The sequence below is a fragment of the Salmo trutta genome, chromosome 17 (assembly GCF_901001165.1).
Source record: "Salmo trutta chromosome 17, fSalTru1.1, whole genome shotgun sequence".
NCBI classification, from domain to species: Eukaryota; Metazoa; Chordata; class Actinopteri; order Salmoniformes; family Salmonidae; genus Salmo; species Salmo trutta.
This window is the reverse complement of record NC_042973.1, coordinates 23540327-23612415: the sequence shown is the minus strand read 5'-3', so window position 1 is coordinate 23612415 and position 72089 is coordinate 23540327. Positions and strand designations below refer to the sequence as shown.

General features: G+C 43.5%; 3 protein-coding genes and 1 pseudogene across 3 annotated transcripts; 2 read left to right on the top strand and 2 right to left on the bottom strand.

The window, feature by feature from the left end:
- The first annotated feature begins 25271 nt into the window (after positions 1–25271).
- On the top strand, positions 25272–37729 carry LOC115151913 (WAP four-disulfide core domain protein 1). The gene is made up of 7 exons (XM_029696255.1): positions 25272–25846; positions 35597–35795; positions 35972–36055; positions 36154–36294; positions 36377–36427; positions 36519–36584; positions 36711–37729. Exons 1-6 carry the CDS (start codon positions 25736–25738, stop codon positions 36581–36583), a joined length of 651 nt encoding a protein of 216 aa, XP_029552115.1. The 5' UTR covers positions 25272–25735; the 3' UTR covers position 36584; positions 36711–37729.
- A 129-nt stretch (positions 37730–37858) lies between these two features.
- LOC115151912 (U3 small nucleolar RNA-associated protein 4 homolog) lies at positions 37859–47469 on the bottom strand. The gene is made up of 17 exons (XM_029696253.1): positions 47318–47469; positions 46778–46946; positions 46374–46562; positions 46181–46265; positions 45927–46016; positions 45579–45790; positions 45174–45348; positions 44977–45068; positions 44708–44804; positions 44475–44539; positions 44158–44280; positions 43579–43732; positions 43308–43414; positions 43086–43181; positions 42749–42934; positions 42415–42525; positions 37859–38218 (listed from the first exon to the last, which is right to left on the bottom strand). Exons 2-17 carry the CDS (start codon positions 46934–46936, stop codon positions 38102–38104), a joined length of 2058 nt encoding a protein of 685 aa, XP_029552113.1. The 5' UTR covers positions 46937–46946; positions 47318–47469; the 3' UTR covers positions 37859–38101.
- Positions 47470–47644: 175 nt separating this feature from the next.
- Positions 47645–49045, top strand: LOC115151335 (chromosome transmission fidelity protein 8 homolog; annotated as a pseudogene).
- A 4625-nt stretch (positions 49046–53670) lies between these two features.
- LOC115151304 (hyaluronan synthase 3-like) lies at positions 53671–56345 on the bottom strand. The gene is made up of 3 exons (XM_029695242.1): positions 55701–56345; positions 54782–54883; positions 53671–54654 (listed from the first exon to the last, which is right to left on the bottom strand). Exons 1-3 carry the CDS (start codon positions 56343–56345, stop codon positions 53725–53727), a joined length of 1677 nt encoding a protein of 558 aa, XP_029551102.1. The 3' UTR covers positions 53671–53724.
- Between the last annotated feature and the right edge of the window lie 15744 nt (positions 56346–72089).

Below are 72089 nucleotides of genomic sequence, written 5' to 3'. Positions count from 1 at the left end.
TCATTTTATCTGTGGCCAATGACCTTGAGCTTTTTCGGATGGGCACTTCTAATGTAAATCTATGGCAGCACCCAAGGGGCTTGAATTTTTAAGCTCTCCCTGTAGATTTTGCTAAATTCTCTCCCTGTAGATTTTGCGGTGACGTAGTGTCCCCATGAGTGACAGAACACTGAGCCAATCACGGCGCAACTAGAGAACATTACCAACCCCTGCGCTTTATATTTTCTGCTGGCTGCCCCACCACCACAGAAAGCACTGAGCTAGGCTGAAACACCTGCATTTTGAAGCTCCCTTACTCAAAAAAGCATGCAGCTTTAAACAAGTTTGGCTCTGCCCCACCTGCCCTGAATGACAGGTCGCCAGTGAACATTATGTAATATGTGAAGATCTGTTGCCGTAATATAGGCGGCAGAATCTGTTCCTTCCTAAATTACTGTCCAACTCGGGAACCAGCTTTGGATAAAGAAGATTTGATTTGTAATTTTGTATTCTAAGCTTTAAACCCAAAACATAGAAGATTCCAGAATTACTTTCACAAGAATTTGGAGGAGACCAAATCCCTCATCCTGAATAATAACATTACATAAAATATTTTGTTACCAGAATCGCTTGGGGTGAGAAAATATGCAATTTCAGTGCTAGTCCGGTTCAGTGGGTTATGTCAAATATGTGACAGTGGAACATTGCAAAAGTTTGACAAAAACTAAATATGCAAATCAATACTGAAAATAGAAACTTTCTCATCACAGTAAAAGCTATATGTTCTCTTGGGGCCAGATTAGAAAAATGCACCCTTCCTTCCTACCACCACCTCACAATCCCCCTCTCCTGGCCTGGAAAGGAGGACTTTGAGTTAGATGTTAACCAGACTAAAACAAGCCCCCACTCCAGATAAACCATACTGAGAAACAAGCAAGACAAATACCAAATAAACTCATTCCAGGGTTGGGGTCAACTTAATTTAAATTCCAGTCAATTCAGGAAGTACACAAAAATTCAAATTCAAATTCTCCTCAATACTTTTCAATGAGGAACATTTGGAATTGTAATTTGGTTTACTTTCTGAATTGATTGGAATTTAAATGGAATTGACCCCAGCCCTGACTCATTCATCGAATGTGCCAATATAACAGTGACCCAATCAATCCATAGGCCTGCTGTGAAATTGCCAGCTCACATTCTGGTTGAAACAATTTAAATGTTTTACAGTTCTGTTTTAAACACAGGTAGAGATGGCACTACATTACTTTAGACTAGAGCAATCGCCAATCACTTAAGTGACTTTTTGTAGAACAGCACTGTGGCATTATCTGTAATCAATATTCCTAAGTGGATCTTAATTACCCTGCTAAAACAGCATCCGTGTCTCTGTAGCTGCTCATTAGAGGAACTGGAACATCCTAGTCAACATAGCAAGGCAAAGCACTACTACTGTCCTGACAGCAGGTTATAGCCCATGTAGGGATCCAACACTTAGAAGACCAGGAGATGTGATAATGCATTTTAACCACCCCTGACTGCCCTAAGGTCTTCAGTGGCTGTATATTCTTGATACCCCTGACTTGTTAAAGCAAGAGGGCTGAGTTCACAGAGGCCAACATGGCATTACAGAGTTCCCTCTCACTATGCGATACAAGTGACATAAATCCCATTGCCCTTACAGTGCTGAAGGAAATAAGCCATCACAGAGGTGTTTGTTTTGCTGTTGAGAGGACACACCTATGTTATAGAAGAGGCAAATCATTGGATGTGCAGCCATTACCAAATGTACTTTCATCACTGACTCTTACATTATCTTACCAAACACTTTCTTTTCAAGACTAATAATATTGTTGCAGAAAATGTTCTCAGTTGAAATGTGAAGAGAATTCATTTCTGTTTTCATAGTTTTACTTTATATGGATCTGATTGACAAGCAACAGGCCTAATAAACTCTCCACTTTCTGGCATTAATGATGTGCTAATTCCATGGAGCCCAGAGTGTGTTTGCTTGCTTCTCACATACTGTTTGTCATGTGAGAATCTACTTTATCTCCTTAGGAGTTTACCATCCTAAGTCAATTAATACTTGTTATGGAAACTTCTGCTACTGTATTCTGTATAAAAGAGGAAAAGCCAAGGGATTGAATGTACATTTTCTACACTATTTTGATTAGGTTGGTGGCAGTGAGATTTATTAAGGGAAAGGCAAAGTGTGAAGGATTCATTGATTTCTGCATATATCAATTAAATCCAGATATTTTATGTTACATGCATATAACAATAAGACACACACAAACCAAAAAACACAGATGTTGGCTTTTCAATGGCCACAATTAAATGGCAAACCATATCATCTCACCTTTCATTTCTGAATTACAACTCAGAGTTGGTGAAACGTATAGTGAAATATAACACACCCGTATAACATTAGCTCAGTGTCGCTGCTGACCAGCTGTGCTCAACACAGGTTAGATACAATAGTCTCAACTGCTGAGGTACAGGTAAAACCCCTAGGGGAAGCAGAAATCCAATGATCTCATACAGGCCTCTGACTCAACAGCATTAGGAAGATTCAGGAGTGTAATCTGTGATAAAATATAGCTGGTCTCACAACTGTAGGCATACAGTAAGTGCTCCCAGTAACTCAGCCTATATTGCCTTTTTAGCTTAGAGTAGAACGTTGGGTAATTGTTTTGACTTAAGGTCAGATATGGTTCAGCTCCTCAACCAGATAGCAATGTGCTTGAAGAGGGATTTCTCAATCACACATTAGAATAGAATGTGATATTGACTTTAATTGAAATGGTGCTTCTTCGTTAACATACTGTAATATCCCCCAGTGTATAATAAACCAACCACTAAAATGTGTTGAGTGTTTACACAGGACATGCATGATACAATACATGATTACTTTGCAACTGAGGGGTATACTACAAAATAGGATCAATAACCACATAATTTTCCTCCCTCATGATGCCATCTATTTTGTGAAGTGCACCAGTCCCTCCTGCAGCAAAGCACCCCCACAACATGATGCTGCCACCCCCGTGCTTTACGGTTGGGATGGTGTTCTTCGGCTTGCAAGCCTCCCCCTTTTTCCTCCAAACATAACGATGGTCATTATGGCCAAACAGTTCTATTTTTCTTTCATCAGACCAGAGAACATTTCCCCAAAAAGTACGATCTTTGTCACCATGTGTAGTTGCAAACCGTAGTCTGGCTTTTTTATGGTGGTTTTGGAGCAGTGGCTTCTTCCTTGCTGAGCGACCTTTCAGGTTATGTCGATATTGGACTCGTTTTACTGTGGATATAGATACTTTTGTAACTGTTTCCTCCAGCGTCTTCACAAGGTCCTTTGTGGTTGTTTTGGGATTGATTTGCACTTTTCGCACCAAAGTACATTCATCTCTAGGAGACAGAACGCGTCTCCTTCCTGATCGGTATGATGGCTGCGTGGTCCCGTGGTGTTTATACTTGCGTACTATTGTTTGTACAGATGAACGTGGTACCTTCAGGCATTTGGAAATTGCTTCCAAGGATGAACCAGACTTGTGGAGGTCTACAATTTTTTTCTGAGGTCTTGACTGATTTCTTTTGATTTACCCATGATGTCTAGCAAAGAGGCACTGAGTTTGAAGGTTGGCCTTGAAATACATCCACAAGTACACCTCCAATTGACTCAAATTATGTCAATTAGCCTATCAGAAGCTTCTAAAGCCATGACATCATTTTCGGGAATTTTCCAAGCTATTTAAAGGCACAGTCAACTTAGTGTATGTAAACTTCTGACCCACTGGAGTTGTGATACAGTGAATTATAAGTGAAATAATCTGTCTGTAAACAATTGTTGGAAAAATGACTTGTGTCATGCACAAAGTAGATGTCCTAACCGACTTGTCAAAACTATAGTTTGTTAGCAAGAAGTGTGTGGACGGGTTGAAAAACAAGATTTAATGACTCCAACCTAAGGGAATGTAAACTTCTGACTTCAACTGTACATTGTCTACTGGTATAATATTAATTTGAGAACATATAGCTGAACATGTAAACAATGTCTGAGTTTAGCTATTCTCTGCTTCAGATGACAGATGCCCATAAAGCCAGTAACGCCATCATACTCTAGGCGTATGGCTGCATTGGTGATGCAAACCATATGATACGTTACAAAATGTATTCACATAGCTGATATAGTGAGAGAGTGACAATCAAACCAAACAGATTGGAGATCAACCAGACAAAAAGGAAATGTTAATTTGAGAATAAATCTAATCAAATAAAATAAAATGTTATTTGTCACATGCGCCGAATACAACAGGTGTAGACCTTACCGTGAAATGTTTACTTACAAGCCCTTAGCCAAGAATTCAGTTCCAGAAATAGAGTTAATAAAATATTTACTAAATAAAATAAAGAAATTACAAAAATTACAAAAATAACACAATAAATGTACATAACAATAAAGGGGCTATATACAGGGGGTACCGGTACCGAGTAAATGTGTGGAGGTACAGGTTAATACAACATACAGTAGAAACAGAGTAAATGTGTGGAGGTACAGGTTAATACAACATACAGTAGAAACAGAGTAAATGTGTGGAGGTACAGGTTAATACAACATACAGTAGAAACAGAGTAAATGTGTGGAGGTACAGGTTAATACAACATACAGTAGAAACAGAGTAAATGTGTGGAGGTACAGGTTAATACAACATACAGTAGAAACAGAGTAAATGTGTGGAGGTACAGGTTAATACAACATACAGTAGAAACAGAGTAAATGTGTGGAGGTACAGGTTAATACAACATACAGTAGAAACAGAGTAAATGTGTGGAGGTACAGGTTAATACAACATACAGTAGAAACAGAGTAAATGTGTGGAGGTACAGGTTAATACAACATACAGTAGAAACAGAGACAGAAGCCCTTCCCCTCTTTATTGCAGGATTGTGATAAGTGATTCATCAACATTGACACTAGTTCATTTTGAGTAATAGTTTAACAATTAAAACAAATGTAAACACTTCATTTCATAGAACAACACTTAATCACTTCAAAATGTACAAATAAGCTAACTCCTACGTAAAGATTAGACATCTTAGTCTAAACAACATCAGATAATTTAGTAATAACAAGTAGGCTATTAACAACAACAACCTCCATACAGCGGTGGCCAACCTTGATCCACTGGTCCCTGATCTTCTGGGTGAGCAGACTTTTATTCCAGCCCAGCTTTCGCACACTCATTAGATTTGATAAATTGTATCAGGTGTGTTATTGCTGGGCTGAAACAGAACCCTGCACACCCAGCAGACCTCCAGCAGGATCGGCCTGCTCCAATTGTAATAGGTTTATACATTGTGTGTGATGTTTAACTGTAGTTTTGTTTACAACATTTGCTAACATAGTTAGGCCTACACATACTGTATAACATGCAGGGTTTCCATTAGGAAAATGTGGTGCCAGACATTTGACGGGCAACATTTTAATTTATCTGACATTTTAGAAATCTGCCAGACTCATATGAATTAGGTGTGTAACCTGATTAGGGCATCCACCCACGGTGCTCAGAATGACAGAAATCACATTTAGATGATGGTAATTAATATTAACAGAACAAGCAAGTCTAGGACGCAATAATGTGCTGTCCTTCTTATCAAATTCTGATGTGCACTTTGAAGATGTTCGAATAACTGTCCACATTTACTTTTTCTCAGCCAACAAGACAGGTAATGAACAGCAAAATCACTAGCCTATGTCAATCTACTATCACCCATAGTAGAAAAGTTGACCTATTCTATTGGTCAGCTTGCCAAGAAATTCCAAACAGACTCTGGGACAGTTGTGGGAAGATACTTTTGTATATATAGTGTATGTGGACACCCCTTCAAATGAGTGGATTCAGCTATTTCAGCCACACCCGTTGCTGATAGGTGTATAAAATCGAGCACACAGCCATGCGACCTCTATAGAGAAACATTGGCAATGCAATGGCCTTACTGAATGGCTCAGTGACTTTCAACATGACACCGTCATAGGATGCCACCTTTCCAACAAGTCAGTTCCTCAAAGTTCTGCCCTGCTAGAGCCGCCCCAGTCTACTGTAACGGCTATTATTGTGAAGTGAAAACGTCTAGAAGTGGTAGGCCACAACAAGCTTACAGAACGGGACTGCCGGGTGCTGAAGCATGTAAAAATCGTCTGTCCTCAGTTACAACAATCACTAACGAGTTCCAAACTGCCTCTGGAAACATCAGCACAAGAACTGTTCGTTGGGAGCTTCATGAAATGGGTTTCCATGGCCGAGCAGCCGCACACAAGCCTAAGATCACCATGTGCAATGCCAAGCGTCAGCTGGAGTGGTGTAAAGCTCGCCGCCATTGGACTCCGGAGCAGTGGCAACGCGTTCTCAAGAGTGATGGATCATGCTTCACCATCTGGCAGTCTGACAGACAAATCTGGGTGTGGTGGATGCCAGGAGAACGCTACCTGCCCGAATGCATAGTGCCAACTGTAAAGTTTGGTGGAGGAGGAATAATGGTCTGGGGATGTTTTTCATGGTTCGGCAAGGCCCCTTTGTTCCAGCATACAATTACATTATAGACAATTCTGAGCTCCCAACTTTGTGGCAACAGTTTGGGGAAGGCCTTTTCCTGTTTCAGCATTACAATGCCCACGTGCACAAAGCGAGGTCCATACAGAAATGGTTTGTCGAGATTGGTGTAAAAGAACTTGAATGGTCTGCACAGAGCCCTGACCTCAACCCCATCAAACACATTTGGATGAATTGGAACGCAGACTGCGAGCCAGGCCTAATCGCCCAACATCAGTGCCCAACCTCACTAATGCTCTTGTGGCTGAATGGCAGTAAGTCCCCGCAGCAATGTTCCAACATCTAGTGGAATGCCTTCCCAGAAGAGTTGAGGCTGTTATAGCAGAAAAAGGGGGACCAACTCCATATTAATGCCCATGATTTTGGAATAAGATGTTCGATGGGCAGGTGTCCACACACTTTTGGTCATGTAGTGTAGATCCCAAATTCATACAACCAGTAGGCATGGGCTTGTCACGTGCTGACCAGTAGAGGGTGTAGTTGGGTCAGGACGTGGCAGGAGGGAGTGTGTGTTTTTTATTGTTTCATTGATTTTGGCCGTGTGACTTCCAATCAGGCACAGCTGTAGAGGGTTGTGGTTGATTGGGAGTCACACATAAGTTGCCTACGTTTCCTTTGTGTTTCGTGGGTAATTGTTCTTGTCATTGTGGTTGCACCTGACAGGACTGTGTTGGCTGTCAGTTTTTGTTGTTTTTGTAAATTGCATAGTGTTCGTGAAATTAAATATGACGAACCCTAACTCCGCCGCATTTTGGTCCACTTCTTCCTCAGACAGTCGTTACAGAATTACCCACCAAACCAGGACCAAGCGGCGGAGGAGGAAGGAGCAGCAGGAGTACAGCGTTATGGACAAATGGACTTGGGCACAAATCCTGGACGGAGAGGGACCATGGACTCAGGCTGGGGATTATCGCCTCCCGCAGTGGGAGATTGAAGCGGCGAGAGCGGAGAGGCGCTATTACGAGGAGAGAGAGCGCAACGAGCGCGAGAGGCAGCCCCAATAATTTTTTGGGGGGGGGCACACGGGACAGTCGGTGGAGCTGAGGTCGGAACCAGAGCCAGTCGGGATGACATTGGAGGTGAGCGAGGGATATGAGGCAGAGACTGTGATGGGGTTAATGGGGAAATTAAGAGAGATGAGAGAGCTGCTAGTGTGGTGCATAAAGTACGGCATTTGCCCTAATGAGCGTGTCGTGGGAATGATGTCACCTGAGGCAGCTCTCCATACTCGTCCTGAGGTGCGTGCTGGTTGTCTGGTCAAGACTGTGCCTGCGCCCAGAAACAGGCCTCCTGCATGTCTTCCCAGCCCTGCACGTCCTGTGCCTACGCCCAGAACCAGGCCTCCTGCATGTCTTCCCATCCTGGTCAAGCCCGTGCCTCCTCCACGGACCAGTACTCCAGTGGGTCTCCCTATCCTGGTCAAGCCTTCTCTGTAGCTCAGTTGGTAGAGCATGGTGTTTGCAACGCATGGTGTTTGCAACGCCAGGGTTGTGGGTTCGATTCCCACGGGGGGCCAGCACAGAAAAAGAAAATGTATGAAATGTACGTGACTGTAAGTCGCTCTGGATAAGAGCATCTGCTAAATGACTAAAAAAAGCCTGTGTCTCCAGTGGGTCACCCTATCCTGGTCAAGCCCGTGTCTCCTCCACGGACCAGTCCTCCAGTGGGTCTCCCTATCCTGGTCAAGCCCGTGTCTCCTCCACGGACCAGTACTCCAGTGGGTCTCCCTATCCTGGTCAAGCCCGTGCCTCCTCCACGGACCAGTCCTCCAGTGGGTCTCTCCACCCTGGTCTCTCCTGTGCCACCTCCTCAAACCAGGCCTCCAGTGGGTCTTCCCAGACTGGTGAGTCCAGGGCCTGCGCCCAGAGCCAGGCCTCCGTTATGTCTCCCCAGCCTGGTGAATCCTGAGCCGGGTCTGCCAGAGTGGCCCGACTGCCCGGAGCTGCCAGAGTGGCCCTCCTGCCCTCCGGCACAGCCCGAGGGGCCCTCCTGCCCTCCGGCCCAGCCCGAGGGGCCCTCCTGTCCTCCGGCCCAGCCCGAGGGGCCCTCCGGTTCTCCTGCCCAGCCCGAGTGGCCCTCTTGTCCTCCGGCCCAGCCCGAGGGGCCCTCCGGTCCTCCGGCCCAGCCCGAGTGGCCCTCCTGTCCTCCGGCCCAGCCAGAGTGGCCCTCCTGTCCTCCGACACAGCCAGAGTGGTCCGTCTGCCAGGGTCAGCCCGAGTGGCCCGGCGCAGCTATCGGCGCCACCAAAGTGGGCGACGCCGAAGGTGGAGAGAGGTCCACGTCCTGCACTTGAGCCACCTCCAGGATAGGTGGGTTGGGGAGGGAGGGTGTAGCACAGTGCCGTCGGTGACGGCAGCCACCCTCCCTTCCCTCCCTTATTGTTTAGGGGTTATTTTTTGTTGGGGTATTGGGGATTTTCTTGTTTTCTTTTTTTAGGTGCATCCCGGGGTCTGCACCTTGAGGGGGGGGGGGGGGGTACTGTCACGTCCTGACCAGTAGAGGGTGTAGTTGGGTCAAGACGTGGCAGAAGGGAGTGTGTGTTTTTTATTGTTTCATTGATTTTGGCCGTGTGACTTCCAATCAGGCACAGCTGTAGAGGGTTGTGGTTGATTGGGAGTCACACATAAGTTGCCTACGTTTCCTTTGTGTTTCGTGGGTAATTGTTCTTGTCATTGTGGTTGCAGCTGACAGGACTGTGTTGGCTGTCAGTTTTTGTTGTTTTTGTAAATTGCATAGTGTTCGTGAAATTAAATATGACGAACCCTAACTCCGCCGCATTTTGGTCCACTTCTTCCTCAGACAGTCGTTACAGGGCTACATAAAAAAGAAACATTAAAAATGGGCTACATAAAAAATGTAAATTAAAAAGTCTGATGCAACATATCAGAACTTTTAGCTTAAAATGTTGATAAACTATTATTTCTTCAGACAGTAGGCTATGCTCAAATGTTCGTTCCATAATGCAATTAGCGGAAAACACTGTTGTCAAAAGGGCACCTCACATGCCAGCGGTTTCATGGGATAGAGACAGAAATATCCGTTAGAACTTAGAAAGAGAGGAGATCTAATAGGCTACTTTGAAGCAAGGTAAGACATGCATTATAATATGTATTAAAACGTTTAGGTTTCAAATAACTAAGCATATCTTTTCACAATGCATAGCCTACTTCCTCCAGCTCACTGCAAAGTGGCGTGTGATGCGATGATAAAGCCTGCCTTCCATGGCCGTTTGAGATGCAGCAGCTCTCGAGACATCGAAGAGTTTTCTGCTCAAAGGATCTGTATGTTGTATGCTTGTGATAATGAAGATATATAACGAATATACTGTAGCCTACACACATGCCAATTTAATTCCACTAAAGTATGAAAATTAACCTATAGACTGATAAGGGACAGATCACAATTTACTTGGGGGGAGGTGTGGTCCAAAATAGGGGAGGGTTGTCAAACGTTTTTCCTTTGAGGATTCTTGTGTGTTTTTTTTATTGGGCCACAGGGGAGGGTAGTGCGTTTTTTCCATGGTTTACATTCACTCTTCTGATGGTTTTACTATATAATTTCTTCCATCCTAGCCAAATTTCCTCATCCGCTTGCATGCATCTATATCAAGGTGTTTTGGTACTTCCCTTATACACTATCCTTTTCCATGTGCTAACTTTTACTATACTACAGGTCAGTATAGTCTAGCAGTATAATGGTCTATCCTGCCCTCTATCCACCATTCATAGTGACAATAGTAGCATAGCCACGGTTAGTAGGGGTGCTGAGGGTGCTGCAGCACCCCCTAAAAACTCAGAATATATATTTTTTTTAATAATAGTGGTAGGTGGATCGTTTGTCCAGATCTGCAATAGGCTAACTAGCAATCATACCACACAAAAATATTCAAGAATGCATGCACTTATTAATATGAATCAACAAGAACAAATAGGAATAGCTGATAGGCAGCAGAGAGGTCAGGTGCATCATTGAGCATGAAAGAACAGTGAAGACATGAGACACACAGCTCAAAAATCTCCCCTATTGATCTTGTTTAGGGACAATACAATTATCATTTTTACATTTTAGTCATTTAGCAGACACTCTTATCCAGAGCGACTTACAGTAGTGAATGCATACATTTCATACATTTTTTTTTTTCTGTGCTGGCCCCCCGTGGGAATCAAACCCACAACCCTGGTGTTGCAAACACCATGCTCTACCAACTGAGCTACAGGGGACCTTTGAATAATTTGAATAATGGCACAAAAGCCCTGTGATTTGAATGTTTCATTTAATTTGGATCAGTTGTGGGTCTACTCTCCACAGTTCATAAGGTCTAGAAAGGGACAGTTGCAGGCCAGTCTGGTTGTATTTTTACTTTTGATACTGAATGCGCTGTCTGTTGCAGATCATTCTCCCAAGTCGTCCTATAATAATGTGGCCACATATGCTCCTGGTAGGCCCAGTTATTCAGGAAAGCTTAACACATGCTCTGCCTCCTCTCCAATCTGAGCGACTATTCCTTGTGCACCTAGAACCTAACGCTTTAACATAGTCTAAATATATATCATTGAACTTTTTCAATGTATTACCTTTTATATTTGGCATAAACACAACCAATCTGATTAGGCTACTTCAAAAGTCTCCTGTAGACATACGCACATTCATCCAAAATATAATTCCAGCAGTGGCGGTTGATGCTGTTTAAGATGAGGCAGGATGTTAGTTTTTTTCTCATGAACATGGGCTTATTTCTATTACATCATATTGGATGACTGTCATTCATATTCCATTCACCCAGGTCAATGTAGCATCAATAGGTTTAGGCTACTGCATGATACTCAAATTCTTCCTGTAGCCATCATGAGGTTGCTACAACCTAGCCTATGAATTAAAGTTTACAATAAGGTGCACAGGTCCAGAACATTTTGAGTAATCAAGTTGACAGACAATGACACATTCACTACCGCCTGGCACACTCCTGCCTGCATCTGTGATCTAGGGTGTAATTATTAGTCCAACAGTTGCAAACAAGATTTTCTATTGGACAAATTCAGGAATATTTATTCCAGTTTTGTTCCGTTTGCTTCCATTTAAGAAATGTTTTTCAACAGAATCTGCGCAAGGCAACAGATCACACGCAAACACAGTTCACTTTCATACCAGACACATACAAACAGCTCGTTGTATATATAATTCCTTCTCACATCTATCTACGTTCTCTCCTCCTATCACCTTTTCCCTTCACTTGTGGACTTCAGTGCACAACACATCAGCTGTCTTTGATCAGGCGAAAAAACCTTTCCAAACCAAATCTTCATATCATGACCGCTAACCACTACACATAGCCTACATCGTTTGTCACGTCATAGTCAAAATAGCTACAACTATTAATGCGTTAGTAAACCTGCTACAATCATGCAGTACAGTGTAGTCAGCAGCAATCAGTTTAGCAGTTACACCGGCTAAACTAGCTAAGTAAGTGAAACTGAAACTGAAAAAATATATACTACAAATTACAGCTCTCTCTCTATCTCTCTCTAAGCTAGCTAAAATAGCATCCCTCTCTGTTTGAGCCGAGTGTTTGAGTAGGCTAAACTAGCTAGCTGCATAAGCAGTTTAGCAGTTACATTGGCAGGCCGCAGTGGCAATAAATTAATAAAACCAAAAGCTTACCTTAACCAGCTAGCTAACATATGGCATCAAAATGTTGAGAATCTGACTTCCCCCTGGCTGATTATTGTCTGCAACCAGGTCTGATCATGAAGTAATGAAACAGGCAGGAAGAGTGAGCCCCTCTGTGGTGGTTGGCGAACCCTCAACCTTCTGGCCCATAGCCCTGCATGGCAGTAAATATCAACGTTTATAAACACAAGGTTGCTACAGTTATTGTTATTTGTGGTCGTAAAGATAATTTAGAGTTAATTTTATGAGGGGGGCACAGTGTTTTATTTATTTTACAGTACAAGGGAAGGGTAGTGTAAAAATATGTTCTACACCTTGCACTACTCAGTAGCCTACACTCTCAGCTGGAGCTGCAATTTCACCTTCTTTATGGCTGTCATCTACAAATCTATTTGGAGACTGTGTTTTTCATTTAAAAAGATAACATCAAGATAGCTAGCTATTGGAAAATTAGCTAGCTGGTGACAATTCATTTAGCTAAACAGTGTGTAAAGTTAGCTAGCTAGCAGATAACTTGAAAACCAACACTTGAAACTAGCATAACAAACAGCACCCCTTCTACAGGTGTGTGGGGTTGGTTCTTGAAATGTAACATCCAATCAAAATCTTGCTGCTGGGAGCCAGCGGACCATTCAAACAGTTTTTACAATACAAAATTCTCTAGACCTCCAAGGGAGGCATGACAATGACGTGAATTTGTAGGTAAAGCAACGCAAAATTATAGCCAGGGTGATGTAGGGACACCACATAGTTGAGAACAAATTCTTCTTCACAATGACAGCCTACCAAACCCTAACCCGGACGACGCTGGGCCGATTGTGCGCCGCCCTATGGGACTCCCAATCACGGCCGGTTGTGATACAGCCTGGATCCTGCTGGGTATAGTCCTGTTGTTGTGTCTCCTGGCCTCCTCCTTCCCTGAGTGCAGACTATGGCCTGGTGTTCGGAGCCACCGTCTCCATCCACATCCCTGTGCTGGCTGAGGTGGTGGGCGTGCAGCGGCTGGGGACCGCCCTCTGCTTCTTTGTGCTCATCCGCAGCAGCGGGGGCCTCTTGGGGCCACCCATTGCAGGTGAGCCCCTCTGCCATTAGCTCAAGGGTATTCTCTAGGACATTGTCTCTATAATTGTAAAAGGCATTCGCTTACAGAACATGTAACCTTGAGTAATGAACCTTGTGTGATTACTGTAACCATGTTCTGGTTTTAACTGAACATCCCCTTGTGTAGCTAACCACCGGGGGATTTTATATCTTCCATGAAAGGTCATCATCCTGTAGATTGGGGCTTTAACTAACATTCATATACAGAGATACTATATTCATTGACGGTCACAAATATATACTGCTCAAAAAAATAAAGGGAACACTTAAACAACACATCCTAGATCTGAATGAAAAAAATTATCTTATTAAATACTTTTTTCTTTACATAGTTGAATGTGCTGACAACAAAATCACACAAAAATAATCAATGGAAATCCAATTTATCAACCCATGGAGGTCTGGATTTGGAGTCACACTCAAAATGAAAGTGGAAAACCACACTACAGGCTGATCCAACTTTGATGTAATGTCCTTAAAACAAGTCAAAATGAGGCTCAGTAGTGTATGTGGCCTCCACGTGCCTGTATGATCTCCCTACAACACCTGGGCATGCTCCTGATGAGGTGGCGGATGGTCTCCTGAGGGATCTCCTCCCAGACCTGGACTAAAGCATCCGCCAACTCCTAGACAGTCTGTGGTGCAACGTGGCGTTGGTGGATGGAGCGAGACATGATGTCCCAGATGTGCTCAATTGGATTCAGGTCTGGGGAACGGGCGGGCCAGTCCATAGCATCAATGCCTTCCTCTTGCAGGAACTGCTGACACACTCCAGCCACATGAGGTCTAGCATTGTCTTGCATTAGGAGGAACCCAGGGTCAACCGCACCAGCATATGGTCTCACAAGGGGTCTGAGGATCTCATCTCGGTACCTAATGGCAGTCAGGCTACCTCTGCACATGGAGGGCTGTGCGGCCCCCCAAAGAAATGCCACCCCACACCATGACTGACCCACCGCCAAACCGGTCATGCTGGAGGATGTTGCAGGCAGCAGAACGTTCTCCACGGCGTCTCCAGACTCTGTCACGTCTGTCACATGTGCTCAGTGTGAACCTGCTTCATCTGTGAAGAGCACAGGGCGCCAGTGGAGAATTTGCCAATCTTGGTGTTCTCTGGCAAATGCCAAACGTCCTGCACGGTGTTGGGCTGTAAGCATAACCCCCACCTGTGGACGTCGGGCCCTCTTACCAACCTCATGGAGTCTGTTTCTGACCGTTTGAGCAGACACATGCACATTTGTGGCCTGCTGGAGGTCATTTTGCAGGGCTCTGGCAGTGCTCCTCCTGCTCCTCCTTGCACAAAGGCGGAGGTGCGGTCCTGCTGCTGGGTTGTTGCCCTCCTACGGCCTCCTCCACATCTCCTGATGTACTGGCCTGTCTCCTGGTAGCCCCTCCATGCTCTGGACACTACACTGACAGACACAGCAAACCTTCTTGCCACAGCTCGCATTGATGTGCCATCCTGGATGAGCTGCACTACCTGAGCCACTTGTGTGGGTTGTAGACTCCGTCTCATGCTACCACTAGAGTGAAAGCACCGCCAGCATTCAAATGTGACCAAAACATCAGCCAGGAAGCATAAGAACTGAGAAGTGGTCTGTGGTCACCACCTGCTGAACCACTCCTTTATTGGGGGTGTCTTGCTAATTGCCTATAATTTCCACCTGTTGTCTATTCCATTTGCACAACAGCATGTGAAATTTATTGTCAATCAGTGTTGCTTCTTAAGTGGACAGTTTGATTTCACAGAAGTGTGATTGACTTGGAGTTACATTGTGTTGTTTTAGTGTTCCCTTTATTGTGTATTGTTCCCTTTATTGTGTTGTTTAAGTGTTCCCTTTATTGTGTATTTCATTATGCTTTACAGTTGTGTTAATTTCATGGGCTATTGGTCTCATGATAAATGTATTTTCTGGGATGGGTTTCCTCTCCATTGACTTCCTCTTCTAACACACACGCTTCGCTCCAGCTCTTTGTCTGAATGTAAAATTATGTTTCACAGACTATGATTCTTCACAGACCTTGTGAACAACTGCACTCACAGCATTGGGTAAAAATAAAAACAGCAAAGGCACTCTTAAAAGTAAACTCTGGTCCAAAAACAAATAGAAAACAACCTTGTGGAAGAATACCAACAGTACAATAGATGTGCCCCACCACCCACAGAATATCTCTGATAACCATAGCATTTGGGGTTGTTTACTGAGCTGGTAACATTTTGCCCCTCTCGGTCTAAACAATAGCAGTAAATATAGCCTGCCAAATCAAGGCTTGGTTTGGCACCACACAGCTCGGACATGCCAGAAAGGGTCGTACCTTATAGCACATCCAACACTAAATCAAGTAGAAAAACCAAAGTAAAAACATGACTTTCATTGTGGCTCAGCTTTTCCAGAAGGTCTCTCTCTCACTCACCATTACTCTTCCCTCTGATTAAACAACACTACTGCTGAGAGAGAGAGATTTCAAAATATCGCAAAATTCTGTTTCAAGTTAACATAAAGAAAATTGTGCTAAAGATACGTTTTATGTTGATTGTAAGCAAGATATGAGTTGGCTTGTGTTATTATTAAACAGCTTAGTGTCTGGAAATAGTAAGCAATCCTTGGAGTGAGGGGAACAAAATACTTAGATCACATAATTAGCGAAGAAAACTATTATATTTGTTCACCTCCTGCATCGTCTCTTGTCTCCTTTTGAAAAAGGTCAAAGTTAATCGAAGAGAGTCAACGAGGAGAGTGAAATGCGCTTGCTTGAAATGAGACGTTTTTTCTCCGCTCATGCGTCATTAGGAAAATTACGTTTTCAGGGTGGATCCCAAAATAAATGTGTAAAGTGGTCCAAATAAATGAAGTTAGTTGTGAAAGACATGCATAGAAAAAACAATAAGTAGCATATTGTTTTTAAAACGTGTACATGTATTTCTCCTCTGAGAAAACAAATGCTGATTCATCGGTGTGGCAGATTTCAAAACTCTTCCGCGGTAGGATGCACGAGTATCCTTGATGAAGTGGCTATCAAGGAGGGGACAACAATCTTCTGTTTGCATACTAACGAATACACTCCTCGACCACTCCACCACTTATCGATTTCCGGGTCACGGAGAAGAGAGGATGGAGAAAAGAGGATGGAAGAGAGCCTTTTGCCCAAATGAGAAAACCCTAGAGAATTTGTAACTGTAGGTGGAAGAATGAGATGGAGAGGAGACAGGTGGGGCTAAGCCCTAAGGAACTTCCTGAGCCCAAAAGTGCTGAAGAGACAGGATAGGAAAGGCCTCACCAGTCAAGAACCTCAACAGAATAGTGACAATCACATTCAAGATTTATCTTCTAAACTGTTTCTGCTGAAACTACTGCTTTACAGCACTGGTGGTCACCTCTGTTCTGCCCAGAGTTTAAATGAGCTAATAAGGAAATAGCCCCTAAACTCTTCCGGATGGCTTGAAGTATCACAACAACTATGCAGGTATTCACTTTTGATTCACTACAACAACAAAAAAAATGGGATAATGACCAAAATAAGGTTCATTCCTCCACAATAATGCTTTGATACCCACACATTCAAATATCTGGGACAGGTTTGATAATGCCAACACGTCCTCCCTCTAGTGGAGCTTAGAGGTATTTTAAAGCAGAGTCTATGGCTAAACTCAGTGGAATCATGTCAGAATATATTTATTGCTGGAGCTGGCACTAACTCACATGATTTAGATAATGAGTGTATCAGTTGTAAACCATTTTGTGGATCAGTAGTAATAGAGGGAATAACCTTTGCAGTAGTAAAAGCTACAGCCAACCAAATACACATTAAAAACACATTAACTCACTGCCATCATAAGAGGAAATTAGATTGTGTAGGCTACTGTGAAACATTGCTCACAAAGGTAAGAAATTAAATTGTTCTTTATCATTGTGAATGCCAGAGAAAAAAAGGGGTCTCTGTTTTCTCAGCTCTGGAATGTTTTGTGCAAAATATGCATTAAAGATAAGTAAAATCTACAGAACTGCAATAACAAAGGTGGCCTGATAAAAATTGTACCCCTGGAATAACACAAATAAGCATTAATAAACATGTCACCTTCCATAAATCTGGAATAATAAACTACAAACTGAGGTATAGCCAAAGTAAGCTGTTCCATAAACACTGGCCCAGGAATCTCCCACCACATACAAACACACACAAACGCATTCACATACACACACACGCACACACCCACGTGCACACGCACATGCATGCATGCACAAACACACTGAAACACACACACACACACACACACACACACACACACACACACACACACTGAGAGCCCCGTCTGTGTAAGATGGTTGGCTCCCAAGGGAAGAGCCCACCTATTATCTTACAGAGGACTACCAGATCAAAGAAACAAATTACCACAGGATTTCCGTCCCATGGAACTAAAACTCCTATTCTCTGTTGTAAGTGGATGTTTCATCTTTTGATCACTTTCCAGTCTGAACTATCTAAACCCACATCTCTCTGACTTGTTTGAGCATATTGTATGCATTGTAAAAAATACATGTTGATATAAGGCTAACATTCTTTAAGGTCCCACGTGAAAACCTTTCTGAGCATCATATTTCCTCCATTCAAATACACAAGCCCTCAGTGCTATACTGGAACAAATGGTACAGTAAACGGCAAATTAAGATAACTGTGGGAATCCCGCTTGAGTGTATACAGCCACTGAAAGACATAGCGTAGCACATATGCTTCAAGTTACGATGCAGGGACAGTAAAAAGTAGGAAAATACATTTCTCACCTACAAGACGTCTTTACAGAGAGACAGGAGATAATAATATGTTGGGAAAGTGGGACATGTGACCTCAGACTTAAACTCTTATAAAGCAGGAAGACAGGAAATCCTTTGATGGCCTAAAAAACTCCCAGATCCACCTCCCCTCACGTTCTCCCCCAGTCTCTACCACACCCCCAACCCAACCCCCCTTCATTTTGACCTCACTGTTGGACACCTGGGCAGACGGTCACTATACTAACGGCGGGTTTAAATGTTTGCTTTGACCTTGCTTTCAGGGGTCACCTTGTGGAATTCCAGGCAGCTACCTGAGTTCAAAGGGCCCCCGGCTATATGCGTAAGGGGAGAGAGGGACAGCTGGAGGCAGAGAGAGAGACGGAAGGAAAAGGAGGGTCCAAGTGAGGCTTGAGGAATGTGGCAAAAGTAAGGAACAGACAAAGAAGTAAAGTCACTGAGAGAGAAGTTGGTAAGAGGAGGGAGACGAGAGGAAAGGGGGAAATGATGGAGGGAAATAGGGGGCAGAAAGAGAGGTGGAGGGTGAAAACGGTAGATAGAGGTCTAGGTTAGAGGGGGGACAGGATAATCCCCCAGCCCAGTGTGGATGGCTCCCTACAGTTCCTAGGGGTGGCAGAGCGGCACTGATTGGGGGAGATCGGGGAAAAATGGCCTTAATGAGTTGTGATTGGGCCAGCTGCAGGGGGTTAGGATAATGAGCAGCTACAAGCACGAAGAGCCTCCCAGATGAGCAGTTAAGACCTGCTATAGCGTCTTTCGTTAGTGAACTTGGGGGAAAAGTTCTAAACAAGAGGGAAAGTGTGATGTGAACATGATGGTAATTTTATCCAATTTAAATCAAAAGTAAAACTCAAAAGTGTACAAGTTCAAAATCCTAGACTCAAAGTGAATAAAGACTGAAAACTTAAAAGCCAAGTTCTTGGCCAGTGTGGTCAACCGAAAGCAAATCTTTCAAGTTGAAAAACAATTATTTGAGTTTACCCATGATGTTGTACAACCATTCCAGTCCGTAAATCATTGTTTCAGTGGAATATATATTTATTCTAGCTCAAGTTCAAACCCAGGTAGCACATTTTGTTCCTTGGAAGTTGTTGGAACTCACGTTTTAGGTTTCCCATTCGTCCTGAGCGGTAAAACTGAACGTTTTTTAAACATTCTGAGAATGGAAGTGAACATTTTGCCTATTCTGGGTGACCCCTGGCACTGGCTGAGAGAAAGGAAGGTGCAAATTAGTGAGATAGAAGGGGATTGGGGCAGGTGTGGACAGACAAGGAGTGGCTGCCTCACTGCAATCCCTGTTTCAAGACGCAGCCTGAGATTTCCCAACTAGCACAAATGTTCTGAGAACCTGGATGAGAGCGTGGTTGTCCTATGGCTATTTTTCATACAACCTTCGCACAACTTTCCGGGAATGGTGCAGGATAGTTGCTTGGCTTTGGAACATTCTCCCAGGTTCTCAGAGTGTTTTGTCTAGCTGGAAAATCTCAAGCTGCCTCTTGAAGCAGTGATTGCAGTGAGACAGGAGCCAAACAGATGTGTTTAGTCTCTGAGCGCCACACCTTGTCTGTCCACACCTGCCTCCCTCCCCTCCTATCTCACTAATCTGCACCTTCCTTTCTCTCAGCCAGTGCCAGTCTGCAGCTTCAAACAGCTGCACTACTCAGGCTCATCAGTGCTTTTGTGTTTCTTAGACACCCCCCCCCCCCCCCGCCCACCCACTCACTCACTCACACGCATGCATACAGTCACATGTATATACCATCCCCACATACTCACTCACACACATCCATATAGAAATGTAAACATCCTTAGACAAACAAACACTTGTGTATGCACATAACCTTTAACATAAGCACACAATAGAGTATACTATAAACCATGCATCTGTATTTTTATTTAACTAGTCAAGTCAGTTAAGAACAAATTCTTATTTATAATGACGGCCTACCCCGGCCAATCCCTAAGCCGGATGACACTGGGCCAATTGTACGCCGGCCTGTGGGACTCCCAATCATGGCCGGTAGTGATACATCCTGGAATCAAACCAGAGTCTGTAGTAACGCCTCTAGCACTGAGATGCAGTGCCTTAGACCGCTGCACCACTCGGTAGCCCAATATCTGGAGGAGAGTAAGAGATTTGTGCACAAATCATTTTTCCATTACCAACTTAAAAGCCCATGTGAAAACAGTACAGTTAATGTAAGGGACTGTAATGGAAGCTGATTGGTTTACCAATTTGTCATTGCTGATCCCTGACCCAGTGAGTCCTGCCCTGATTGGGTCTCCAATTTGGGGAACATTAATGAAACTACTTCCTGCACCCTGCTGCCCCACTGACACCATGGAGGGTCACAGCATGCCAGACCTGGCTGATGTTACACATTAAGTGAAAAAACATACACATCTTGCCACACACAGACACAGGCAAAATACACACACAAGCACACATGTACACACATGTCCCACACATTGATTCCAGTCTTTTCCAGATGGTATTATGTGATGAAATGTTGCTCTGATGGGCAAATGCACTGGGGCAAATGCACTGGGGTCTGCTTTAACATCCTCCCTTCGTCATCAGAATCTCCCTCTTCTTCCTCAGTCTCACCATCATCCCACTCAGGTCCCAAATGCTGTGTGACATGGCTGTCCACCATGGTCCAGCTGCAGTGGCGGTTTGTGCCGTTTAAGATGAGGGAGGATGATCATATTTTTCATGAGCATGACATTGATGTTCCATTCACCCAGCTCAATGTAACATTGATAGGTTTAGGCTACTACATGATACTCGAATTGTTCCTGTACCCATCATGAGGTCGCTACAATTAAAGTTTACAACGTAAGTGCACAGGTTGAGAGAATTTTGAGTGATCAAGGTGACAGACAGTGACAAATTCAATACCGCCTGCACACTCTTGCCTGCATCTAGCTGATCTAGGGTGTAATAATTAGCCCAACAGTTGCAAATCAGAGTTTATATTGGTCAAATTCAGGTATGTACATCTCCATTTTGTTCCGTTTGCTTCCATTTAAGAAACATTTCTCAACAGAATCGGTGGAATGAATACACCCCTGATCACACGCAAACAGTTCACTTTAATAGTATCAACATAAAAACAGCATAATCACTTTGCTCATTGTATATATAATTCCTTCTTGCAATTATCTACGCGCTCTCATCTTCTAAGCTTTTTGCTTTGCTTGTGGATTTCAGTGCACAACACATCAGCTGTCTGTGATCAGGCGAGAAAAAAAACATTCCAAGCCAAACCTTCATATCATGACCGCTAACCGTTACACACAGCCTACATTGTTGGTACGTCATAGTTAACTAGAACTATTAGAACTAACACGTTAGTAAACCCGCTACAATCATGCAGTACAGTGTACTGAAAGAAAGCAGTTTAGCAGTTACACTGGCGGGCCCTGGTGTCAATCAATAAATAAAAGTTTACCTTGACTTGGAAGAGTTCCAGTGTTGGATAGCCATAGCCAGCTAGCTAACACAGCATCCCTCTCTGTTTGAGCCGGGTCTTTGAGTAGGCTAAACTAGCTAGCTGCATTTGCCAGCTATGTGAAAGTTTTAAAAAATACAAATAAATATAGCTCATTCGCTCGCTCTCTCTTACTTCTCCTTAATTTAGGAAGAAATGTATTTGTTCAAAACTGTTCAACGATTGTCTTTCTCTCTCTTTGAGTCAACTACTCACCACATTTTATGCACTGCAGTGCTAGATAGCTAGCACTAGATTAATTCTAGTGCTAGCTACTAGATTCATTCTCTGATCCTTTGGAGAAAGTCCTCGGAAGTTGTCATAATTGCTGTGTAAGTCTATGGAAGGGGGTGAGAACCATGAACCTCCTAGGTTTTGTATTGAAGTCAATGTACCAGAGGAGGGCAGAAGCTATCTGTCCTACAGCTAGACCATGGTGCTACCCTACAGAGTGCTACTGAGGCTACTGTAGACCTTCATTGCAAAACAATGTGTTTTAATCAATTATTTGGTATCGTGAATATATTTAGTAGAGTTTTATCTAAAAAGGGTGGTCCTCCCTTTGGAGGAGCCTCCACTGTCCAGCTGGCCTGCATTAGAGCAGCTGAGATCTGCGATCCACCATGGTTGGAAAGAAGCATGTGATGTGTGCAGAAAGCCCTCTCTCCTCTAACAGAAACTTCCCAATCTCCAGAGAACACTGCCTCAGATCAAAGGAATGTGATGCTTGGATTTTATAAAAACTCTCACCAGACTCCAAAATAGAAGGTACAGGTCAGTGTGTGTGTGTGTGTGTGTGTGTGTGTGTGTGTGTGTGTGTGTGTGTGTGTGTGTGTGTGTGTGTGTGTGTGTGTGTGTGTGTGTACACGCATGCATCACCGAATCTGTTTGCAGTATCTCTCTACACTGCGTGGGAAAGACTGGTGTTAGGAAAACCAATACATTCAAACAGCCCACAGGTCACACTACATTCAAACAGCCCACAGGTCACACTACATTCAAACAGCCCACAGGTCACACTACATTCAAACAGCCCACAGGTCACACTACATTCAAACAGCCCACTGCCCCAAAGGACATATAGGGTACAATCATAGTGTGCAACAAGACGCTATAAGAATTTATAACAATCAGACAGGTCACCGTGATAAAAGTCAGTATTCGTCGTTCATGTCTGAGGATGTCGGGAGATGACATGGAAACCGGACACCAGGGGCAACAGTGAGTGCTGTTACCTTCAAGTAGGTTTATGTTTTGCTAGGGTGTTGTTGACAGGGATGGTAGCCAGTGGTGTCATACTTGAGTAAAAGTAGAAAATGACTCAAGTAAAAGTGAAAGCCACCCAGTAAAATACTACTTGTCTAAAATTATTTGGTTTTAAATATACTGAAGTATCAAAAGTAAATGTAATTGCTAAAATATACTTAAGTATCAAAAGTAAAAGTACAACAATAAAAAAATCCTTATATTAAGAAATCTTTTTTTTTTTTAAGGATAGGCAGGAGCACACTCCAACACTCAGACATAATTTACAAACAAAGCATTTGTGTTTAGTGAGTCTAATAGTGACAGATCAGAGGCAGTGGGGATGACCAGGGATGTTATCTTGATAAGTGTGTGAACTGGTCCATTTTCTGTCCTGCTAAGCATTCAAAATGTAACAAGTACTTTTGGGTGTCAAATGTATGGAGTAAAAAGGACAAGTTGTCAAAAATATAAATAGTAAAGTGAAGTACAGATACCCCAAAAAACTACTGAAGTAGTGCTTTAAAGTATTTTTACTTATGTACTTTACACCACTGATGGTAGATGGGTGTAAGCATCTAGCTCTGGTCCCAACGGTTGAATGTTCAAATCCAGTGATAGAAAGTTGTTTTTTAGATTTTTGTTCTAAGCCTATCCCAAACCTTAACCATAAGCCCATGACTAAACGTAACCCTAATCTGAAAAATTCAGAGTTAATGCCTAAACCTAACCTGCTTAAACATTTCGAAATTTGATGTTTGGAACAACTTTTAAATTTGACATTTGAGAAACATGGATGAACGTTTAATTCTGACATGAGACTGTGAGAGCTTGTTGTAACAAACACAGAGACACACAACATAGTCAGGTCCTTTTTCATGTGAAGAGGCACCCAGGCTTCGTGTCAAGCTTCTCTGAGTCAAGTTCTTCAGTGTCCTTGCTGTAGAATGGGAGGATCATGACAAAGTGTTGTGCTGGTGTGCTGGGGTTTAGGCTGGTGGGTGGACTGGACACAGGGATGTGTGTTTTGTAGCTCCATGCAGCTGTTGGCTCCAGGGGAGGGAGTGCCAGGCATCCAGGCGTGCAGGGGGCTGCAGCTGTCCCACGGGGGGACAGGGGTGTGTGGGGAAGGTGGGGCAGTCTGGGGTCGCAGTGACAGTGATGGGTGACCCCCTAACCCCACGGTGTAGAAATTAGACTGACTGCTGTCTGCATGGAGCACAGCCACGTCTAACACTGAGCTGTATATAGACTGGCTATAATCAACAGTCCTATAAACACCACTCAACAACTTTACCCCTGCTGTATTATGGGGATATAATAATGGGCATATACCAACAACCAACATGACACAACCATTCCCTAAAGCAGGGGTGTCAAACTCATTCCATGGAGGGCATAGTGTCTGCTGTTTTTTTTGTTTTTTTTCAATTAAGACCTGAGGGGAGTTTCTTACTAATTAATGACCTTAATTCATCAATCAAGTGCAAGGGAGGAACGATAACCCGCAGACACTTGGCCCTCCATGGAATGAGTTTGACACATGTGCTCTAAAGAGTTTCATCACGTGCTGATCTGAGCTCCAAATATTGCATGCATTGTGCCTCTCTGAGTTATGTAGCTCCATAGTCTTTTGTTTCTGCTGTTATTACTGTAGCTACTGTATCACATTACCTGTGCTATCCTGGCAGGAAACATCACATCATTCCATCATCAGCGGTGATTGTAGCCATGTCTTTAAGCAACTCTTCCCGACTTATACCCCATCCAGGCTCCGCTGGGGACAGACAGGCATGTCTCTCCCTTGCTCTATTCTCTCTCTCTCTCTCTCTCTTTTGTGTTACTATAGCTAGGGCCCCATTGTGACATAAGCCTTGCTCCTGTAAAACTAATAATGACAAAGATTTGTACAGGCTTAGCATTCTTTCCCCCTTTCAATGCAGGATACGGGAATGAGAGGCCAGGGGGTTGAGGGGATTTAGGTAGTGAGAAGGGTGAGGGGATATGTCCTAGTTTGAGAGGGAACATGCTATTTCACAGACGAGTGGCCCCTACTCTGGATCACGTAACATGCTTTTATTCTTTCTGGTTGAATGCCTACATTATCCTCTCAACATACAGCCTATTCAGGAATGCATAGTCATGGCACTCCCAGTGACTTTCTTACAGTATATCATGCATTTCCTATTCCCACAAGTTAGTCATTATGTAAAATGTATGCATACATAGTTAATACTGTAATATGAAATACAGATTTGACTAAATTCAGTAACCCCTTTACAGTATACTAAAAATCTTTCTCTCTCTCTCTCTCTCTCTCTCTCTCTCTCTTCCCCTCCCTCCTTTGAGCTCCCTCCTCCTTCTCCCGCTCGCTTTCTCCTTCCCTCTCTCTCAGTGAAAGGCAGACATGTGCTTGCCGTGCCAGCAGACCGATTTAACCCTCTCCTCAGAATAACTAATGCACAGACAGCTGGCTTTCCCTCCTTGACTCCCCTAACTATCTCCCTCTTTCTTTTCCCTCCACAGTGGCTCTATTAATTCTTTCTCCTCCTTTCCTTTCCTCTCTTCTTATTTCCCCTGCAGTTTCCCCTGCTCAGACGGATAAAAATAATTGTCCTATAGCAGAGCTTGTGTAATCGCTGGCTTCACAAGCACGGGAGCCACTGCCTCAACACCGGCCCAATAAGGAATACCAAGCACTGGACTGAACACCACAGTGTTGAAGAAAAGGAGAGAACATTTTCTAAACTCCAAGGAAGAAGGATACAGTAAGGAATACAGAGAGTGACAGAAGAAGAGAGAAGAAACAGAGTGAGGAGTGCAGGAGGAGTGAAGTGTTAGGACCATGCCTGGCTGTCACATCCGGACGCCCCTGATGTTGGTGCTCTGCATGCTGGTGCTGTCCTGTGGGTCAGGAGGTGCCCGACGGATCAGAAAGAGAGGGCTTAACCAAAAGGTGGGGTTTAGACCTGATATGAGTACCTTCACTGCAGCAATACTCTCTCTGTGTGTGTGTGTGTGTGTGTGTGTGTGTGTGTGTGTGTGTGTGTGTGTGTGTGTGTGTGTGTGTGTGTGTGTGTGTGTGTGTGTGTGTGTGTGTGTGTGTGTGTGTGTGTGTGTGTGTGTGTGAAGAGAGAAGGTAAAGCTGGTGGACATACAATACATACACTGTTTTGGCAGGGTGACGTAGTTTGGAGGTTTTAGCAATAGCAGCACCATGGTTTTATGAATGCTGTGTAGTCCCCTGTGTATTGTCCTCTCCACTCTGTCCTGGCTATGTTAGGAGTGGAGGAGTGACGGACGGTCATGCAGAAGACTGAACACAGAGAAATAGAGCATGGCCATTGTCACAGAGGGGTTTCTGTAGTAAGAGCAGCAGACAGAGACAGCGGTGGAGAGAGAGATGGGAAGCAGAGAGAGGGGCTGTAGAGGCACACAGGATGGAGCTCTCTTTTTCCCTCCAGAGCAGCAAAGCAGAATGAGCAGCTGGCCAGCACAGCCAACAATCTGCTAGCATGGGGAAAACATTACAATAACCACAGCTTCCACTGATTAGTAACACACACCTGTTTTTGTATCACATCTAGGGGGATACTCTCTGATCCTGATACTCTCTGATCCTGTCTGGACATCAAATCTAATTGTATTTGTCACATGCTTTGTAAACAAAAGGTGTAGGCTGACAGTGAAAAGCTTAGGTAGCAGTAAAGTGATATGGGTAAAGGTACGTAGGGGTAAAGTGATAAGGTATAGGTAGGGGTAGAGGGATAGGGGTAAAGGTACAGTAGGGGTAAAGTGAAAAAGTATAGGTAGGGGTAAAGTGATAAGGCAACAGGATAAATAATAAGCAGTAGCAACAGCGTTTGTGATTAATCAAAAGAGTTAGTGCAAAGGGGGGTCAATACAGATAGTCTCTGTAGCTATTTGGTGAACTATTTAGCAGTCTTATGGCTTGGGGGTAGAAGCTGTTCTTAGGGTCCTGTTGGTTCCTTGACTTGGTGCATCGGTATCACTTGCCGTGCGGTAGCAGGGAGAACAGTTTGTGACTATTTTTACACCGCCTGGTAAAGAGGTCCTGGATGTTAGGGAGCTCAGCCCCAGTGATGTAATGGGCCATAGGCACTACCCTCTGTAGCGCCTTAAGGTCGGATGCTAAGCAGTTTCCTTACCAAGCGGTTGCCTTGCCAAGCGGTGATGCAGCCAGAGAAGATGCTCTCAATTGTGCAGCTGTAGAAATGTTTGAGGATCTGAGGGGGAAGAGGCATTGTAGTGCCTTTTCACAACTGTCGGTGTGTGTGGACCATGTCAATTGATTCTTGATTCTTCGCAATGTTGTGCTGCTATTTTTATTGACCATTCCATTCTTGTGGGCCGGCTAAGGAGTGTTGGTGTCTCTGAGGGGTCTTTGGCCTGGTTTGCTAACTACCTCTCAATGAGTGCAGTGTATAAAGTCATAACATCTGCTGTCTCAGCCACTGCCTGTCACCAAGGGTGTACCCCAAGGCTCGATCCTAGGCCCCACGCTCTTCTCAATTTACATCAACAACATAGCTCAGGCAGTAGGAAGCTCTCTCATTCATTTATATGCAGATGATAGTCTTATACTCAACTGGCCCCACCCCGTATTTTGTGTTAAACGCTCTACAACAAAGCTTTCTTAGTGTCCAACAAGCTTTCTCTGCCCTGAACCTTGTTCTGAACACCTCCAAAACAAAGGTCATGTGGTTTGGTAAGAAGAATGCCCCTCTCCCCACCGGTGTGATTACTACCTCTGAGGGTTTATTTAGAGCTTGAGGTAGTCACCTCATACAAATACTTTGGAGTATGGCTAGACGGTACAATGTCCTTCTCTCAGCACATATCAAAGCTGCAGGCTAAGGTTAAATCTAGACTTGGTTCCCTCTATCGTAATCGCTCCTCTTTCACCCCAGCTGCCAAACTAACCCTGATTCAGATGACCATCTTACCCATGCTAAATTAACGTAATTTATAGATTGGCAGGTAAGGGTGCTCTCGAGCGGCTAGATGTTCTTTACCATTCGGCCTTCAGATTTCCACCAATGCTATACTCCTCTGTAAACTGGTCATTTCTGTATACCCGTCGCAAGACCCACTGGTTGATGTTTATTTATAAAACCCTCTTAGGCCTAAATCCCCCCATCTGAGATATCTACTGCAGCCATCATCCTTCACATACAACTCCCATTCTGTTTAAGTTCCCCAAAGCACACACATCCCTGGATCGCTCCTCTTTTCAGTTCACTGCAGCTAGCAACTGGAACGAGCTGCAACAAACACTCAAACTGGACCGTTTTATCTCAATCTCTTCATTCAAAGCCTCAATCATGGACACTTACTGACAGTTGTGGCTGCTTTGCGTGATGTATTGTTGTCTCTACCTTCTTGCCCTTTGTGCTGTTGTCTGTGCCCAATAATGTTTGTACCCTGTTTTGTGCTGCTACCATGTTGTGCTGCTGCCATGTTGTGTTGCTACCATGTTGTTGTCATGTTGTGTTGCTGCCATGCTGTTGTTGAAGGTCTCTCTTTATGTGGTGTTGTGTTGTCTTTCTTGTTGTGATGTGTGTTTTGTCCTATATTTTTATTTAATTTATTTTTATTTTTAATCCCAGCCCTTGCCCCTGCAGGAGGCCTTTTGGTAGGCCGTCATTGTAAATAAGAATTTGTTCTTAACTGACTTGTCTAGTTAAATAAAAAATAAATGTAAATTTAAATTAATTAAAAAATTACTTAGTGATGTGGACACCGAGGAACTTGAAGATCTCGACTCGCTCCACTACAGTCCCGTCGATGTGGATGGTGGCGTGCTCGGCCCTCCATTTCCTGTAGTCCACGATCAGCTCTTTTGTCTTGCTGACATTGAGGGAAAGATTGGTGTCCTGGCACCACACTGCCAAGTCACTGACATCCTCCCTATAGGCTGTCTCATCATCATCGGTGATTAGGCCTACCACTGTTGTCTCATCAGAAAACGCAATGATGGTGTTGGAGTCGTGTGGCGCCACGCAATTGTGGGTGAACGGAGTAAAGGAGGGGACTAAGCATGCACCCCTGAAGTGCCCCCCTGTTGAGGGTCAGCGTGGCAGATGTGTTTTTGCCTACCCTCACCACCTGGGGGCAGCACGTCAGGATGTCCAAATCATCAAAACAAACTTTATTTATATAGCACATTTCAGACATGAATGCAACGCAATGCGCTTTGCAAAAAAATTATAATAAATGAAAATAAAAACTGAAATATTTACTATACAACAAACACAAGGGAATAAAAAACTAAAGAATAACAAAAACTGAAAAACTAAAAAGCACCCTAAGGAAAAGCAAAGCTAAAAAGGTGTGTTATAAGATCTCTTTTAAATATGTCCACAGTTTCAGACCCCTCAGGTTCTCTGGCAGGCTATTCCAGAGGCAGGGGGCATAGTAACTAAAGGCTGCCTCTCCATACATGTTGGTCCTAGGCTTTGGGATAGTTAATTGGTCAGTGCCAGATGACCTGAGGGACCTACTGGGTACATAACTTAAAAGCATGTCTGACATGTGTTGGTGCACAATAGTGGATTGATTTAAAAACCAATAGAATAATCTTAAAATTAATTCTAAAACTCACAGGCAGCCAGTGCAGAGATGTTAAATCCGGTGTAATGTGTGCTCATTGTCTGGTCTTGGTCAGTACCCGTGATGCAGCATTCTGTTTGTTTTGTAGTTTACCAATGGGAGGAGAGCATTACAGTAGTCAAGACTGCTTGTAATAAAAGCATGGATGAGTCTTTCTGTATCAGCCTGAGATAGAAACAGCCTCACCGTGGCAATGTTCCTCAGGTGGTAAAAAGTTATTTTGGTCACATTCCTAATATGTGATTCGAAATTGAGCTCAGAATCTAAAATGACACCTGGTGTTTTATCTTTATTGCCCAGGATCCAGTTGCAGAGGGCGGCGTTCAGTACCAGGGTCCCGAGCATAGTGACGAGCTTGCAGGGCATTGTGGTGTTGAACGCTGAGCTGTAGTCAATGAACAACATTCTCAAGGAGGCCTTCCTGTTCTGTTTCTGGGCCATCTGCCTCGGCCTCTCAAGACTTTTATGTCCTCCCCAGGTGATTCTCACATCTATATTTACCATCTCATAGCTACAGCTCCATATCAATGGTAGCAATAAGGAAATTAATCCCATGGGATTGGGCTGTTTGTGTGCTGAGACATCAGAACGAACAAGATTGGAAGAGGCATCCTAATTTTGCTCATTCCAGTATGTCAGCCAAATTCATTTACTAAGCTATTCCAAGATGGCTGCACTCAATGTAGGTTATAATCCCTCTAGTGTAGCCAGTAAATACCACTCTCTATATAAATAGGAGAAGAAAAAAAATACAAATATGCATAACAAATACAAAATATAATATGGTTTTGGCATACAGTAAAAAAAATATTCTGGAAGAAATCCACAGGTGGTAAAGTCTGTTTCATACTTGGTTTGAGTAAACTTCTGTGTCGGTCAGAGTTAATACACTTAGCCCACTAGGCTTTGATAGGAGTTATGAACATTAATCTCAGTCAGATGATATCATGTGAGGATGTCTGGACATTACTGTACACACCCACAGGATTATCAACTCCCCGCTGAGAGCAGGCTGGAGAAGCACCCCCACAGCTCTCTGTGATAGTGATAGTCCAAACATCCATCAAGATAAAACAACATGGTAAAACAGTTAGTATAGAAGCAGGCAGTCACCTGCATGGGTGATATGTCTCAGTCTAACTATTAAAAAAGAGCAATTGTCTGGTTACATTCCATCCTTTTATACATTAAGGTCAAAACCCGTCAGCTGTCAATCAGTTAGTCAGCCAGTCAGTGACTCAGTCAGCCAGTCAGCCAGTCAGCCAGTCAGTCAGTGTTATGGCAGGAAATCAAATCAAATCAAAGTTTATTTGTCACGTGCGCTGAACACAACAGGTGTAGACCTTACCATGAAATGCTTACTTACAGGCTCTAACCAATAGTGCAAAAAAGGTTTTAGGTGACCAATAGGTAAGTAAAGAAATAAAACAACAGTAAAAAGACGGGCTATATACAGTAGCGAGGCTATAAAAGTAGCGAGGCTACATACAGACACCGGTTAGTCAGGCTGATTGAGGTAGCATGTACTTGTAGATATGGTTAAAGTGACTATGCATATATGATGAACAGAGAGTAGCAGTAGCGTGAAAGGGGAGTTGGCGGGTGGTGGGTGGGACACAATGCAGATAGCCTGGTTAGCCAATGTGCGGGAGCACTGGTTGGTCAGCCCAATTGAGGTAGTATGTACATGAATGTAGAGTTAAAGTGACTATGCATATATGATAAACAGAGTAGCAGCAGCGTAAAAATAGGGGTGGGGGGGCACACAATGCAAATAGTCCGGGTAGCCATTTGATTACCGGTTCAGGAGTCTTATGGCTTGGGGGTAAAAACTGTTGAGAAGCCTTTTTGTCCTAGACTTGGCACTCCGGTACTGCTTACCATGCGGTAGTAGAGAGAACAGTCTATGACTGGGGTGGCTGGGGTCTTTGACAATTTTTAGGGCCACCTGGTGACACCACCAGGTGTAGAGGTCCTTGATGTCAGGCAGCTTAGCCCCAGTGATGTACTGGGCCGTACGCACTACCCTCTGTAGTGCCTTGCTAGGCTTTGTTGTGCCCTCTTCACGACTGTCTTGGTGTGTTTGGACCATTCTAGTTTGTTGTTGATGTGGACACCAAGGAACTTGAAGCTCTCAAACTGCTCCACTACAGCCCCGTCGATGAGGATGGGGGCGTGCTCGGTTCTCCTTTTCCTATAATCCATAATAATCTCCTTAGTCTTGGTTACGTTGAGGGATAGGTTGTTATTCTGGCACCACCCGGCCAGGTCTCTGACTTTCTCCCTATAGGCTGTCTCATCGTTGTCAGTGATCAGGTCTACCACTGTTGTGTCATCTGCAAACTTAATGATGGTGTTGGAGTCATGCCTGGCCATGCTGTCGTGGGTGAACAGGGAGTACAGGAGGGGACTGAGCACGCACCCCTGGGGAGCTCCAGTGTTGAGGATCAGCGTGGCAGATGTGTTGCTACCTACCCTCACCACCTGGGGGCGGCCCGTCAGGAAGTCCAGGATCCAGTTGCAGAGGGAGGTGTTTAGTGCCAGGATCCTTAGCTTAGTGATGAGCTTTGAGGGTACTATGGTATTGAACGCTGAGTGGGAGCCAATAAATAGCATTCTCACATAAGTGTTCCTTTTGTCCAGGTGGGAAAGGGCAGTGTGGAGTGCAATAGAGATTGCATCATCTGTGGATCTGTTTGGGAGGTATGCAAATTGGAGTGGGTCTAGGGTTTCTGGGATAATGGTGTTGATGTGAGCCATTACAAACCTTTCAAAGCACTTCGTGGCTACGGACGTGAGTTCTACGGGTCTGTAGTCATTTAGGCAGGTTGCCTTTGTATTCTTGGGCACAGGGACTATGGTGGTCTGCTTGAAACATGTTGGTATTACAGACTCAATCAGGGACATGTTAAAAATGTCAGTGAAGACACCTGCCAGTTGGTCAGCACATGCCCGGAGCACACGTCCTGGTAATCCGTCTGGCCCGCAGCCTTGTGTATGTTGACCTGTTTAAAGGTCTTACTCACGTCGGCAACGGAGAGCATGATCACACAGTCGTCCGGAACAGCTGATGCTCTCATGCATGCCTCAGTGTTGCTTGCCTTGAAGCGAGCATAGAAGTGATTTAGCTCGTCTGGTAGCCTCGTGTCACTGGGCATCTCTCGGCTGTGCTTCCCTTTGTAGTCTGTAATAGTTTGCAAGCCCTGCCACATAAGACGAGCGTCGGAGCCGGTGTAGTATGATTCAATCTTAGCCCTGTATTGACGCTTGCCTGTTTGATGGTTCGTCACAGGGCATAGCAGGATTTCTTGTAAGCTTCCGGGTTAGAGTCCCGCACCTTGAAAGCGGCAGCTCTACCCTTTAGCTCTACCCTTGCAACATGAACTGGTGCTAGAGCAAGGCTGGTCTGGAGAACTTTCTAAGCACAGGGGATCTCAGCATGGGAAGGAGGGTGGAGAATGGATGCTGTTGTATTACAGAAGAAAGAGATACGGATCTAAATAACATGGTCAATGCATAAGTATGACTATCATTAAATAATCAGTGCAATCCACACATCTATTTGGGGTGTACGAATGTATCACATTGCACATCGTTTCACTGGAGAAGCTGAGTGGTGTGCTTCCTGGAGTTCTAGGAATCAGGATGTGTCTGATCTAAGGACTAGATACAGTACAGACGTCAATGGCCTGATTACAGTTTACATCACAGTCTGGAGCCAAATAAGTTCTCTGATAGCTTTAGCCCACTCTGCTGAATCGCTCAGCTTTGAAATCCCTGCCCTGGAAGAAATCAATATAACAGGTCTGCTGGCATCTCTGTGGCCCAGCAGGAAGAGACCAATGACTGTAAATAAACAATGTGGGACTGAACATCAAACAGACACATGCAGCACGGCACAGTACAGGACATGGTAGGGCAGCTTGGCATTCAGACTGATAGACAGGAACCGGATATTCTACTTCCTCTGCTACTGAGATCTGAGGAGAAACCATGGGAACTGAGCAGATAATGAACCATGGTCACTGTAGCTCACGTTGTCCAATCACATGGATATTCAGCCTCACTCTTGTACTTTAAACCTGGAGTTGTCTGAACTGCATTTGTAAAGATACAGGGTGACGTGAGGATGAAAGTGAATGGCCTACTTTGCCTCCCATAATCATTACCTGTAAATTTGTAAACACGATTAGAATCCTTTTGTAGACCCAACAGCATTGTGACATGTGATTGGCTTCTCTTTGAGATACTGTAGGATAGGCTAATATAGCTCGGCCTAGAAACCCTCAGGAGACAGTCAGAAGATCTGAGAGATGAATGATCCAATCTGGCCAATGTGGACCACAGCTGCTAAAAGCATGAATTCTTTGAATGAAGAGAGCCCTGATGTTGCCTGATGACTCATCCTGAATTTATCCTGTTGCTCTATCGATCGCTCCATAGAAACGTTAGTTGGCATGTTGTATGGCCAGAGCGATGTGGATGGGTAGCTAGGCAAGCTCTGATAAGGTCAAAAGCTCTAAAGATTCATTTTGAGGAAGGAGAATTGCTGTAAAGCGCATAAAAAATCTGGAAGTGTTACTAAGACATGGTCAATTAGCATAAAATCAGGATCAATAACCTAACCAAGTCAGCACTGTGTTACTTTTACTGCAGTCACACTGACATGGAAGGAAAGAAAGTAGTGCACTCGTGTGTTGCCACGCAAAAGCTACAAGTTGATCCAGTCACTGAGCCATGGTAAGACCTGGCACCCCACCCACCAGGCTGGCAGCTGACAGAGCAAATTATTTGTGTGTTTATTACCAACATGCATTCTGTGTCAAACACCAGCGCCAAACATTTGCTTTCGTTTTTACGGTTGGTTTGGAAGAGCAGTCGCTTAGCCTGCCAAATAAACAGCGCAGTTTTAACGATCACGTGCAGTCCGCAAGCCCATTATCTAATTAGTGAGAGGGGGAAAAACTCTCAGAGGGCCCCTGGCGCAGTCTCTCTGTCAGGGGGAAAGGGACAGGGACACCTTACCTGGGCCGGCAGGGCATCCACGTCGAGAGCAGCAGGATGTGCACTTGAAATTACAGTGTCTGGTCTGGAGCTCCATGATAAAGATTGGCTTTGGTTAACATTGGCCAGACTACATGGAACATATGCATTCGGAATGGAGTTGGCAGAGTGAGCCCCTCAGAATGAGACTGTGTGGTTGGTCCTGTACAGTAGGCTAGCTCAACTGCAAACCGGACCTCACTGTATCTGTTGCTGTGCCAGAGCAGCTCCTCTATGGAATAGCACTTGGAAAATATTAGGAAAGACCCACAAACACTACCTCCTTAGCTCTATGATTATAAGCACATCACATACAGAGATAACAAACCTGAATAAACCAGTGTTTGACCTATAAAATCCTCCAAGAAGTAGTTCACACCATAGGTGCATGGAAATAGTTGAAGTTTATTGAACCGAGCAAAGCAGTAAGTACAGCCATGGCTCTATTACACAACTGATTATGTAAGTGTTTCACAAGCTCCTTTAGAGAAAATCACAGACCACCACTGTTCAGGTGAGGTGGAGAATGTGTTTGGCACTATCACATTCTGTTCCTAGACCGTCACTGAAAATAAGAATCTGTTCTTAACTGACTTGCCTAGTTAAATAAAGGTAAAAAAAATAAATATTAAATCCCCCTTGACTTTTAATTTTTTATTTGACATATTTAACCTTAACTGACTTGCCTAGTTAAATAAAGAACAAATTCTTAGCCTTTAGTTCTTTATCGCTCTACATATTTAGAGTGAAGGTCAAGGTGTTTACTAACAGGCATGATAGTTTAACACAGGAAATATAACAAATGTTGCAACAAGTATGTTACAAAAATCCATTACCGCCACCTGCTGGTCAAAGGTGTAAGACAAGCACACGTCACAATTCATCTTTGTAGGCCTACTGTATGTACAAAAAGACTCCAGCAATCACCTACTATGTTGAAAATTACCCAGGTCTCTCTATGTTTCAGCCTCAGGATAGTAGACTGCACATTTCTGTTCAAACAAAGTCATTCTGTTATCTCCTCTCTAAGGACTATGAGTACCCAAACCAGCAGTCCCAATCCACGCAGCACCAGAAGAATGACCGCTGCCCACCCCCACCTCAGATGCTGCCGGAGAGGGCCTGCGAGGTACCCGGCTGCCGCTCTGACTCAGAGTGTGAGCGCCACAAGCGCTGCTGCTATAACGGCTGCATCTACGCCTGTCTGGAGTCAGTGCAGCCCCCACCAGGTAAGCGCCACTGATCTAGATGACAGTACACAAAACCACACTTATCGACCCATATGACGGCACGCATGGTCATACATAGCGTGGGCATGGTTCTAACCATCGGTACTAGGATATGCAGTAAAATTCTGATGAAATCATTAGGATCAAACTTACCAATGTGTGTTTGTGTTGACCAGTGCTGGACTGGCTGGTTCAACCCAAGCCTCGATGGCTGGGAGGGAATGGCTGGCTTCTAGACGGTCCAGATGAGGTACTGCAGGGTGAGTAGCCTGGAACATCACCATTAAAACGGACCTGAACGCTACACCATCAGTGTGTGTTTAGTTGACCTCTGACCTGTGTGTCCCCTGCTCTCCAGCGGAGGCCTGCAGCACCACAGAGGATGGTGACGAGCCCCTGCACTGTCCAACAGGCTATGAGTGCCACATCATCAACCAAGGAAACCCCGCCGCTGGCATCCCCAATCGGGGACAGTGCATCAAGTCTCGTGGCAACTCTGGTAAGGTCCTATTCAGTCAGACATTTAATGTAGTTCTAAAAACTGGCATAATCACGAACTAGAGGTGCCATTTCTCATCTAGATGGACGTCCCATGAGGCAAAAGTCCTACAAGGACTATAAGGATTACTTGGGTAAGTGTGGTGATCAACTGTCCACTATACTCCATAATTATACTGCAAGGGTCTCTTTTACATGAACATGCCTGTCATTTCTCCACAATAGGAATTGGAAGCAGCTCTAATAATGCAGTGGCCTATGAGAAACACCACCACAAACACATGGGATGAGGTAGGTGTTATTGGGATGCCATTTACGAAAATAAGCAAGAGGACAGAATATAGCCTATATTGTTTGCTATGACTGAGCTATCAAAGGTCAATATAACAATCTATAATAACCATTTCTATCTGACAGATAGTTTTGAAGAGACTACCAGATTTTCACTGTCTTCAGATACCTCAACACAGAACCTCAGCTATCAGAGCCCACATACCATACCTCTCTTGACAACAGAACACAGAACAACCAGACAACCTCACGGTGCTTTACACTTCCCATGTCTGGCCTGGGGAAAGGAAGAAACCAAGCCTTCAGTTCCTTCTTCTTCGCAAACTGGCTGTAATAATGGTGCAGGCAGGGTTTTAAACAATACTTTAACAGATTTACACACACACAGAAACATGCTTTGGTTTAGTCATGGGTAAGACGTAATGGTGTTATGTTTGAAAAGGAGAAATGAACAAGACACAAAGCCCCTTTATTGATCAGTCTCAAACCGCAAAAAAAATAAAGCCTTTTATCTATACACAATATCAAAGTAGATGCACTGAAAACCCCCACAACCAGACACATACACTTATCTCATAGAATAGAATAAGGACTATGTGCTGCTGTTGGCCCTCACCCTTCAGGCCAGCAGGATGAAGATCCCATAAACACACAGACCAGGAACAGACCCAGAACCACCAGCACACTCCATACATGATTAATGAAATAACTTCACAGCTGCCTTCCACTCTGCTTACATGTCAAAGCATGTCAATCATGGTGGGAGAGCAAGCGGGGCCTTATACCAGTATGACCCCATCATCCACACACAGTAGCTGTTCAGTGTTTGTATCGACTGTACATGAAATTGAACATATTCCATTCAGTATATTCACTCAGTCAGTCCAAAAATGAACATTAGTATGACAGAAAGACAGGTGTGAGTCGTTAGGAATATCCATGTCTGGATTTTAGTACATCAAATGGTGCTCAGTCTCTTCTAACAGAACAATAAGCTGGTCTACATGACTAAATTCCACAACTAATAAGCTAGAGGTATGAACAACATGTAACCATTTTCTATGAGGGAGACAGTAATATCCAAAAGTCAAACTGGTGCTGTAATGTTGCTTTGTGTATTACAAATAAACTGTATGTTTGAGGAACGGTCTGCTATTTACATTATTGTAGACTTAACCATGAGACAAACTTTACACCGAAACCTAACCAATTCAGGATTGCCTGTCCTTGCCAATTTTAGGTCATTACCTTGCAAAAACTGACAAAACAGTCTGTACATTACAGTAAATATTTTATTTATTACTGTATCAAACAGTCTTTACAAAGCATGGGTCAGGGGTGTAGAGACAGGCTGTGCTCCGATTCCCTTCCCTGCTCCTGAAATGTGCAACTGGTCACAGCAGTCGCAATCTTTTAAAATGCAATGAATGTGTGCCCACTTCGGGGAGAAGGATAGAGAATCGAAGGACAGCCACAGACAAAAAAAATCAAAAAAAAATCACACCTCTCCCTATTGTTTATGTGGCAAACTTTTTCTGTCTGACGGGAGCAGGTAGCTGGGATGCGATGGCCAGGAGGGGGCGCTCCACCATCACCAGAGACTGGTCACCCAGCAGACTCACAGACAGCAAGTCCTATACAGGAAACACATCAGAGGATAGAGAAACTGATTTGACCCATTATCACATTTATAGAATCTAAACATCTCATTATTGTATATTAGGGGTCTAACCAAACCCACGGTTCGGTACGTATTGCAGTTTTGGTGTCACGGTTCGGTTTCGGTACAGCAGGAAAATGAAATGCCATTCACATTGTTCAGCATTCACAATGTTCCTGGCATTGTCTGTTATGACAGGATTGGTATGTTGGGCCTCAAGTTTCCACTCTGAAGCTGCATTTGTAATAGAGGTCGACCGATTAATCGGAACGGCCGATTAATTAGGGCCGATCTCAAGTTTTCATAACCAATCGGTAATCAGCATTTTTGGACACCGATCATGGTCGATTACATTGCACTCCACGAGGAGACTGCATGGCAGGCTGACTACCTGTTATGCGAGTGCAGCAAGGAGCCAAGGTAAGGTGCTAGCTAGCATTAAACTTATCTTATAAAAAACTATCAATCTTAACATAATCACTAGTTAACTACACATGGTTGATGATATTACTAGTTTATCTAGCTTGTCCTGCGTTGCATATAATAGACGCGGTGCCTTTTAATTTATCATTGAAATCACAGCCTACTTCGCCATACGGGTGATTTAACAAGCGCATTCGCGAAAAAAGCACTGTCGTTGCACCAATGTGTACCCAACCATAAACATCAACGCCTTCTTAAAATCAATACACAAGTATATATTTTTAAACCTGCATATTTAGTTAATATTGCCTGCTAACACGAAATTGTGTCACTTCTCTTGCGTTCTGTGCAACAGAGTCAGGGTATATGCAGCAGTTTGGGCCGCCTGGCTCGTTGCGAACTGTGTGAAGACCATTTCTTCCTAACAAAGACAGCCAACTTCGCCAAACGGGGGATGATTTAACAAAAGCGCATTTTCGAATAAAGCACAATCGTTGCACGAATGTACCTAACCATAAACATAAATGCCTTTCTTAAAATCAATAAACAGAAGTATATTTTTTTAAACCTGCATATTTAGTTAAGAAATTCATGTTAGCAGGCAATATTAAACTAGGGAAATTGTGTCACTTCTCTTGCGTTCATTGAACGCAGAGTCAGGGTATATGCAACAGTTTGGGCCGCCTGGCTCGTTGCGAACTAATTTGCCAGGATTGTATGTAATTATGACATAACATTGAAGGTTGTGCAATTGATGCCACCCATTAGATAAAATACGGAACGGTTCCATATTTCACTGAAAGAATAAACGTTTTGTTTTCGAAATGATAGTTTCCGGATTTGCCCATATTAATGACCTAAGGCTCGTATTTCTGTGTGTAATTATATTATAATTAAGTCTATGATTTGATAGAGCAGTCTGACTGAGCGGTGGTAGGCAGCAGCAGGCTCGTAAGCTTTCATTCAAACAGCACTTTACTGTGTTTGCCAGCAGCGCTGTTTATGACTTCAAGCCTATCAACTCCCGAGATTAGGCTGGCAATACTAAAGTACCTATTACAACAACCAATAGTCAAAGGTATATGAAATACAAATGGTATAGAGAGAAATAGTCCCATAATAAATACAACCTAAAACTTCTTACCTGGGAATACTAAAGACTCATGTTAAAAGGAACCACCAGCTTTCATATGTTCTCATGTTCTGAGCAAGGAACTTAAACGTTAGCTTTTTTACATGGTACATATTGCACTTTTACTTTCTTCTCCAACACTTTGTTTTTGCATTATTTAAACCAAATTGAACATGTTTCATTATTTATTTGAGACGAAATTGATTTTATTGATGTATTATATTAAGTTAAAATAAAAGTGTTCATTGTTCATTCAGTATTGTTGTAATTGTCATTATTACAAATATATATAAATCGTCTGATTAATCGGTATTGGCATATTTTGGTCCTCCAATAATCAGTATCGGCGTTGAAAAATCATAAATCGGTCGACCTCTAATTTGTAACCAGGTGGGAGGTGGGAATTTACTAGTTGTGAAGTCGTAAATACCAGTTGGATGCGTTCATGTGATTTCAACTCATTGAGAAACACTGATTGGCTAATGGCCAACCAGCTGCATCAACCATAAACTAAAAGTACAGCCTCATGCTTGTAAACAAATTAAAGAGTTTAAAAAACATTAGATTGCCTTTTATAAATAGTGTTTTGTTGTTGCATTTAACTGCTGAAAATGCTGTTACGAGGCAATTTTCTTAGTAGGTGACGTCAGAGGTCACCGTGTGGGAGAAGTGGGTGCTCAGCATGATAAACGAGTTTCCCTACTAATAATTACCAGTTGGAGAGCCGTTCGAGTGGATTTTTCCCCAGTCGTATGTGGTAAATTCCCACTTGGTTACAAACGCACCATGACACAGCCTCTTCTCAGTGCCAGATGTGCTTTTGTGACTCTCATAAAAGGAGGTGTGTCTGTAGCACGGTACATCTCCCACTCCACAGAGTAATGTGATGGGCGGTCAATGTTAAGCACAACACAGCATTGGCCAATTCCTTGAAAACTTCGGCTTTAGTTTGCTGAATTTGGTGCAAGTGGGAAGCTCGTAAAGTGGCTTCAGCACTGTTACAAGGTGCTGAAACCCCTATTCTTAACCAAAGAGAATAGGCACATATGTGGCTATAAACCAAAGACTGTAAAAAAATATATAATTATAAACTGGGTGGTTCGAGCCCTGAATGCTGATTGGTATATCAGACTATATACCACGAGTATGACAAAACATTCTTTTTACTGCTCTAATGACATTGGTAACCAGTTTATAATAGCAATAAGGCACCTCGGGGGTTTGAGGTATATGGCCAATATACCACAGCGTTGCGTCGTGCTTAACCTCTCTTGGGTAGGGGGCAGTATTTTCACGTCCGGATAAAAAAACGTACCCGATTTAATCTGGTTATTACTCCTGCCCAGAAACTAGAATATGCATATAATTGTTTGATTTGGATAGAAAACACCATAAAGTTTCTAAAACTGTTTGAATGGTGTCTGAGTATAACAGAACTCATATGGCAGGCCAAAACCTGAGAAGATTCTATACTAGAAGTGCCCTCTCTGACCATTTCTTGGCCTTCTATAGCCTCTTTATCGAAAACAGAGGATCTCTGCTGTAACGTGACATTTTCTAAGGCTCCCATAGGCTCTCAGAAGGCGCCAGAACGGGGAGTGATAACTCTGCAGTCCCTGGCTGAAAAACAGTAGGGGTTTTGGATAGTGGTCGATCTGAGAACAATGACACGGGTGCGCGCGTGCATGTGAAGACACCATTTTCTTCTTTCAGTCTTTGAACGAAAACAATGTCTCCCGGTCGGAATATTATCGCTATTTTACGAGAAAAATCGCATAAAATTTATTTTAAACAGGGTTTGACATGTTTCGAAGTACGGTAATGGAATATTTTGACATTTTTTGTCACGACATGCGTCCGCGCGTCACCGTTCGGATAGGGACCTGAACGCACGGACAAAACAGAGGATATTTGAACATAACTATGGATTATTTTGAACCAAAACAACATTTGTGGTTGAAGTAGAAGTCCTGACGAAGAACAGCAGAGGTAATCCAATTTTTCTTAATAGTAATTCTGAGTTTAGTGAACGCCAGACTTGGTCGGTGTCAAATTAGCTAGCCCGTGATGGCGAGCTATCTACTCAGAATATTGCAAAATCTGACACCGCGATTGCAGAAAATTTGTAAGTCGCTCTGGATAAGAGCGTCTGGTAAATGACTTAAATGTAATGTAATAAAGGAGTTCTGTATCTATAATTCTTAAAATAATTATGTTTCTTGTGAACGTTTATCGTGAGTAATTTAGTAAATTCACCGGAAGTTTTCTGTATGTTTGCTAGTTCTGAACGTCACATGCTAATGTAACATGCCAATTAAGATAAGAATTTTGATTAGGCATAGGCTCTTGTTGTTTCAACAGAATAGCCCGAAACAATTTTTCAGCTCAGATTTACTTGAGGCATGTGTCTACAACATAGCGTAGGCGTAGCCTATAGGCCTAGTGTTTCTATTTGTATGTATTCATTTGGGTTCACAGAGACCGAACCAAGGTCCCCCATCAAACAGTTTGGTACGAATATGTGTACTGTTACAATCCTACTGTATATAAGATATATCCAACAGAATCCTGATATTGTCCCACTTTGGGTTCTACCTGGCCAAACAGACACTCACCTGGAAGGTTTTACATATTTTGAAAGCATGGAGGTGACTGGGCCTCTCCTGCTCTGATAGGCTTCTGAGGGTCATCTGATTGTAGAACTGGGTCTTCTGGTCAGGGAGGGGCTGAAAGGGTAGAGGGTGACAGTGTTAACCTCACAGGCCAGTAAAAGCAGGTGTATTCTAATGATAGTCAATATGACCCATAATAGGCCACTAAACCAACACTGTTCCTTTAATAGATGAAAAGGCTCAACTGAGAAGGACTGCTAAAGGCCATTATGACAAGGACATTGATGGATAAACACTTTAAAGAAAGATGCCTGTAGGAGAGATGCAGGTTTCTTACCAGACTTTGGTCGATGATGCAGAACATGTGCATGTCGTGCAAGAGGATCTGCTCAGGATTTTTAGGGTTGAAGGTCACGTCGGTGACGGGTGTGTCTCGGTCCAACCACAAGTTGTGGAGCCCCTGCTTCTGAAGCTTTCGGCTCCAGTCTGTGTACTGCTTCTCCACTATAGAGTACTCAAATATCTATAGACATGGACCAAAGAACAGTCAGCATATCTACACGTGTCAGAGTACTAAATCGTAAACCTATGGGAGAAATCACAAGTTTCATCAAGATCACTCCTGTGACAGTGACAGTATGCAGTGGCAGTATGAGAGATGGCATGGTGTTTACCTGTTGGTCAGCGTGCACCATGGTCAGATTGTTGGTGGTGGGGTGGATCCCCATGGCACTGGGACAGGAACTATACACAGGTACAATACAGTGGAGCTGGAACACAAGAACAGGGTCATGTGAGGCTGTCATTGGAAACAGATTACACTACTTTTACAGTGTTACTTTTAGTGTTACAGAACAGCTGTAGAGCTTGACTGGATCAGTGGAAAACACACTCACCTTTAGTTTCTGTACATTGTAGACGTGGATCTCACAGTCACTATTTGCTGTCGCCAGCCACTTCCCATCCACACTGTTAGTCATTAAGTGAATGGGCTGTCTGGACCCTGGAGAAGGAAACAGCAGAGTGAGGCCATGTTACCAAAAACAGAGATTAGGTTATCCAGCACAAAGCTTTGGTTTTTCAGTGAAGAACATCAAAATTGCAGTTTCAGCAAGCAGTTTGCCAGTTGACAGGTCAGATAACCAATATTGCCGATGATCCACTGACCTGACTTAGGCTTGAGGGTGTGCACATACTTGCACTCAGATTGGCTAAGGGCAATAACGAGGACTGATTGGCTGAAAGCAGCAAACAGTTTGGAGGAGTCTGAAGAGAAACACAGCTGGTGTGCAGAGCGCAGGACCTTTGGAAGCTTGGGTACCTGGGGGAGAGACAGAGATTTATAATACTTATCTTACTGAACAATGTACGAGGAGAACAAGACTGGGTTCAACCAGCAATGTTGGCATTTTAAACTGACATTTTAAAGCACTGACAAATGGTGCCATGTACTTGATGCTTAGTCTAAATATTAGGGTGAAATTATTGTCTAGTCAAAGCTGGACCATTTGAATGATTATAAATTTGACTGTCCCTTGGGAGAGTGAAAGCACACAATCGTTTTTCAGATTCAACAAGCTCAAATGACATTGAACTAGAATAAACAGGATTTTATGAATTAGTCAAACAATGAAATGGGATTTGTGTAGCATATCAGCAAACCCCTTTTGCAAACATGATAAAGTAGGTGAGGAGGCCGGTTGTGTATCTAACATAATGGAGACCACAATCAAGACTTGGTAATACCTTGGTTATGCTGATGTCGTTATTGTCCGTCTGCAGCCTGTAGAGACGTACACTGGACATGGTGGAGTAGGCTAGCCATCCTCCACAGGAGGACAGAGCACTGCAGCAGATATGATCCTCACCCTGAAGGGAAACATCACAGAAAAACAAAACTACAGTTGCAGGGTTTCTTCAGCATGACAAACTCAGACTACGCCACTCAAATTCAATGCATACTGTCATTATATCAGCTAAAATGAAATTCCCAAAGGTGAGGTGATTTTGGATATTTCTACAGATTGAGGTGATAAACAGTTGTATGCAGGAGAAATACCTACCTTTCTCTTGAGATGGAGGAGTTTCTCAGGTTTCCTCTTCAGAGGCAAGCTGTCTCCTGGCTTCCCTGAAAGTTAGAGAGATGTGTTGTCAAATACAGCACACAATAACTATACCCACTAGACAAGTGTGATAATCACTCCCCTTTGTTTGAAAAGTTGCTACAATAATTTGCATGATATTGACTGTATTTCTCCCATCTCCCTCTTTCCATCCATGCGAGTGAGATTCTCACCATGTCCATCACTCTCTCCCAGTCTCCACAGCTCCAGCTGGCCAGGGAACTGGAAGAGCAGTAGCCCTGCCTTCTTTGCACAAAATACTAGATTCCGCTGAAAAGAACAGTACAAACAGGATCAAATCAAGATTTTTTGTGCAATTCTATAACAATCTGTTCAACGTTAATATGAACATTCTGTTGAATTCACTATTCACAATCTATGCAATTAACATTACTTGCAACAGCTCTGTTACTAGAGTAATTTCTACTAGTTCTGTACTCACATGGGGAAAGTGGATCTTGCGAAGTGCCGAAGCATGTGACCTCTCATCAAACTTCTCCAAGAGGGGTCTCACTACAAGCTGGGTATCCATACCTGAAGAGAGAATGTATCCAGAATTAGTAATGCAGTCAATATAGGGCAACATTTGTTGTACTACAGTAGCATTTCACCCTCATCCATTTGAACATTAGCACTGACCTCCAGAGACGATGGCAGTCTCGATCTCAGCCAGGGCTCTGACATCATGCGTGTGGTTCTTGAAGGTCCTGGTTCTGACCCACTCCTTGTCCTGCTGCTGCTGCAGAGTAGGAGCAATGAACTGGAACTGGATCACAGTGCCCTCTGACGTCCCCGCCACCACACTGCTCTCATCCTGTCAATCACACACAGACCCGTCTACAAGGAAGCTCCACTCTAGTCAATCCTACGAATTCACATTAGTTGGGTCAAACAAATCATGTTCACCTGCAATATATGGATTCAGACAATCAAAGAGACATCTACATTCTCTGGCACCTCCTAATAAACAGAGTGCAACAATCTGGAAGGAGGGATAAGATATTAGTAAAGGCCAAGTGTCCATCACAGTGAACACTATCTCACCTTGGAGACAGACAGTGCAAGCACATCCCACTTGGTCACCAGGTGTGTTTTGACGAGCGTGCCGGTGTGTCCGTCCCAGACTTGGACCTTCCCAGCAGAGTCACCGCTGATGATAGTACAGTCTGACAGGAAGACTACACTCCAGACTACAGTCTCCCGACTCTTAGAGCCTCCAAAGCCCCGGTCCACCAGGAGCCTCTGTACAGCACGACCTGAAACAACAAACACTGGAGGTCAGGATCAAACAAGTCCAAAATTGGAAACCTATCAAAAATGCACTGTGGTTAGCTTACTAACTGTCTGACAATATTTTTACACAATATTTTTACATGGCTGTTCCTAACTCACCTGTCGGGACATCAAAGACACGGATCATGTCGCTCATGCCAGCAGCAATCTGTGTGCCAGAGGGGTGCCAGGAGAGGGATATGATGCGACCTGAAAGACGGGATTACACAGTTTAAACTGCACTAGAAGAGGTCAGTTGTCAACACAGCTGCAACCCCATTGACAGCAAGGATGCCAAATCATATTAAGAAAGGTTGCAATGTAAGGAAGGAACAAATGTTTAGACAAGTGAATCAATCCTCTGTTCAACTCACCTTTCTGTCTGTCCAGATTGCGCTCAAACTGAATGCGCTCTTCAAGTACCTCAAACAACTTCACCGTCCCATCTTCACATCCGATCTAACATGTTTAGAAAAAAATACATTATTTAAATTTCATCTAAAGTCAGCATGAAAAACACAAATTCCAATATGTTTGAAAAGACACTATTACAGAGAGGTGACTGACTGCTAAGTGTGTCCCCTGAGAATTGCTGGTGATGGTCCAAATGGGGCCCCCATATGCCTCCAGGGAGTACTTGGGTCTCAGGTTCTCCAGATCGTATTCTGTGATCTCTCCATTTAGGCCAGCACTGAACAAGCGTCCTCTGACCCAACACAGGGCCTCGATTGATCGGGAGTCCTTCCCTGGAATAACCTGCAGATTCCAAAACAAGTGTTAATTAATGGCAAGTGTGACAACCAACCGTGGGTGTATTTCTGTTGACAATGTTAATCAACCATAAGCATCAACAATGTCCTAAGAAGGGAGGTGTAAAGACTTTTAAGTGTGCTATAATGTAGACTAACGATCAAGCATAATGTTAATTTTCATTCTGAATAGGCCATACATTTATACAACGAGTTACTAACCTTTTCCTGGAAATAGTGGTCTGCGAAGTTGAAAATCTCCACACTCCCATCCATTCGTCCCAGGGCCAATCTCTCTGTGTGGGCATTGAATGCCATAGCTCTGATGGCAGTTGGCATGTAGTCGAAAAATCGAACCCGGTGCACTTTAAACTCCCCCATTGTCGCTAATCTAAGAAAACAGTTAGATGCTAAAATTAAGAGGATTAACAGTTTTGCATGGAAGTCATTATTGTTATGCAGTTAGCTAGCCTCGTGCCGTGTGTTAACTTCCGGCTAAACTGTTATAATGGGATGCAAGTCATAATTTGAAACATGTAAGCAACAAAATGGCTATCTAGCAACTAAAAAAAATAGCTCGCTAATTAGTTCACGTTCCCTTAGTTAGCTAACTAGCTACGTTACTTGGCGCAAACTATTTGGCTGGTTAGCTAGCTGCTCGTTTGACACTGAAAGAACACCGCTTGCCTATGTGCAAATCATTATATTGTTGACATGTAACAATTTATAATGCACATACAAACAGTTAAAGAAAACGCTTACTTTTATCGTCCCTTTCTTTAGTATTTTCTTCACTTTTCCCAAACATTAATTCCTATATCCACACGTTGAATTACAGCAGACACCACGTTGGACACCTTTGAACCGGAAACGAAAACCACTACATGCAGTGACGCGACTGTGCGCCGGATGAAGGTGGTACATCTTCCTGGCGGGAAAAACATGAAAACAAACAGGACTTGTCAGTGACAGAATTAGTGTTAATGCGTCATTATATTTACCTAACAATATTGCACTGATTGCCTGTGTTACATCTCTCTTCTTCTCCTCCCCTGTCAGTGTTTCAGTTATCTTTCTGCGAGCAGCACAATGGTTCAAATTCTTAAAACCTCAAGGTAAGACTTCGCAATCATCTGAATTCATGGTCAATTCAGGGAAGTTTTGTCTGTCTCGTCGCAGAGTATGAAAACATTCAGGATAACTATTTCATTTCATCAGATGGTAATGAACAGAGTTCGATCTGTTGAGAGACTGACAGCATTGACACTCGCAATCAGTCAGCTGTTGTGTATGAAATATGAATTTCATAATGTTTAGTGACAATGTTTGATGTCTATGTATTTGGTGAATACATCTGTTTCTACTCCCCTATCCATCCCTGTCCAGTGTGGATGGTCCTGGTCCTACTGAGTGGCTGCTGGTTGAACTCCAGGGGGAGATGATGTCCAGGCAGATCTCTGAACCTGATGGGAGATTTGCTCTACACCAAAGAGGCACATGACAACATGGCACTATAATGCAGTACTAGTACACTCTTCTGTTACCTCTTTCCAATCTGAGATGTTGTTTCTTGTCTTTACTGTGCTCACCTGTGTCCCCTCCCCAGGGTGTACCTGTGCTCATTGTGGGACACCACATCCTCTATGGGAAGGTGGTCAAACTGGAGAAGCCCTTCGCTGTCCTGATTAAACACTCTGGCCTCCCACAAGGGGAGAAGGTTCCCATGGAAATCAACCAGCAGAACCCCACCACCTACTCTATTTCCGCCCTCATCAAGAAGAAGCTCATCTTCAATACTCGCCCAAAGCCCATCATCACTAATGTGCCCAAGAAAGTGTAGTGAAGTGCTTGGTCATATGCATTATAGGGCTCACTGTCGCAAAACAATTTTAACTGGGAAAAAGTTCCTGTTGCAGTCTGTTTTCTTCCGCTTTGTACCTAACGACCTTGACCCTGGTCACCTCTGTGGGAGCAAAGGACATGCTGCACTCTTAATGACTCCAGACCCACAAGTATGGAGCACACATTGCAAGACTGTACTTGGGACACACTTGTCTGACTTGAGGTTATGGGACATCTGAAACTAGGCTGTGTGCATATTTGATTTGTTATGTCAGTGGTTACACTGCTGGAATTTACTAAACGCTGTGGTGTATGATTAAAATATCTTTATTGTTGCACTTATCAAATGACAGGATTTAGTAATGCCTTGACATGACATTTGTACACTGATTATTTTCAGATGGGGAAGAAATCGCCACAACAGTCGAATGAGAATATTTTTTATTCAGATAAAAAATACATTTTTTTTCAACTGCTGTACAAGTCGGGAAAATAACTGTTTTGATTTGAAATACAAAACCTTTTTCCAACAACATGTCTTGCCTTTTATAATTAAAGATGTACATAATGAAATACATAGGTGGTTACAATACTTTATTTTCAGCTATTACATACCAATAAAATATGTATTTTATCTTTCAATAGCCATATGCTGGTGCATGATTCTGAGTTTTTCTGTACCCTACTACTGTATTAGAAATGCTATCTTGGTTTATTACTTTTTTTTATCCCTAAATCGTAATAGGGATAATGGTGATATGAGTGATGTCTCATCCATGAAACTACAAAAAGACCAGTGTAGCAATGTTGAGCACTAGAGACCAAACTACACTGAATAACAGATCATTGTGCTAACTACATCACATTGTAAAAATTATGTAAACCGCTATTGTTTCATGAAATGTACAAATCCCAGAGTTCCTTTTAAATAGTCTATTCTTAAACCCATAATTCTTGTACATCTTCAAAATATCTTTGAATACATACAATACACAAAATATATTACTTTGAAATATACTGTGAAACATTGCCTTTATGTAACATTGAATGATGTATGAGCTGAGATACCATGGTTTGTTCTATAGGCTCAACAGTTGTTCTGCGGCATTGAGACACGACTTAGAAAAGTCTGGTATAGATTTTCAGTCACAGACGTATTGAATAGTTACATAATTATATTCAAAACAATTATATTATAAGACTGGGTTTTTTCATGTAAGATATGCTTACAAAATATGGCTGGACATCTACAGTCACTCAGCATTATGAGACCGATTGATTTGTTGTCGGAGGCAGGCAGTATCAAGGAAATCAAAAATTGCTAATGACAATATTGTAGACTGAAAGCAGATGTTCAGCCTGAAAGATAGGCTATAATAAAGATTGTATTTGACATCTCCACACCATACAAACGAATGCCAGACAACACTGTCACAGTCATCTCTATGGTGTCCTTGCCTCTCAATTCTTCACATAATCCCAATAGCTATGTCAGAATCAGAATCACCTTTATTCGCCAAGTAAATTTACATATACTCATAATTTGACTTGCTGATATGGTGCTGCTAGTTTACATACAGTCTTATTACACACCTCCTAGGGGCTGTTTATGTGTGTGTTTAGGGGAAAGCTGGAGGGGGAGGTCCCTTCTTGGCATGCACATAGAAGTGTAACCATAGATGTCCATCATTTTTGCTCCATGATGGCTGAAGGGACTAATTCATCCAGCCACACAGTACATATACCGATAAACCCACTATAATTGAGAATTTCAATAAGCATTTTTCTACGGCTGGCCATGCTTTCCACCTGGCTACCTCTTCCGCAGTCAATAGCACTGCACCCCCCACAGCTACTCGCCCAAGCCTTCCCCATTTCTCCTTCTCCCAAATCCATCCATCGATCCTCGACTTTGGCGATGTCATTTACAAAATAGCCCCCAACACTCTACTCAACAAATTGGATGCAGTCTATCACAGTGTCATCCGTTTTGTCACCAAAGCCCCATATACTACCCACCACTGCGACCTGTACGCTCTCGTTGGCTGGACCTCGCTTCATAATCGTCGCCAAACCCACTGGCTCCAGGTCATCTACAAGACCCTGCTAGGTAAAGTCCCCCCTTATCTCCGCTCACTGGTCACCATAACAGCACCCACCTGTAGCACGCGCTCCAGCAGGTATATCTCTCTGGTCACCCCCAAAGCCAATTCCTCCTTTGGCTGTCTCTCCTTCCAGTTCTCTGCTGCCAATGACTGGAACGAACTACAAAAATCTCTGAAACTGGAAACACTTATCTCCCTCACTAGCTTTAAGCACCAGCTGTCAGAGCAGCTCACAGATCACTGCACCTGTACATAGCCCATCTATAATTTAGCCCAAACAACTACCTTTTCCCCTACTGTATTTATTTATTTATTTTGCTCCTTTGCACCCCATTATTTCTACTTTGCACTTTCTTCTACTACAAATCTACCATTCCAGTGTTTTACTTGCTATATTGTATTTACTTTGCCACCATGGCCTTTTTGCCTTTACCTCCCTTATCTCACCTCATTTGCTCACATTGTATATAGACTTATTTTTCTACTGTATGTTTGTTTTATTCCATGTGTAACTCTGTGTTGTTGTATGTTGTCGAACTGCTTTGCTTTATCTTGGCCAGGTCGCAATTGTAAATGAGAACTTGTTCTCAACTTGCCTACCTGGTTAAATAAAGGTGAAATAATGTTTATTTTAAAAACATAATTTCCCCCTCTGTGCCTGGCCACCCCACCCCACACACAATCTCTCTGGCTGGCTGGCGTCTCTTAATGGCCTTGTGACTCCAACATGCTTTCCAATGTACTGCCTAAAACCAAACCCGGCCTTGTGACTCCAATATGTTTTCCAATGGACTGCCTAAAACCAATCCCATTAATGACCACAAGTAACTGAATGAAACACTTGTGTAAATGAGGGATGCAAACTATATTGAAAGCAGGTGCTTCCACACAGGTGTGGTTCCTGAGTTAATTAACAATTAACATCCCATCATGCTTCGGGCCATCATGCTGGCCAGGCTAATATTTTGGCTACCATGGCTATGCCCCCATCAGTGGTGTAAAGTACTTAAGTAAAAATACTTTAAAGTACTACCTAAGTCGTTTTTTTGGTCATCTGTACCTTACTTTACTATTTATATTTTTGACAACTTTTACTTCACTACATTCCTAAAGAAAATATTGTACTTTTTACTCCATACATTTTTCCTGACACCAAAAAGTACTCGTTACATTTTGAATGCTTAGCAGCAAAAGGAAATTGTCCAATTCACGCAATAATCAAGAGAACATCCCTGGTCATCCCTCTGCCTCTGATCTGGCGGACTCATTAAACTCATTAAACACACATTTATGTCTAAATGTTGGAGTGTGCCCCTGGCTAAAACAAGAAAATGTTGCCGTCTGGTTTGCTTAATATAAGGAATACTTTTACTTTTGATACTTAAGTATATTTTAGCGATTACATTTACTTTTGATACTAAAGCATATTTAAAACTAAATACTTTTAGACTTTTACTCAAGTAGTATTTTACTGGGTGACTTTCCCTTTTACTTGAGTCATTTTCTATTAGGTATCTTTACTTTTACTCAAGTATGACAATTGGGTACTTTTTCCACCACTGGCCCCCATAGGATGACAATGCCCCCCATTGACAGGGCATGAGTGTTTGTGCATGAAAACGATGTAAGCCATATGCCATGGCCGTCTCAGTCACCAGATCTCAACGCAAGACAGCGTTTTCCACCACCATCAACAAAACACCAAATGATGGAATTTCTCGTGGAAGAATGGTGTCACATCCCTCCAATAGAGTTCCAGACAATTGTAGAATCTATGCCAAGGTGCATTGAAGCTGTTCTGGCTCGTGGTGGCCCAACGCCCTATTAAGACACTTTATGTTGGTGTTAACTTTATTTTGGCATTGCACTCAGGAAATAACTTCAAAGTACTACATTTTTGTGGGGGCTCTTTATCTGTTTAACCCCAATTTCAGTATAAAAAAAACTCAAAAATAATATGGTCACAATTCATGGCCACAAACACTTGAAGGAATTGCAAACAATCTTGTGCCTTGTGAAACTGATGTGGAAGTTGCAGTTTTGAGCCCCAACAACAGCAAACTCTGATTCATAGCCAAGACAACACTGCAAAACATATTCCTGGTGGCCCACAAAGTTTGTACTTGAACATCTATATCACCTCTGGAAATGTACTGTACCATCAAATTGACCTACCGCACCATTGGTAGATAGAGGCTGAGCAAGTCTGTAAACAAACATTGTTTTATGTGTCTTGTTTGCACTTTCAAGTTTCAAGTTATGCAATCCTCATTTAATAAAATATGAACACAACTTAAATAGCACACAAGTGGAAACTTCCACGACATTATCTCCATTCTCCAACAACAAAAACACATGTCAACTTAGACATGGTAGCACCTACACTAATACTACCTGACCTTGATAAAATGGGATCATGTTTTTATTTTCTCATTATGGATTTACAACTAATAACCGAAATGGAGTTAGTACTTGTGTTGTATTAATGGTACGACGTGTCAAAAAACAAGTGCTCTTTGGTCATAGTCTACATGATGGAATTAATGTGGGATTGTCCTCACTTGGAAAAGTACATCCTGTAATGAACACTGCAGTATAATGTGTATACAATTTGGCACCCATAGAACAAAATAGCCACAGAAACTCACTGACTCGTTCAATTGAGTGTCAATACTCTTGCAAGCCATTAGCTTACGAGCTAAAAGTTTACCCTGGGCCTGTTCATCAGCACCAAATGTATTTGTAAGTTATGTTTGTATAAATGTTAGATTGTCTATCAATTATTGTATTACAAAAATACAACTGTAGATCATTGTGTCTCCTGATTGAGGCAGAGAAGGCCCTCAGCTCAGTGCATCAAGTTGGTAACATATCAACATTGCTTCATACTAACACACACCGTGTCATAGCTCTTACGATCTCTGGTCTATCCTGGCCACACCTTGTCCCACCATGGCCAAACGGGCTGTATGATAATGTGCTTTATATCCATGGTAAGCACCATGCCCACTGGTAGAGGACTCTGTACTGTAGAAAAGGTTTGTAACCTACTTAACCAAGTCTCCCAGGTTAATGTGAGAACTGTCCATCCATTGTCATTCTACAACACATTCATGCCCCATAGGTCCCAGAGGTTTAGCACCATGGAGACAGAGTGGTGGGGCCACAGACTGGCTCAGTTGTTCTAGCAGCACCACAAAGGACTGAACAAGGATCCATGTCTTATGCCTCTGCGTACGGTAGGTGGTACTGCTCCTCCCTCTTGTTGCAGCGCTTAGCCACTATAGCCAGGTAGAGAACCAGCAGAATGAGCCAGTAGCAGGCGTACAGGATGACCCCAGCGATGAGAAGCGCTTTCTCTGTTTCACTGAAGGGCTCTTGGGTCTCACAGTAGATGGTGTAGGCAACCCCACCCAGCAGCACAGCCCCCCACACCGTGACGGGCACCGCCCCTATGAAGTTCACAACAATCTTCCTCCGCCCTGACGTGCCCCAGCCAGCCTTATTGATAGTGAGCAGGGCAAAGATCTTGGCTGGCAGCAGGCTGGACATGTAGAGGAGGGAGTAGAGAGACATGAAGATCATGACCAGACTGCCCCTCAGGAAGCAGGCGTAAGTGGCTTTCACCATGCCAACCAGTTGCACTGTCAACAGGAAGAGAAGGATGTTCCACAGGCGCCCGCGGTAGAACAGGTGGATCACTGTGGCAACCAGGAAGAAGGGGAAGAAACCCGTCACCACAGACTCATATGTCATCCAAAGGCTGTGCTTGTGGAACCAAAGGGCGTTGTACAGCCACTCTCTGAAGTAGGACTTGCTCCAGCGGGTCTGCTGGTTGAGCCAGCGGAGGTAGCGCGTTGGCGTTTCAGTCTGGCACTTGGAGCGGGCCGTAAACTTGGTCTTGTAACCAAAGCTCAGCACGCGGTTGGTGAGGTGGCGGTCGTCACCGAAGCTGCACTTGCTGCCCAGGAAGGTCTGGTGGTACCATGGCTCCAGGAACTGCTGCAGCAGGGAGTTGCGGTACATGCCCAGGGGACCACTGATACACTGCACACAGCCAAAGTAGGACTGGCAGGCCCGCTCCACGTTGAAGGCCATCCAGTAACGCACACTGCTCAGGAAGGAGATCCACGAGTCATACTTATTCAGGATCTGAAGGGAAACCGAGACAAGTGAGGAGAAACTGTTACTGGTGATTCAGTAGAACTAGTAAGTACATTTAGAAAGGATGACAATAACAACAATGTGAAGGGTCTTCTTAGAGAAAGAAGTCTCTCACCTGAACATCTCCACCTACTCCGCCCACCTTTGCATCCTCTTCTAGAATCTTCAGCATCTCTATGGTGCACGCTGGATCCAGAACTGTGTCTGAATCACACACCTGCAAAGCCACACATACACAGGTGCATTATTTCCATCCTTATAATATAACTGACATGGAGCCAAGTTGGTGGTAATGGGATTGGCTTTGACAGTGGATTAATCTAATTTGCTTATCCCATCACACAATCAGCTATTGATCTTACTATGATTGCTGTAGGGATGATATGTGTGCAATACACACTGATGTAGTCTACATTAATAAATTAGTGATTAAGTGTTTATAAATGATTGCGAAAGACCCAAGAATGAAGGCTTAGTGCCACAGCAGGTGTTTCAGGTCCCCTGTGTTTCATCAGGTGCCACTCAAGTTAGCTGGAAGAAATTAGAGACTTCTGACAGCACACAGGTGTTCAAGAAGCATACAGAAGAGATTCAGCTAAACAACTGAACTTTGACCCTGGAAATGCAGTAATATACTGTATTATTGCTCTATGTATACAGTATGCAAGCCCAGGAGCAATGCAGACATTTCAATCAGTTGCTATAATAAGTAACACTTGAGAGGGTATAAAAGAGTACCCACTTGGGAGGGGGAAAAATGCTGTTCGTGACTGGCCTTTGAGTAATGGGATTACCTCTGTGCGTGTATGTGTGTTTGTGCGCGTATGTGTGTGTGCGCGTATGTGTGTGTGTGCGCGTGTGTGTGTGTCTGTTCGCAGCTTTGAGATATTGCTCTGTAATGGAAGAGCATCGATACAATGCCTTGTGCCAAAGTCTGTGGAGACTCAGTCACAAGGAGATAAGGTTACCTATTTATATCAAGCAGGACAGAGGACCCGTTGAGAGATGCAAAATTTAAACACAGAGAGACTTACCTGCATATAGTCCACAGAGTCTCCCAGGGCTTTGAAGGCTGTGTACATCACCTCTCTCTTCCCTCCCCACTCCTGCATGATACAGGAGTAGCGGCAGCCTCTCACTAGCCTGGCCACACGTGCAGCCTCCTGCGCATGCAGGGACGCTGCTCCAGTCCCCCCTCTGCCCACCCCTCCACCCCCGTCACTGTGGTAGTTCCCCTTCCACACCACGCTGCCAGCCTGGTCCACTCCACCCATCACCTCCTGGAAGATGTCCATCATGTAGTGGTCCTCCGGCCTGTTCCCGTCCACCACCAGCACCACCTTCAGGCTGGGGAAGGAGATGCGGCGCACGCTGCAGAGGCACTTCCTCAGGTAGTCTGGGTCCTCCTGGTAGGCTGCGATGCACAGAGCCACAGAGCGCCGCAGGTGCTGGGGCCGGGCGGGGCTGCGCATGTGTCTGTGCTCCAGGAAGGCAAACAGGCTCTGGAGGAAAAGATGCAGGGACAGGATGGCTCCGTACAGGCCGAAGGACAGGTGGTGCTGCTCTGTGTGGATGAACTGATAGCCAGTCACATAGGCCAGCAGGATCCCAAACAGGACCACCGCGGCGAAGAGGGTGGTGGTTACGATATGCAGCACAGTCTTACAGCGAGAGGGCATCTGGGGGGGAAAGGAGAGGGGAAGGAGTCAGGATGGGGACAGACAGAAATGTCGGAGGACAGACAGAGCTCAAGTTGGGTTTGGAGGGAGGCAAACAAGAAACCACATGTGTTTAATAAAATCCAAAGCAGGTAATACACTTTGAGATGCCTTATATGAATCCATCAAATATCATTTTTAGCCAGGCCTTGAATGTATAAATACATGTGGTTGGGGTTGTTTAGTGGTGAATCTATTTTATATTGCCCACATCAGTAGTTGTCCATACAGTAATAGAGAACACTCAGGGCTAGCTCACACAGGCTTGCCCTGATAAGCTCCTAGGAACTGCGGGCAGATGATGAGGTCACGGGTTTACATGTGTAGACATGTTTATTTGCTCCCTTATTTTGGTAAATGTAATTGTAATTTCCTGTGAACACCCTTAACGACCAGTACTCTTCTGAAACATACACTAACTAGGCTATCCACTGTTCATAACACTAAATAATGGGATTTTTGGCTACGTTGAAAAGTAAAGATTAAGATTCAAGCAATACCCACATTTTTCCAAATGAAAAAATGTGAATGACCTCACCTAAAAAATGCAGAATAAACACGGAGAAACAACATAGCCATTTACAACCTTTAAACAATCTCTGGAAATGATGCCTAGTTTATCAGTTGGCCTTCATTTTCCTGACAGACAGAAACAACTGGCTAGAGTAACTTCTGTCTGGCATCTCCAGCAGTCTTCAGACTCAGTCAGACTCTCTCTCTCCTCCCAGGTTAATGACGTTAATTAAAGGCGAGGCAGGGCTTGGCAGACACTCAGGAGTGGCCAGAATGGAGAACAATCCCCCCCCTTTCATTGATTAAATTACCTCCCTGTGCACCCCTCTCGGTTCGGCTGGAGAAAGACGGCCCTCATTCACAGCCCTCATATCATAACATACAATTCTATGGAAAACACTGGCAGAAATGTAATTAACTACTCACAAAGTGGATTTACATCCTGGCACTGTCACACATACTGTACATTCTCTCATCATATTTCTATGAGAACCGCTTTCAATGTAATAATACACTAAGGAACTTGTAACACACACACACAGTCAACCCTGGTGTATATATTATGTATTCTACTGCGTGACCAAATCACTACCCACTTCATATTTGTAAATCCAGTGTGAATAAAGTCCATCATTACAATGCATACTACCTCTCCTAATACTTGTTATTTTTGACTTGACTCTTTCATTGTTATTTATATTGATTAATGTACTGTATTGTTGAGGGAGTTAGCACATAAGCATTTCGCTGCACCTTTTATACCTGCTGTACACTTTGTATGTGATGAATAACATGTAGATTTAATTTTATTTAAGCAACTTGTAATTAGAGTAAATATGGTACACCACCAGAATAAATAGTACACTACCCAAACTCAATTTCCAGGATATCACATTATTCCAAATGTATTCCACCATGCCTGGTATTGTATCTAGAATTGTTTTTGGAAAGTGAGTGCAGATTAATTCAGTGTCTACTGACAACACATAACTATTCCCCTCTGAAGGCCAGTCTATGATCCATGGACCATGGGGGGCAATAAGAGGGGCGAGGCAGCCAGCATGCTCTAAATGCCCCCTGGGCATAGAGAAGATGACAGGCAAGCAGACAGACAGACAGGGACAGGGTCTGTTTGACCCTAATTAGAGAGCCACATTCATTGGGGGGCTGTTAGCAGTCAGGATTAGAGAAGAATAGAGAGGGGGATCCATGTCAAACTCTATGGACTAAAAATCATGTTTCAGGTAGAAACTAGGACTTCCAAGTTGAACTGCACAGCCGATGAATAAACAATAAATAAATAAAATGAAGAGTAACGTTAGTTGTTGCTGTTTTTATGGCATCATGAAAAGTAGAGAAGTTGAACAGTGTCACTGATCACTGATGCAGAAACCCATAGAATTCCAGCCTCTGAAATGTGACATCGCCAAAACAATCACAAAATCAATTCTATAACCACCATACCTTTCTGCACTAAACCCTCTAATTAACATCTCCTCAAAAAGAAAGAGAGAGAGACCATTTTACTACTATACAATGCACTAACAAGCACAGACTGTAAACCTTCATCACCACTTAAGGCTATATCTGAAAAATACTGTAGTCAGTCTCCATGGTAGTGAATGGTCAAAGCCCAGTACTTACTGTGGTGGTAGAGGTGATAGCTGGCTCACACCTGGAGGAGTAGGGTATCATCTCATGATCAAGGCTTTGTCCTGCTACTTAAACATACATATCCTGGTGTAGTACATGTATCTCATCTGGCTTGGATATCCTATTCACATTAAGAATCTGCTTTGCAATTCAGCGGCTCTCGGGCGAGCTGCAGGTCAGCATTCACAGAGGAGAGGCTGGCAGGTATTTTCAGGTGAGATCCAAGCACAGGCACAGGTAGCTATTCCCAGGTGGGTCCCAGACAGGTATTCTCATGGGTAATGCATCCCTCCAGCAGACTGAATGGACCGTAATTCTCATGGGTAATGCATCCCTCCAGCAGACTGAATGGACTGTATTCTCATGGGTAATGCATCCCTCCAGCAGACTGAATGGACTGTATTCTCATGGGTAATGCATCCCTCCAGCAGACTGAATGGACTGTATTCTCATGGGTAATGCATCCTTCCAGCAGACTGAATGGACTGTATTCTCATGGGTAATGCATCCCTCCAGCAGACTGAATGGACCGTATTCTCATGGGTAATGGATCCCTCCAGCAGACTGAATGGACTGTATTCTCATGGGTAATGCATCCCTCCAGCAGACTGAATGGACTGTATTCTCAGGTGTAATGGCAGGCTGGTGCAGACTGAATGAGCATTTTGGCTGTGGGACAGGCACTTTTACAGTGACTACAGAAGAAGGGAAGGAGGGAGGAAAGGAGGGGTGAGAAACCAAAGAGGAAAGGAGGGGGAGTGGATGAGCGTGTGAAGGGAGAGAGCGATGGGGCAAGTGTGTGGAGTCTCCTGCTGGCTGGGTTTAAACTTGACTCTATCAATCTAACTGTAACTTCCACAGCCTTGCTTTAATGAGTCATAGTTTTCCATCAGATCCAAGCCTGGGAACCAAAGCTCTGGAGCCAGGGCACAGTGTCTGCAAATTACAATGATAAACTCAGTGGGCCAGAGATCTTTCTGCTTTCCATGCAAATGAGAATCAGCTGCTTACAGTATGTTTATATAAACATTGTCACCAGGACAAAGAATATGATATTATGTAATCTTCAGTATAACAATTCACATCTATTCCCCACTTGAGGGCTCTCTTTCAATCTCACAATATATACTACATGACCAAAAGTATGTGGACACCTGCTAGTCGAACATCTCATTCCAAAATGATTGGCATTAATAAGGAGTCGGTCCCCTCTTTGCTGACATAACAGCCTCCACTCTTCTGGGAAGGCTTTCCACTAGATGTTGGAACATTGCTGCGGGGACTTGCTTCCATTCAGCTACAAGAGCATTAATGAAGTCGGGCACTGATGTTGGGCGAATAGGCCTGGCTTGCAGCTGGCGTTCCAATTCATCCCAAAGGTGTTCGATGGGGTTGAGGTCAGGGCTCTGTGCAGACCAGTCAAGTTCTTTCACACACATCTCGACAAATCTTCTGTGTGGACCTTCGATATGGGCTTTGTGCACGGTGGCATTTTCATGCTGAAACAGGAAAAGGCCTTACCCAAACTGTTGCCACAAAGTTGGAAGTACAGAATCGTCTAGAATGTCATTGTATGCTGTAGCGTTAAGATTTCTCTTCACGGGCCTCCCGAGTGGCGTAGCGGTATAAGGCACTGCATCCCGGTGCTAGCTGCGTCACAACAAACCCTGGTTCAATCCCAGGCTGTGTCGCAGCTGGCCGCGACTGGGAGACCCATTTGGCGGCGCACAATTGGCCTAGCGTTGTCCGGGTTAGGGGAGGGTTTGGCTGGCCAGGTTGTCATTTTCCCATCGCATTGTGTCAAGAAGCAGTGCGGCTTGGCGGGGTCGTGTTTCGGAGGACACACGGGTCTCGACCTTCACCTCTCCCGAGTCCATACGGGAGTTGCAGCGATAGGACAAGACTGTAACTACCAATTGGATATCACGAAATTAGGGAGAAAAAGGGGGTAAAATAAAAAAACGTATCTTCACTGGAACAAAGAGGCCTAGCCCGTACCATGAAAAACAGCCCCTGACCATTATTTCTCCTCCACCAAACTTTACAGTGGGCACTATGCTTGAGGCAGGTAGCGTTTTCCTGACATCCGCCAAACCCAGATTTCTCCGTTGGACTGCCAGCCGAAGTGTGATTTACACCACTTCGGCTGGCGAGCTTTACACCACTCCAGCCAAAGCTTGGCATTGCGCATTGTGATCTTAGGCTTGTGTGCGGCTACTCTGCCATGGAAACCCATTTCATGAAGCTTCCGACAAACAGTTCTTGTGCTGATGTTGATTCCAGAGGGAGTTTGGAAGTCAGTAGTGAGTGTTGCAATCGAGGACAGACGATTTTTATGGCATACGTGCTTCAGCACTTGGTGGTCCAGTTCCGTGAGCTTGTGTGGCCTACCACATCGCGGCTGAGCAGTTGTTGCTCCTAGACGTTTCCACTTCACAATAACATCACTTACAGTTGACCGGGGCAGCTCAAGCAGGGCAGAAATTTGACAAACTGACTTGTTGGAAAGGTGGCATCCTATGACCATGCCATGTTGAAAGTCACTGAGCTCTTCAGTAAGGCCATTCTACTGCCAATATAACCTATGGAGATTGCATGGCTGTGTGCTCGATTTTATACACGTCAGCAGTGGGTGTGGCTGAAATAGACGAATCCACTTATTTGAACGGGTGTATACATACTTTTGTATACATATAGTGTACTATATCTTACATTGGCTGAGGCAATTTCAAGGAATATACAGAAAATAAGGACTAAAATATTGCTAAAATACTAATCGAAAATGTCTCTCTTTTTTTAGAATGATTGAATCTATCTGTGATTGAAAGGCATCTTTCTCATTCCCCAATACAAAGAGGTGTGTGGTTGCAGAGCTAAAGCCCCTCTCTGGCAGACTGAGGTTGCTGGTAACTGTACACTATGGGGTTGACTGTTAGTCAAATAGAATGTATGAGCAGCTAGAGTAGCACCACTTCCCCTGAGGCCTGTTTTAGCCTGCTGTTCAAAAGGCTACCATACCCCAATTTGGAGTCAACCAGTGATCCCATGGAACGTCAAACAGGCAACGTTTTCCTTGCACAGGTCACATCTTCAAATGGAATTCTGAGGCGTTAGTTCCTGTCTGTCTGTCTGTCTGTCTGTCTGTCTGTCTGTCTGTCTGTCTGTCTGTCTGTCTGTCTGTCTGTCTGTCTGTCTGTCTTTCTAGCATTGCACCAGCCTCAGGGAACCAACCAATGTGCTCTGCCACGAAATACAGAAGCCTATACCACACACTTAAAATACTAACCTGACACAAGCCGACACACAAACCACACATTGTAACATTAAAACACACACACACAAATTCACATAGACACATTCATCTACCCATGAACATAATGTGACTTACTCTCACCCCACTACATACTTCCTCTATTTCTGCTACTCAAATACAATAAACATGAATATATTCTGAGAATGTTTGTTTTAAGCCAAATGTTACCACCAAAATCCTGTTTTGGCCATTGGCACGGAGACCAGTCTCAGGTACTAGAGGAAACGAATTTGCTCCACATAACACTCCACACATTTGCTTCACACAAGACATCCTTTACAATGGTTTTATGTTCTCTCGCACACATACACATATAAAACACAGTATATATTGTCCCGTACCTTCCTGACCCAGAGTACAACTCGGGCTCCGTCTCCCCTCTGGAGTTACCCCTGCAGCTCCGTCAGTGTGTCCGTCAGTCCACCCAGCTCCCGGTCTGCCCCACTCCACTCCACCACACTCTGCAGCACAGCACACTCCTTGTTCTGCTTCCCACGCACACTACATCTTTATTCCAACTCGCTTAATTTAGGAGTACCTCATCAAAAACTACAGCTACCGCCTCCTCCTTCTCCTCTGTCTCCCCTGTCCCACCTCCTCTCCCTCTCCTCTATCTACCCGGACTGTCCTGGGGCATGAAGGCCCTCAGATCCCAATGTCTCAGCCAGCAGTTGAGGTTGTTAGGCTGGGAGAAATGTACAGGAGGACAGCAGATCATCTGATCCCATCCCTGGTCCTGTCAGAATCTTGCCCATCTGGTCTGGAGTCCATGCCTGCTCACAGGTCTCTCCCATGGGCAAGCAGCCAGGCCACGATGTGGTAGAGGTTGGATGTCTAAGAATGGATCTCTGTAGCCTCCTGGCTGGTGCCCGTCCTTCAGTCCCCCTCTCTGTCTCAGTCTATCTCTCCTACTGCAGTGGCAGCTCCTCTCTGCATCCCTCTGCAGCACAGCCCAAATCTCTGCTCCCCTCTCCTCTGTCACACTGTCCTGGCTCGGTGCATAGCTGCCCAGACTGACGTTGCTTTTCCTCTTCAAGACCCCTCTACCCTCTCACTAGCTCACCCTCCTCTCCTGTCCTCTCCCCCTCCCTGTCCCAGCTCACTGCAGTGCAGCCAGCTTCCAACAAGACTAAGGACTGTTCAGACAGACCCCCTCTCCTCTCCTCCACACTGCCTGGCTCAAAGCATCCTTTATGGGCTTATTTACTTACCCACCCCTCCTCTCCCGGTGCTGCCGACAGCCTGCAGGTCCAACACAGGCTGGCAGAGTGAGGGAAAGAAAGAAACTGCAGCAAGCTCTGACACACAATCAGTACATGCTGTGATCAAATAAACTACTCAAGTCATACCCTGAACAACAAGTTACCAATTACCATATAACACACACACACACACACACACATAATTTATATATATATATATAAACAGTACTAGTCAAAGGTTTGGACACTCCTACTCATTCAAGGGTATTTTTTTATTTTTACTATTTTCTACATTGTAGAATAATAGTGAAGACATCAAAACTATGAAATAACCCTGTAATAGACACATCTCAACATCAACTGTTCAGAGGAGACTGTGTGAATCAGGCCTTCATGGTCGAATTGCTGCAAAGAAACCACCACTAAAGGACACCAATAAGAAGAAGAGACTTGATTGGGCCAAGACGCAGAGTAGGTGAACGGATGATCTCCGCTATGTGTGGTTCCCATAGTGAAGCATGGAGGAGGTGTGATGATGTGGCGGTGCTTTGCTGGTGACACTGTCAGTAATTCATTTAGAATTCAAGGCACACTTAACCAGCATGGCTATCACAGCATTCTACAGCGATACACCATCCCATCTGGTTTGCGCTTAGTGGGACTATCATTTGTTTTTCAACAGGACAATGACCCAACACACCTCCAGGCTGTGTAAGGGCTATTTGACCAAGAAGGAGAGTGATGGAGTGCTGCATCAGATGACCTGGCCTCCACAATCACCCGACCTTAACCCAATTGAGATGGTTTGGGATGAGTTGGACTGCAGAGTGAAGGAAAAGCAGCCAACAAGTGCTCAGAATATGTGGGAACTCCTTCAAGACTGTTGGAAAAGCATTCCAAGTGAAGCCGGTTGAGAGAATGTCAAGCGTGTGCAAGCTGTCATCAAGGCAAAGGGTGGCTACTTTTGATGTCTGCACTATTATTCTACAATGTAGAAAATAGTAAAAAAGAAATTTAAAAAAATGGAATGAGTAGGTGTGTCCAAACCTTTGACTGGTACTGTATATATACATACAGTTCATTCGTAACATATTCAGACCCCTTCACTTTTTCCACATTTTGTTACATTACAGCCTTATTTATTCTAAAATGGATTAAATTGTTTTTCCCCCTCATCAATCTACACACAATACTACATCATGACAAAGCAAAAGCAGGTTTTCAGAAATGTTAGCTAATATCACATTTACATAAGTATTCAGACCCTTTACTCTTGATGGTTCCAAATTAATTCCAAGAATGATGGAGGCCACTGTGTTCTTGGGGACCTTCAATGCTGCAGAAATGTTTTGGTACCTTTCCCCAAATATTTGCCTCAACATAATCCTGTCCCAGAGCTCTATGGACAATTCCTTTGACCTCATGGCTTGGTTTTTGCTCTGACATGCACTGTCAACTGTGGGACCTTATATAGACATATGTGTACCTTTCCAAAGCATATCCAATGAATTGAATTTATCACAGGTGTGTCTCAAGTCTCAAGGATGATAAATGGAAACAGGATGCACCTGAGCTCAATTTTGAGTCTCATAACAAAGTGTTTGAATACTTATGAAAGTATACATTTGCAAAGATGTCTTTTCTAAAAACCTGTTTTCGCTTTGTCACTATTGGGTATTGTGTGTATATTGATGAGGGAAAAATGGATTTAATCAATTTTAGAATAAGGCTGTAACGTAATAAAATGTGGAAAAAGGGAAGGGGTCTGAATACTTTCCGAATGCACTGTATATACACACATATATACACACACAAGCGTACACATTAATAGCCATTTCATGGATAGCAATGGCACAGGGGCTGTGGGAGGAGAGGATACCTTGCTGGCTGTGTGTTTCAGTTAGTGTTGGTAACTGTCACGTGGTAAGCCAAGATGAAACAAAGCATTGCATCACAGTATCTGAGCATCTCTCACTGTAAGAATGTCCTTGGCAGTCAAGCTGAGGAGACACAGTTCCTGACAGGCTGGCACACACCATTTCTGCAATTTCGGTGTCCGGGTTCACTAATGTAACTCCCCTGAACCTCACGTTTCTTATAAAGGTACTGTATCATCTGTTTGCAAATTCATTATAGTATTAATTCTCTATGCTCTCTGCTTAGAGAATTTTGAATTTGTATTTATTAAGGATCCCCATTAGCTGCTACTAAGGCAGCTTCCTGCGGTCCTGCAACATTAAGGCAGTTGTATACAGTTGAAGTCAGAGGTTTACATACACTTAGGTTGGAGTCATTAAAACTCGTTTTTCAACCACTCCACAAATTTCTTGTTAACAAACTATAGTTTTGGCAAGTCGGTTAGGACATCTACTTTGTTCATGACACAAGCGATTTTTCCAACAATTGTTTACAGATTATTTCACTTATCACAATTCCAGTGGGTCAGAAGCTTACATACACTAAGGTGACTGTGCCTTTAAACAGCTTGGAAAATTCCAGAAAATTATGTCAATGGCTTTAGAAGCTTCTGATAGGCTAATTGACATCATTTGACTCAATTGGAGGTATACCTGTGGATGTATTTCAAGGCCTACCTTCAAACTCAGTGACTATTTGCTTGACATCATGGGAAGAACAAAAGAAATCAGCCAAGACCTCAGAAAAAAAGTCTGGTTCATCCTTGGGAGCAATTTCCAAATGCCTGAAGGTACCACGTTCATCTGTACAAACAATAGTACGCAAGTATAAACACCATGGGACCACGCAGCCGTCATACCGCTCAAGAAGGAGATGCGTTCTGTCTCCTAGAGATTAATGTACTTTGGTGCAAAAAGTGCAAATCAATCCCAGAACAACAGCAAAGGACCTTGTGAAGATGCTGGAGGAAACAGTTACAAATGTATCTCTATCCACAGTAAAACGAGTCCTATATTGACATAACCTGAAAGGCCGCTCAGCAAGGAAGAAGCCACTGCTCCAAAACCGCCATAAAAAAGCCAGACTACGGTTTGCAACTGCACATGGGGACAAAGACCATACTTTTTGGAGAAATGTCCTTTGGTCTGATGAAACACAAAGTAGAACTGTTTGGCCATAATGACCATCGTTATGTTTGGAGGAAAAAGGGGGAGGCTTGCAAGCCAAAGAACACCATCCTAACCGTGAAGCACGGGGTGGCAGCATCATGTTGTAGGGGTGCTTTGCTGCAGGAGGGACTGGTGCACTTCACAAAATAGATGGCATCATGAGGTAGGAAAATTATGTGGATATATTGAAGCAACATCTCAAGACATCAGTCAGGAAGTTAAAGCTTGGTCACAAATGGGTCTTCCAAATGGACAATGACCCCAAGCATACTTCCAAAGTTGTGGCAAAATGGCTTAAGGACAACAAAGTCAAGGTATTGGAGTGGCCATCACAAAGCCCTGACCTCAATCCTATAGAATATTTGTGGGCAGAACTGTGGAAGGCTACCAAAACGTTTGACCCAAGTTAAACATTTTAAAGGCAATGCTACCAAATACTAATTGAGTGTATGCAAACTTCTGACCCATTGGGAATGTGATGAAAGAAATAAAAGCTGTAATAAATCATTCTCTCTACTATTATTCTGGCATTTCACATTCTTAAAAAAAGTGGTGAATCTAACTGACCTAAAACAGGGAATTTTTACTAGGATTAAATGTCAGGAATTGTGAAAAACTGAGTTTAAATGTATTTGGCTAAGGTGTATTTGGCTAAGGCTAACTTCCAACTGTACCATTTCAAGTATTCCATGACAATACATTTCATTTAACTTTACCCAAAACATTTAGTTTGTTCCCTCAGGCCACTACTCCATTATCACATATTTACAATACAACACGTGTACGTGTGTGTAGAGTAGAGTTCGACCGATTAATTGGAATGGCCGATTAATTAGGGCCGATTTCACGTTTTCATAACAATCGGCACAGCGGTTGCATAAAGGAGTAGTCTATCTATAATTCTTAAAATAATTGTTATGTATTTTGTCAATGTTTATGATGAGGATTTTTTTAAATTGATTTCCACATTCACCGGACGTTTTGGTGGGAATACATTTTCTGAATATCACGCGCCAATGTAAAATGCTGTTTTTGGATATAAATATGAACTTTATCGAACAAAACATACATCTATTGTGTAACATAATGTCCTAGGAGTGTCATCTGATGAAGATCGTCAAAGGTTAGTGCTTCATTTCGCTGTGTTTTGTGTTTTATTGACACATGTCCTTGCTTGGAAAATGGCTGTGTGATTATTTTTGTCTATGTACTCTCCTAACATAATCTAATGTTTTGCTTTCACTGAAAAGCCTTTTTGAAATCGGACAATGTGGTTACATCAAGGAGAAGTGTATCTTTAAAATGGTGTAAAATAGTCGTATGTTTGAGAAAGTTGAATTATGACATTTTGTTGTTTTTGAATTTGCCACCCTGATATTTCACTGGCTGTGTCCCGCAGGTGGGACGCTGGCGTCCCACTTAGCCCTGAGAAGTTAACTGCCTTGTTCAGGGGCAGAATGATCAATTTTTACCTTGTCAGCTTGGGGATTCAATCTTGCAACCTTACGGTTAACTAGTCCAACGCTCTAACCACCTGCTTTACATTGCACTCCACGAGGAGCCTGCCTGTTACGCAAATGCAGTAAGAAGCCAAGGTTAGTTGCTAGCTAGCATTAAACATATCTTATAAAAAACAATCAATCAATCAATCATAATCACTAGTTAACTACACATGGTTGATGATATTACTAGTTTATCTAGCCTGTCCTGCATTGCATATAATCGATGCGGTGCGCATTCGTGAAAAAGGACTGTCATTGCTCCAACGTGTACCTAACTATAAACATCAATGTCTTTCTTAAAATCAATACACAAGTATATATTTTTAAACCTGCATATTTAGCTAAAAGAAATCCAGGTTAGCAGGCAATATTAACCAGGTGAAATTGTGTCACTTCTCTTGCGTTCATTGCATGCAGAGTCAGGGTATATGCAACAGTTTGGGCCGCCTGGCTCGTTGCGAACTAATTTGCCAGAATTGTACGTAATTATGACATAACATTGAAAGTTGTGCAATGTAACAGGAATATTTAGGCTTAGAGATGCCACCAGTTAGATAAAATACGGAAAGGTTCCGTATTTCACTGAAAGAAAAAATGTTTTGTTTTTGAGATGATAGTTTCCGGATTCGACCATATTAATGACCTAAGGCTCGTATTTCTGTGTGTTTATTATATTATAATTAAGTCTATGATTTGATAGAGCAGTCTGACTGAGCGATGGTAGGCAGCAGCAGGCTCGTAAGCATTCATTCAAACAGCACTTTCGTGCATTTTGCCAGCAGCTCATCGCAATACTTCAAGCATTGCGCTGTTTATGACTTCAAGCCTATCAACTCCCAAGATTAGGCTGGTGTAACCGATGTGAAATGGCTAGCTAGTTAGCGGGGTGCGCGTTAATAGCGTTTCAAACGCCAGTCGCTCTGAGACTTGGAGTAGTTGTTCCCCTTGCTCTACATGGGTAACGCTGCATCGAGGGTGGCTGTTGTTGATGTGTTCCTGGTTTGAGCCCAGGTTGGAGCGAGGAGAGGGACGGAAGCTATACTGTTACACTGGCAATTCTAAAGTGCCTATAAGAACATCCAATAGTCAAAGGTATATGAAATACAAATCGTATAGAGAGAAATAGTCCTATAATAACTACAACCTAAAACTTCTTGCCTGGGAATATTGAAGACTCATGTTAAAAGGAACCACCAGCTTTCATATGTTCTCATGTTCTGAGCAAGGCACTTAAACGTTAGCTTTCTTACATGACACATATTTCACTTTCTTCTCCAACACTTTGTTTTTGCATTATTTAAAACAAATTGAACATGTTCCATTATTTATTTGAGGCAAAATTTATTTTATTGATGTATTATATTAAGTTAAAATAAGTATTAATTCAGTATTGTTGTAATTGTCATTATTACAAATAAATGTAAAAAAAAAAGAAAAAAAAAAAAAAGAAATACATATATATAAATCGGCCGATTAATCGGAATTGGCTTTTTTGGGTCCTCCAATAATCTGTATCGATATCGGCATTGAAAAATCATAATCGGTCAACCTCTAGTGTAGAGTTGATGTCTTATGTGCATGTGTGTCTGTGCCTGTGTGTTTGTTTCTTCACAATCCCCGCTGTTCCATAAGGTATTTTTTTATGGTTTCTAAATCTGTCACGGCTGTTCAAAAGATCGGACCAAAATGCAGGCTCCAGGCTGAGGAGCGTCGCCGGAGGCTCCGGACTAGGGAGCGTTGCCGGAGGCTCCGGACTGGGAGGCGTCGCCGGAGGCTCCGGGCTGAGATCCGTCTCAGTAGGTTCCGGACTGTAGGCCGTCTCAGTAGGTTCCGGACTGTAGGCCGTCTCAGTAGGTTCCGGACTGTAGGCCGTCTCAGTAGGTTTCCGGACTGTAGGCCGTCTCAGTAGGTTTCCGGACTGTAGGCCGTCTCAGTAGGTTCCGGACTGTAGGCCGTCTCAGTAGGTTCCGGACTGTAGGCCGTCTCAGTAGGTTCCGGACTGAAAAACGTCGCCGGAAGCTCTGGACTGGGAACTGTCACCGGAAGCTCTGGACGTGGAACTGTCGCCGGAAGCTCTGGATGGGGAAATGTCGCCGGAAGCTCTGGACGGGGAACTGTCGCTGGAAGCTCTGGACGGGGAACTGTTGCCGGAAGCTCTGGATGGGGAACTGTCGCCGGAAGCTCTGGACGGGGAACTGTCACCGGAAGCTCTGGATGGGGAACTGTCGCCGGAAGCTCTGGACTGGGAATGTGCACTGGAATCCTGATGCGTGGTACTGGCATGGGTGGCGCCAGACTGGTAACCCCCACCTCAGGACGAGTGCAGGGAGCAGGAACAGGACACGCCGGACTGGGCATGCACACTGGAGGTCTGATGCGTGGGACTGGCCTAGGTGGCGCCAGACTGGTAACACGCACCTCAGGGCAAGTGCGGGAAGGAGGCACAGGACGTACTGGGCTATGGAGGCGAACTGAAGACCAGGCATGCTGAGCAGGCCTACTCCTTCCTGGCTGAATGACCATCTTCGCCCTACACCGGTGAGGAGCTTGCACTGACCGCACCGTGCTGTGAGTGCGTATGGGCGATATAGTGTGCATCACACCATAACCCATTGCTCGTTCATCCACTCGCTCCTCAGCACGCCCGCTCCGCAGTGCTCTCAATGCCAGTACCTCTCTCCGGAATCTTACGTCGAGCTCCGCGCTTGACTCCTTGACTGGCTCCGGTTCACTCCACGGCTCTCTCTGATAAGCACGGGAAGTTAGATCAGGTCTCCCCTCTGACATCGCCAAACTCCCCGTATGCCCCCCCCCCAAAAAAAAATATTGTTCGGGGGCTGCCTCTCAGCCTTGCCTCTCGGTGCATATAGCGCCTCGTAGTATCGTCGCTCCCTTTTTGCTGCTTTGATTTCCTCCCTCGGGCGACGATACTCCCCAGCTTGCCTCCAGGGTCCTTTCCCATCCAAAATCTCCTCCCAAGTCCATTCCTCCAGCTGCTCCTTACTACGCTGCTTGGTCCTTTTTTGGTGGGTGATTCTGTCACGGCTGTTCAAAGGATCGGACCAAAATGCAGCGTGTTCGTAGTTCCACATATTTTATTTACTGTGAAACTAAATGCAATACACTAAATACTTGAATACACAAAAACAACAAACCTTGACACAGAGAGAAAACACACTACTCAAAAATTAATCACCCACAAAACAGGTGGGACAAACATCAACTTAAATATGACCTCCAATTAGAGAAAACGACAACCGGCTGCCTCTAATTGGAGATCATACCAAACAAAACCAACATAGAAATACAAAACTTAAAACTGAACATAGAAATACAAAACATAGACAAACACCCCCTGTCACGCCCTGACCTACTCTACCATAGAAAATAACAACTTACTATGGTCAGCACGTGACAAAATCTGATTTTGATAAACTTTGCCCTTTGATGAAATGCCTCACAACATAACCATAAGTGTATACATGAAAGATAAAGAAAACATTAATCTCCATGGCATGCCTATATCTAAAGTATTTGCTGTTTAGTCCTTAATTTAATGAACTTACAACTGCAAGCATTGCATGACTAGCAAATAGTTTAACAATAATTGACCTTGAGTATGATCATGAATGTGTTAGTACATTGTGACTTTATGTGATCATTTCTGGAAGCTAAAAGTGCTGTGTTGGTGAGTTCATGGTTAGTCCCTTGTAGCTCTGAATCCCTGCTTCAGAGCTATTTTCAGCTGGGACTAGGACTGTGGCGGTCACAAAATTTTGTCAGCCGGTGATTGTCAAGCAAATAACTGTCGGTTTCACTGTAATTTACCGTTACTTAACATTAACACATTTAGCATCACCTGGCTTCCATACATAGCCTACAAGCCATTTTAAAAAGTCTAATAAATCCATGTAATATAGCCTACACCTTCACAATAAATCCATTATTTATTTTATATAGTTCTAAAGAATCATGATATGAAGAAAACGTTGTCTATTTCAGAAGAAAAGAATAACATACTCTGATACTCTGAGTTGTCCGTATGTTAGGTCCTGATGTGGCTATGCCAAATGGCCAGTGGTGACCCGTCATTCAGGGCAGGTGGGGCAGAGCCCCATATTGAGCCCCACATTTTTAGCAAAAAAGAATAACAACATTTTTTTATATATTTTTTGGGCTGTTTTGCATGTTATTTTGGCATAAATACGTGTCACATATCAGTTTGCAAACAATCTAAAAAAATATATATATAATTGAATTAATAAAGCCGCATACAAACATAGTCTCTTTTTTGTTTTCTTGAGTAAGCAGCTCCAAAATGCAGGTGTTTCAGCCTAGCTCAGTGCTTTCTGTGGTAGAAATACGGAGTGTTGCATCGTGACTAGCTCACTGTTCTGTCACTCATGGGGACTTTATGTGATTGCCAAGTGTAAGAG

Coding starts and splice junctions, on each gene's coding strand:
- LOC115151913 (XM_029696255.1), top strand. CDS start 25,736: ATGCCTGGCTGTCACATCCGGACGCCCCTGATGTTGGTGCTCTGCATG. Junction 25,847..35,596: donor AGAGAGGGCTTAACCAAAAG/GTGGGGTTTAGA, acceptor CTCCTCTCTAAG/GACTATGAGTACCCAAACCA. Junction 36,295..36,376: donor CAAGTCTCGTGGCAACTCTG/GTAAGGTCCTAT, acceptor TTTCTCATCTAG/ATGGACGTCCCATGAGGCAA.
- LOC115151912 (XM_029696253.1), bottom strand. CDS start 46,936: ATGGGGGAGTTTAAAGTGCACCGGGTTCGATTTTTCGACTACATGCCA. Junction 45,349..45,578: donor TTGCACTGTCTGTCTCCAAG/GTGAGATAGTGT, acceptor TGTGATTGACAG/GATGAGAGCAGTGTGGTGGC. Junction 38,219..42,414: donor AAATATGTAAAACCTTCCAG/GTGAGTGTCTGT, acceptor TTTCCTGTATAG/GACTTGCTGTCTGTGAGTCT.
- LOC115151304 (XM_029695242.1), bottom strand. CDS start 56,345: ATGCCCTCTCGCTGTAAGACTGTGCTGCATATCGTAACCACCACCCTC. Junction 54,884..55,700: donor ACTCTGTGGACTATATGCAG/GTAAGTCTCTCT, acceptor GTGGCTTTGCAG/GTGTGTGATTCAGACACAGT. Junction 54,655..54,781: donor GAGTAGGTGGAGATGTTCAG/GTGAGAGACTTC, acceptor GTTTCCCTTCAG/ATCCTGAATAAGTATGACTC.